At 40.5% G+C, this 72,089-nt stretch overlaps 1 pseudogene; it reads right to left on the bottom strand.

The window, feature by feature from the left end:
- Nucleotides 1-34,333: 34,333 nt before the first annotated feature.
- Nucleotides 34,334-35,771, bottom strand: LOC112616074 (annotated as a pseudogene).
- Between the last annotated feature and the right edge of the window lie 36,318 nt (nt 35,772-72,089).

Below are 72,089 nucleotides of genomic sequence, written 5' to 3'. Positions count from 1 at the left end.
CATTTATTAAGTATCGTGTGCTAGGTCCTGTATTAAGTACGGGGTGATTGTGAAAAGCAATGTGTGTGATATAAGCATGTAAGAATAGTTGGTTACGGATAATGTGTACGATATCATCATTATTATCACATGGTCATGATCTCTGACACTGTTTCCTTTTGTCTGTTTTATTTGTATTTTAAACAATGTTTATCGATTTTTTTCTGATTATATACTTTGTGAACATGTTCAATGATTTGGAAAACACAAGAAGGTACAAAGAAAAAACAAAACTTCCATAACCATATTCATATGAGACAAAACCACCCAGTCAAAAATGTGAATTAGAAAATAACTAAGGGATCAGAACCCATCTGGTTGAACCACACATCTATGCATGTGTCCTTCCCACCATCCACCCAATTTGTCCCTCCCTCCAATAATAAACAATGGCAGACACTGTGTAGGTGCCGGGTGTGCGCATGGTGTAGGACCAGAGTCATCTGTGCATCTCCAGACTCTCAGAATGCAGGGGGGGTGGGGGAGGGCCCTAGAGAACGTGCAGCCGCCCCCCCCCCACACCCCGCCCTGCATCTTTTCCAGAACAGGAAGAGAGAACATCTTTGTCGCGGGTGACCCGGCAGCGTGCTTGCTTTCCATAGAAACGGAGGAGACATTCCTGCCCTGGCCGCTTGGGCTTGGGGACAGGCTCCAACTGGAGGGCCCTCGCTCAGTCCAGGAGATTCCCTCATTTCTAAGAAAAGTGCCTAACTGCGGCCAGCGGCTCCTACAGACCCCTGTATGCCCCCCTTCGGTCCTTGCCCGCCTCCCCTTTCCAAGCCTCTCGCTTGCTCGCTCGGGATTGGATCAATGCAGCAGAGTGCTCTTTGCTGGGCCTTCATGCCCTGTGATCGCCCAGCCCGGGGCTTTAGGGGCTGAGCGTATCAATTCAGGCCCACTGAACTGTATTTCCCCAGCCCGGGCCCGCCCCCGGCCTTTGTGCCGCGCCCGGTCCGCCCCTTTTACTCACTCTGCCTTCATGCTTTGTTTGGCAAACACAAAACGCCCGGCCCAGCGGCGGGTCCTTTTCAAGCTTCGCAGCCAGCACTTGAAAACGCCGCGAGGCTCGGGTACCTGGGAACACCTCCGGGGCCAGGCAGGGTGGACGCCCAGCGGCTCGTGCCCCCGCCAGGCGCGTCGGTGGTCTGGGCCGCGCCCCCCGAGACGGCCGGCCTGAGTAGGGGCCGAGCGGCGCGGGCTTTCCCACCGCGCTACCCTGAATGCCCGGGGCATCACAACTTTCCAGGCGCCGGCGTTCCCTTTGAAAATCCGGGGCACTTTGGGGGCCCCCTCGCCTTGCCTTTGTGTTTTAAATGGCCTAGAAGTTCACTTGACACAGAATTTAGAAGCTTGGGAACCGGTTTCGATGATGCACCCGGAGCTTTAACCACAGCAGCCTTCACTGGACACTAAGGGCTGCAAAGGCTCCGGCTCAAGAAGAATAAAAGCAGCAACATCGGTGGGAACAGCAGCTACTGTTTATTGAGCGCTTACTATGTGCCAAGTGTCATGCTAAGTGCTTTACAAGCATGACGAGGTGTAAACTTAATTTACAACAACCTGTGATGTTGGGATTAGAGCCTCTTGTATTGAAAAGGAAGCTAAGGATCTGAGAGGCTAAGAAAGCTTGCTCCTAACCACTCCTCAGTCGAATGAATGTCCTCTTTACTTAAATAGTGAAATCCGTTGACGTCCTTTCTTCTTTTCTTTTTTATAAATAGAAGGGGTCTTTCTCTGTCACTCAGGCTGGAGTGCAGTGGGGTGATCACGGTTCACTGCGGCCTCGACCTCCTGGGCCCAAGCAATCCTCCCACCCCAGCCTCCTGAGTAGCTGGGATCAGGGGTGCACCACTACATCCTGCTAATTTTTAAATTTTTGTAGAGACGAAGTCTCACTATGTTGCCCAGGCTGGTTTTGAACTCCTGGGCTCAAGTGATCTCACCTCAGCATCGCAAAATGTTGGTATTTACAGGTGTGAGTCACAGTGCCTGGCTTGTTGACTGACATCTTTTGGCTCTTTATAAGAAGTTTTTTTTGTTTTTGTTTTTGCTATTCGTGAACATGTCATTTTCTGTTCCACTTTTATCAGTTGCCTTCATAGCCTGAGTGGAAGAAAGTTTTAGGTGTTCTCATATAATAATTATTAGAGTAACCACACTTTGTTGAAGATTTATAGTGTGCCAGGCACTTAGCTAAGTGATCAAATACATCCTGTCATTGGATCCTCAAAACCATCCTCTTGGGTGAGTTCTGCTATTGTCTCCATTTTACAGTGGTGGAAACTCAGCAAGCTGAAGTAACTTGCCGAAGGTCACAGTCAGTGAGGTCTTCACAGAGCCAAGGCTTGTCTGAAGCCAATGTGTGTTCTCTTTTCTTTTTTTTGACAGAGTCTCACCCTGTCGCCCAGGCTGGAGTGCAATGGCACGATCTCTGCTCACTGCAACCTCTGCCTCCCAAGTTCAAGTGATTCTCCTGCCTCAGCCTCTCGAGTAGCTGGGACTACAGGCGCGTGCCACCACACTCAGCTAATTTTTGTATTTTTAGTAGAGATGGGGTTTCACCATGTTGGCCAGGATGGTCTCCATCTCTTGACCCTGTGATCTGCCTGCCTCGGCCTCCCAGAGTGCTGGGATTACAGGCGTGAGCCACCACCCGGGCCCCAATGCCTGTTTTCTAAACCATTAGATGATATTGCCTTCTATTGTTATTAATTGTGTTTTAATGTTTACAGTTCTTCAAAGGGTAGCTTTTTGTTTTCCAAAATTTGCCTTTCAAGGTAACAGAATTGACAATCCCTTGCTTTGTTATTTTAAGTCCCTTTGGGATCATTTTTTCCTTGAAAAGACTGAAATAGCTTCAAACTGCTGTAACACAAAGGGAAACAAGGAGAATTGGGCTCCTAACTTAGGTAGGTCTGCCTGTTAACAGGTGTTAGTTGGAGGAACAGAAAATGGCTGATGCCATACTAATAAATTTTAGAACACCCACATCAAAGGGAGCAGCACATGCCAAGACCCTGTGGTTGAAAGGGGTATAGCAAGTTTCAGGGACTGAAAATTCAGTGTGGCTGGAGCATAAAGAACAAGGAGGAACATGGTGTGAGATGGAGCTGAAGAGATACACATGTGGGGCCTACCCATCATGGGCCTACAAAGTCCTGCTGATGTTTTGAGCCCTTACCCTAAGATCACTGGGAAGCCATTGAAGAGTTTAGTAAATAAAGTGTACCTGTAATCCCAGTGCTTTGGCAGGCCAAGGTGGGAGGATCTTTTGAGGCCAGGAGTTTAAGAGCAGCCTCGGCAAGATAGCAAGACTCTGTCTCTACAAAAGAATAAAAAACTAAAAAGTCAAGGGGGTGACATGGCATTCTTTTTTTTTTTCTTTTTTGAGACAGAGTCTCACTCTGGTCCCCCAGGCTGGAGTGCAATGGCACGATCTTGGCTCACCGCAACCTCCGCCTCCTGGGTTCAAGTGATTCTCCTGCCTTAGCCTCCTGAGTAGCTGGGATTACAGGCGCCTGCCACCATGCCCGGCTAATTTGTGTATTTTTAGTAGAGACGAGGTTTCACCATGTTGGCCAGGCTGGTCTCGAACTCCTGACCTCAGGTGATCCGCCCACCTCGGCCTCCCAAAGTGCTGGGATTACAGGCTTGAGCCACCATGCCCGGCCAACATGGCGTTCTTAAAAGATCACTCTAGCTTCAGTGTAGAAAACATATTATGAAACAGTAAATCTAGGGAAACAACTAGTAAACTATGTAGTTGTCCAAGCATGAGATAATGGTGGCTTGGACTAGGGTGATGATAGTGGTTTCCTACTATTAATAAATGGTTGGCCAGGGGCCATGCACATAATGTCTCAGATCTTCAGTTTTCTCATCTGCAAATTGTCCCCAACACCATCAACCTTTCTCACATGAAGGTAATCAAAAAAGAACATATACACGCAAGCCATTAATTTAACATAACGATAAGCCAGGTCCAGTAATTTTCAGTCCTGATTAAGTAATATCTGCTACTTTTCATTATCATGTAATGACTAGGCACAGCTACAGGTTTTTTTCAGGTTTAGTGTTAACTGTGCAATAAACACCTGACTTAAACACACTTCTCCTTGTAAGGACTTAAACCATTATAGATAAGGCTAGAGTCTCCCTTGACTTCCTTCCCAAATCCTGGGTCCTTTTGTCTCTCCTTAGAGGCAATGTTTAAAGTCCTTGAAATTTGAACTTCAGAAACACAGGGTGATGATGCAGACCAACCATTTGTAGCTGAATTGATCTAGAAGCATAATATTGGGGTCACCTGGAAATACCTAAAAGGAAAACTCTGTTGGGGCAGCTGCTTTGTAATAGACATCTGTGTTCATGGATCCCCATATCCCACTGTGGTCAAAGGTCAGTTGGATCTCTGCAGGGTTGAATATTCTCCACTTATACTTTGAAACAGTAAGCGATTTTTTTGCATATGTATCCTATAAGTCACTAAAAAACATGTTGTTTTTGGTTTAAAGTACAAGTGTTCTGTGTCTTGAACTTGATCATAAAGTGAGCACACCTATGAAACCAGCACCCAGGGCAAATTCAAGACAGAGAACATTACTAGCAGCCCAGAAACCTTACTTGGGTCCCCTTTCTATCACTATTCCTTACTCAGAGATAACCATTGACTTCTAGTGGCATAGATTAGTGTTGCCTGTTTTTGAACTTTATGTAAATGGAATCATACAGGATGCACCCCTTGTGTGTGTGTGTGTGTGTGTGGTTTTTTGTTTGTTTGTTTTTGCTCAATACTAGGCTTGAGAGATTCATCCATGTCCTTTGCACGTAGCAGTAATTCATTATAAGTGCTGTTGCATAGTGTTTCGCTGTGGAAATATAACACACAATGTATCCATTCTATTGCTGATAGACATTTAGGTTGTTCCAATTGGGGTGACTTGATTTTACTGTATTTTTTATTACACCTGAGCAGATTTTTCAGCTTTAAATTTACACTGTCATGAGAATGAAATGCCCACAAAACAAAGCTGATTATTTTACCCTCTCAAACTTAAAGTCTTTTGTTGGCTCTCCCTTCCTTTCCTCTGAATTAAATCTGAAGTCCTTAGCATGACACTCAAGATCTGGTCCAACATATCCAAAACTAAATGTTGAGCCACCAAATCATATCCTGCCACCAAATTCTAGCTACTCATTTCTCATTACTCCCCAGTCATACCAGCATTTTCATGACTCTGTGCCTTTTTTGCATGTGCCTTTCTGATGATTTGGGATGCTTTCTTCTTTATCTGGAAAACTTTCACTGCTTCTTTAAGATCCCACTCCAATGTCATCTCCTTTGTGAAGCCTTCCTGAATACTTGCAGGCAGAATCAAGTGACACCATCCTCTGGGTTCCCCCTACAATTGGTTCAGCTTATTAATTTTATTTTCACTTAAGAAAGACATCACATTTAGTGTATATTCTAAACTCTTGAAAAATATTAACTCATTGATCCTTAAAATAACCTCCCTGGGATAGGTATGATAAAAAGAGTACTTTTGCCATGTGAGGAGACTGAGGCACATAGAGGTTAAAAATGACTTCCCTGCCTTATGATAGGTGGATGTAGCTGTATTAATTTGTAGATGCAGAGCCTAGGTCAAAACCCAGGCAGCCCAACTCCAGAGCTCAGGCTTTTCCCTACTTTGCCACACTGCTGCTGTCTCTGGGTTGCATTGCCCTCTGTGCTTGGATGAATCAACTGGCTGACATACCAGTCTCTCCCACTAGACTGTATCTCCTGTTACCATTTCATTCCTGTTTGTGTCCTGAAAGCCTAAGAGAATGCTCAGTAAATAAGGAATATGGTTGGGTTCGCCAAGGGGAGTGGTTCAGAAGAGCCTGGGAATTTCTAGGTGTGAAATGCAAACAGGTTTCCTAAACAATTAGCTCAAGAACAACGTTCATCCAGGTAGAAGGGTTGTAAGGCTTAAATACGATCATGGGTGTAAAGTGATTAGCCTGGCACGTGGCAAGCGTGCGGTAAATGTTATTTCGCACTACACTAATAATAACAGCAGTTCACATTTAACAAGCAATTACCATGTTCCAAGCACTGCTGTAAGTGGTTTAACTAATTTAATCCTCATGATAACACTATAAAGTAAGTACTATTGTCAGAATCTAAGCAGTAAAACAGAAACCACTTCAAGTGTAAACAACAGTGAGAATTTAAGCCTGAAATTGGTGACACAGTTGAGGGCAGACCTAAGAACCAAAATGGATTGAAGAGGCAACCTGGACATGAGTAGTGGCAGGAAGCTGCTAATACCCATAGGCTGGAGGGACAAAGGGAGGGGACAGTGGTACAGAGTTAGGGGCTGGGATCACCCAGTGGAAGCTAGAATCACAGTGGCAATCTCTAGGATGGAGAAGGAGGGGCCACCAGCAGGGGCTGAAGCCACAGAAGAGATTCAGCCTTGAAGGATAAACTGCTTGAAGCAGAGATACTTTCAAGGCTTCCTGGGACATGGGCCTGTCAGTGCTGAAACCAGAAGAGTCCTGGACAAACCGGGACAAGTTGGTCACTCTGGGACACAGAGAAGCAGGGGAAAGAAATTATCTGGCTTCTTTTTCCTTTCCCCTCTTCTTTCTCCAGTGAGTGCCTCCCATTGGCTAGACCCAGCGGGAAGTCAGCCTGGGAAAAAGCCTGAAGGGGTCAGGCCCGCTACCATACAAAGCAGAGCAGGCAAAAAGCTAGAAATGGACTTGAGGGTCAACAGACCCACGACTGGAACAGTCACATGACAGGCACAGAAATTTTCGTGTACCAAGGCAACAAACCGTTTGCAGTCTGGGTCTTTGAGTAGCCCCTATCTATAGGGTTGGGTTCGGGCAGCCAGGAACTAGTTTTGGCTGTGCAGAGCCATTTTCAGTCCTGAGGGGCTGTGATTATTCCATGACCATGTGACCTGTGACTCCAGCCTCTATCACAACCCATTCCTCTTACACAAAAGGTGAGGCACAGTTCTGCAGTAGATCCCACCTCATGTTGGACAGTCATCAGCACCAGGGCTGCTGGATACAGGGACGGCATTGAGCTAGAGAGTTTGTGCCAATGTAAATCAGCTATCACTAAGCATGCTGTTTAGTTCAGCTGACATTTTATTTTCACAGCAAGATCGTTGATGAAGCAAGTAGTGAATTGATTTACATTCTGGCGCAAGCTCCTTATTTCGTCATGGACCACTAACGAACAGTTCTCAGACTGGCACTGGTATTTGGACCACACTTTTGTTGGCTTTGTCTCTGGAGAAATAATGTGGTTTAAAAGTAGAGGGAAAAAAACCATCAGATCAGGGCTCAATCTCTGCTTCTTTCACTAATTGTGTGAGAAAGTCACTTAACCCCTCTCTTAGGTCAGTTTCCTTCTCTGTCAATACCAACCCAAGATGCCCTGCCATCCACACCGCGTCACCTCTGAAGGTTGTTTCCTTTACTGTGGGGCTGAATCCATGGCTTGGAAAGGGGTGGATATCTTCTCCTTAATCTGCCACAAAACTTGGAGAGGGGAGGCACAGAACCACAGGGACATACCCATGCTCAATGATGGGGCATTGAAAAACAGAAGTAGCCCCTAGAATGTATGGCACAAAATAATCCACTTATACGGGCCTTGTAGCAAACTATGAGTGTGTGTGTGTGTGTGTGTGTGTTTATGGGTGTGTGTGTATTGGGGAACAGGGTGATAGAGTGGGGTGCAGACAATGGAAAGAAGAGTTGGGAGAGTGAGGGGTGGGGTGGTGTGAGTGAGCTGCCTAAGGGAAGTGGTAACCAAATGAAATGAGTATCATGGAGGAATCCAAAGACACTGAAGGAGAACTGCCCATGTGGATGGTCATGTTATGTGACAATGCTGACAGATGGATACCATGTATAAGCTTCACTGGATCATGCCAAGAGTTCAGTGGATGTGGTGGGAATTACTGTGCCTTCTGGGGATCACATCCTAGCAGTGACACAGGGTTGGGAGCCAAATTGGCATGTCCTCCAAAAATGTGGGTAGGGCTACCCTGGCCTGGCTACATTTTACAGCCCTTACCTTGGTCAGGGGACCAGAGTGTGCGTGAGGGTCAAAGCCACCAATGTGCACCTGTGTGTTCACTCACAACAGCTGGGCCACCTCTTTAAGGGCAGCCTTGTATTCCTCTGGTCAGAGGCCAATCCCTCCCCCACCTCCCTTCCCAAATACCCAGCTGCTATGCTGGGAAGGGCCATTAGTGAGGGCAGAAGGAGACAAAGGGGAACCTCTTGTGTCTCCAGGTCCTGCAGCTCCCTAGCTGTTCCTATGGGCACACAGATGTCTGCAGGCTCTGTGAACGTTGTCTGTTAGCCAAGGAGGGCAGTGGGCCAGGTCAGGGAACTGGGACTCCAGCCAGCACTGTCTGCCCTGGACTATCGCCCAGTCTGAGTCTTTCCTGCCAGAATCCATGCCAGGGGAATGTCCAGTGGTAGATCCAAGTATCCCAAGCTCTTTAGACCCATGATGTCTTTACAGAAAAAATTATGTGCCTGTTGTGAAAGGGCCCCGGTATCTCACACTGAGGCCAGATGTTAGAAACAGTTACCTGGAGGCAGCAGCTAAAGAAGAATATGATTGGGGAAGCTACAGCCCATATGGCAGTGAGGAACATGCTTGGAGCCTTGGGGAGTTCTGGGGAACCAGGTGGTCCTGTTGCTCTGGTAGATCCACACCATTTAGTGAGATCACATGAAAACCCTTAAAGAACTCAGAGTTACTGGGAGTCAGACTTCAAGCAGAACTTTTAAGTCCTTTCTCCACCTTCCTTCATCTCTTCTGGTTTTATGTTGCTCTCCTCACTTTATCTCTCTTTTCTCCTGTCTCCTATTTGATGTCTAGTGCCCAGGAACTCTGGGGGCTCATCCTCTACCTACACTAGTTCCCTAAACTTGTCTCCTTCCTGCTGATACTGTACTTGTTTTAGAATGCTATCCCAGAAAATACCCTCATTGGCTTGGATCTGGCACTCAGTTCTGGGGCGGTGGGGGGAGGGCAAGAGAGAGGGTGTCTTTTCAGGCAGCATGCTGAGACTGACACTGCCGCAGCTTCCTGTGCTTCCTGCCTGGGCAGAGGTGCCCAGGGGTAACAGCGAGGGTAGCAGCAACAGCTCTATTCACTCAACAGGGTCATAGACTAGGCATTCGCTCAGTTGTATTATATGCTGGGATACAGCCAGCAGGAACCAGTTCAGAGCAATGGAATGAAATTGCCTGGGAGGGACTGTGGTATGGAACTACTACTGTTCTCTGGGAGAGTAAGGGCAAAGGGAACATGTTCAACTATAGATGGGCACTCCAATGGGCAGAGCATGGACCTCAGGGTAGGTTGACAGCAGGCAGCAGGGCCCCATGCTCTGGGCTAGAACTTAATGTCAAGTCCTAGGGAACCTCTCCCTAGGCCTCAAATGCCAGGAGCACTAGCCCAGTTTGGTGCGGACTCCAGAGTCCAGGGTGGTGTGGTGGAGGGAGCATTGACTTTGCTTAGAGCATGACAGGCTTGAGTTCAAATCACAGCAATGCCATTTAAGACCTCTGTAAAATTGGGCAAGTTATTCAGAAATTTTGAGTCTCAGTTTCCTCATCTGGCAAATGGAGACACTTCAAAATCATCTCACAAGGTTAGGAATTAAATAAGGCAGTGTATGTGAAAGTACACTGACTGACATTATTACTAAACTTGGGTCTAATGTAGGGATGGAAGTGCTCTTGGAAGGAGAGGCCCAGCTATTACCATAAGCTGGGTAGGAATGGGTTTTGCAGAACAGAACATGTAAACCAAGCCCAGAACCCTTGCCTGGGGCTACTTAGAGGTCAGGCTTGGCATTGGAGAGGAAAAAAAAATTTTAAGCAAAGAAGCTACCTGATCAGATTTATGTCAGGGGGAGGCAGAGGACAAACGTTTTGGAGCTAGTGTGACTCAGTTTTGAATCCGTAGCTCTAGCGATAGGAGCTGTATGAGCTCCTATTTAGACAAGTTATTTAACTTTTTTGGCATCTGTAAAATAGGATAATGATGCCTACTATTATGGGTTAAATTTTATTTCCCCAAATTTTCTGTTGAAGTCTTAACCCCTAGTACCTGTGAATGTGATGTGATTTGGAAATAGTATCTTTGTAGATGATCAAGTTAAAATAAAGTCTTTAGAGTGGACCTTTGTCTAATATGACTGGTGGTGATTAATTTTGGGTGTCAACTTGATTGGATTAAAGGATACACAGATAGCTGGTAAAGCATTATTTCTGAGTATGTGTTTTTTCACTCATGTTTGGGACAGTGTTTCAAAAAGAGGTTAGTATTTGAATCAGTGGGCTGATTAAGGAAGGTCTGGCCTCACCAAATGTGGGCAGGCACCATCTAGTCAGCTAAAGGCCTGGATAGAACAAAAGGTAGAAGAAAGGAAAATGTGATCTTTCTTTCTTCTGGAGTTGGGACACCCGTTTTCTCCTTCCTTTGGACATCAGAACTCGAGGTTCTCTGGGCTTCAGACTCCAGGACTTGCACTAGTCACCCCTCAGGTTGTCAGCCTTTAGAATTGGACTGAGCAAGCTACCAGCTTTCATGGTTCTTCAGCTTACAGATGGTATATCATGGGGCTTCTCAGCCTCCATAATCACATGAGCCAATTTCCCTAATAACTCCTCTCAAATATCTACACATCTATATATGTCTTATTGGTTCTGTTTCTCTGTAGAACCTTGATTAATACAACTGGTGTCCTTATGAAAAGGGAAAATGGAAGGACAGACATACACACACAGAGCACACCATTTGGAGATGAAGATAGAGATCAGTGTGATGCATCTATAAACCAGGAATGATAAAGATTGCAGCAAACCTCAAGAAGCTAGAAGAAAGAAGTGGAACAGAGTCTCCCTCACAGCTCTCTGTAGGAACCAATCTTGCTAACACCTTGATCTTGGACTTCTAGCCACCAGACCTGTGATACAATAAATTTCTTTATTTTATAGTTTTAAAAAATGTAATTTTCAGTTTTATGGGTGCATAAACTGAATATATTTATGGGGTACACGAGATATTTTGATACAAGCATGCAATGTACAATAATTGCATCAGGGTAAATGGGGTATCCATTACCTATCTCAAGCATTTATCATTTCTTTATGTTTCAAACATTTCAATTCTATCCTTATAGTTATTTAAAAATGCACAATAAAATATTGTTGACTGTAATCACCCTGTTACACTATCAAATACTAGTTATTCTTTCTACCTAACTATATTCTGGTACCCATTCACCATTCCCACTTCATCTCCAGCCCACATAACCCTCCCCAGCCCCTGGTAAACATCCTTCTACTGTCTATCTCCATGGGCTCAAATGTTTTGATTTTTAGATCCCACAAATAAGTAAGAACATGAGATATTTGTCTTAATATGTCTGGCTGATTTCACCTAACATAGTGATCTCCTGTTCCATCCACGTTTTTGCAAATGACAGGATTTCATAAAGCTGAAGAGTACTCCACTGTGTCTATGTATCACATTTTCTTTATCCACTCATCTGTTGATGGACACTTAGGTTGCTTCTATATCTTACCCATTGTGAATAGTGCTGCAATAAACATGGGAGTGCAATTATGTCTTCAGCATACTGATTTCCTTCCTTTTGAGTATACTCGGCACTGGGATTGTTAGATGGTATGGTAGCTCTATTTTTAGTTTTTTCAGGAAACTCCATACTGTTCTCCGTAGTGGCTGTACTAATTTACATTCCCACCAACAGTGTACAAGGGTTGCCCTTTCTCCACATCCTTTCCAGCATTTGTTATTGCCTATCTTTTGGATGTAAGCTATTTTAACTGGGGTGAGAAGATATGTCATTGTAGATTTGATTTGCATTTCCCTGATGATCGGTGATGTTGAACACTTTTTCATATGTCTGTTTGCCATTTACTTGTCTTCTTTCAAAAAATGTCTATTGAAAGCTTTTGCCCATTTTAAAATCAGATTATTGGATTTTTTCCTATTGAGTTCTAGTTATTAATTCCTTGTCAGAGGTATAGTTTGCAAATATTTTCTCCCATTTTGTGAGTTGAAACAATTCACTCATGTTGTTTAAGTCATCTAGTTTGTGATAGTTTGTCGTGGCAGCCCTAGCAAACTAATACACCTACCTTAATGGAGGATTACAGATAATCTAGGCATTCAATAAATGATGGCTATTACTATTGTTCTTTCTCTCAGTTGCTTAATCAGGTATGACTGGGAAGCTCCCAAAAAGCAGGATGGTGTGCAGTGTGAGAAGCACAGGTTCTAGGGCCCAACAAAGGCTTGGGTACACCACTTACTAGTTTTGTTATCTTGAGCATGTCACTAAAACTCCTTGATCTTCGGGTTCCTCAGCTCTAATATGGAAATAAGAGTAGTAGCCACCTCAGAGCATTGTGAGAAATGCTTGAGAAAAAGGAATTTAAATGATTACTCAGTATAGTACCTGGAATATTAAAAACACTCAATAAGAGATAGCTATTGTTACTACTATTGTTGTGGTGATTATTATTATTATATGTAGTATAGGCTCTATAGGCTTATGTCAAGTTCTGCCTTATCCTTGAAGCTTTTCTTGAATGCCCTAATCAAATGATTTTTCTTTCCTCTTAATTCCTGCAGCTCAAGACTTGACACTGAATTACATTTTGTCTTTTGAGTTGTTTCAAATGTTTATCTTCTCTTTCCAAGGACACTGAATGCTCTATGAAAGCATGAGTTGTATCTTACTATGTTTCTGTAATTCCCACGGCACTTAAACACAATTCTTTGCTTTTAGTAGATGCTCAGTTATTGCTTACTGATTGACTGATACATTGAAGTCAAGTAATTGCAGATTAAACAGGGATTCAGGGGTGTTGAGAAGGGCTCATTTGTAAGCATGTCCAGCTTTTGAGTTACCTTAAGGGTTATATTTTTAAATACAGAGGTATTTGCTTTTGTTGTCACCTTTCAAAAACAATAATATCCCATTGAATATTGTGTTAAATTCACTTAAGTATCATCCCACATAGACATGCAGCAGTTTAAAAAAATAAAAAACCAAACCAAAAAAACCCTCCTATCTCAAAAGAGTTGGATTAGATACTATTTAAATGTTAAATTCTAAGTTAAACGTTAAATTCTAATTTTGTCAGTTAAAACATGTCCTGAGGTATCCATGGTGTGGTTGGAAGAAGTGGCCTGAAAAAGTGGGTTTAGGACCAGATTGTAAAAGGCACTGTGGTTGGTTCATGCTAAAGAGTTGGGATTTTGCTTTATAGGCCTAGGGACTCATAATGAAAGCTCTGAGGATGCTGCTATCTCTGGGGCCTCTCCAATGGGCTCACTTTCCCAGCCTTTTTAGCAGAGGGCCTAGAGGGAGAAATATTTTTTAACTGTTCATTGCTGTTTCCAAAACATGACTCTTTTACCCTGCCACTCTCATCAATCAAACTCTTGGTCACTTCCCAAGATTCATTGAAGACTGTGATCCCCGACTCTATGGCTTCCTCTCCACCTCACACTTTGCCCTTATGATAGGGGACCTCAATGCCCATGGTGACAATCCACCCAGTGCCTCGGCTTCTCATTTTTCTGACTTCATCTACAGTGGCCTTTCCTCCCCTCCACCTGAGCTATGCACTCATGGCCACACCCTGAATCTTATCATCTTGGAGAATTACTCTATCTTGTGAATTCTGAACTCCACAAACTATTCTCTGAACATGATTTTCCTTCCAGTTCTCTCATTCCATTATTGCCAGCAGTTTTTAGCTTCATCAAAACCATCAGTCCCCTTTGCTTCTCCAATTACTCACCGTCTGTCCTATCTTTTCTCCCTTAGTATTTTAACCTTTGACCGCCCTCTTACTGAAAACTTCAACTTACATGTCCTCTCATTCATTGAATCTGCTGGGCAAAACTCTTTGCCTTATTCAACTATATTCCTGCAGAAAACCATACAACTACTTGCAGGTTGGAACTGCTGTAAATTCACATTCTTCAATTTCAAGCGTGTCCTCAACATTGTCAAACAATCCTTCTATGCATCCCTAAGATCGTTCCCATTTCACACAAAAGATAATTCAACCTGTCATCATTTTCTTTAAGATTACTACCTCATTACCTCTACCGTCATTCTTATATTAACTCATTTTTTACCTTACAAAGACATTTGGACCAATCAGGTAGAATTTCCTCAACTGCCTTTCCTCTTTCTTCCCACCACACATTGTATTTATGTTTAACTACGCTATTCCTTCTTGTATCATGAAAGAAGTGTATCCTATTACTCCTAAAGGCTTATTTCTTCCCTTGTACCCAGCATCTCTTCTCTGTTCCATGATATTATTATTTTTTCATTCTTATATCTTCAACCTTTCCATGGATAGCATATAAATATTTAAGTCTCTCCCATATTAAAAAAAAACTCATATTCCTGTTTAGAAAACCAACCTCTCCCCTTCTCAGATAATGTTTGTGCTGTTTTTGTTGTTGTTGATTTTAGTAAGTTTCAAAGACCTTGGGCTTTTAAAATCTCTGTACTCATCACTTACTAGTTGTATTACCTTGAGCAGGGACAGTACTTTGCAAGTGACAGAGATTACCCTGGCAGCATGACTCACTCTTTCCTTTCCTATATTGAGTTCCAGGGTAATATGGTGGCATTCCTTCAAAGTTCCTGCATATTCGAATTGCCATTTAATGTTTCCTTGGTTAGAATTAAGTCCTTCTTCCCAAAGAAGATTACATTTTACTCAAGAGAATATTTTAGCTGGTGTTTTGTTGTTAGCCAATAGTATTCCTAGATGATTCCTGTCTTCAATAGTTCACTTGAACAAATATTTACTGAACGACTATTATGTTCCAGGCACTATTTATAGGTTCTCCCTCACCTCTGTGTCAGTTTTGTGATCTGTATTAGGAAAACATTTTTCATGGCTTCCATATGGCCAGTCTGTAGTCCACACTCACAAGGATAATACCTTTAACAGATGCTATTAATGCCCTACCTCATATCTACTTGGCTAACCTAAAAATGTAAGGGTTAGTGCTCCCAGGGGTGGCAGAGAGTAGATGAATGACCTAGCCTCCCTGTGTTCCAGTGGGATAGTTCTGAAGTATGCTATACCAGGCTTCTCAAAGAAGGTTTCCCAGTAGGATTGAGCCCCATTTGTCCATAGCAGTAACCTGCTCATTAATGTACATGCTATTGGTTTTTATCTCTTCCTGCCTCACTTTTCCCACTTTACCACTTAGGCTGGCCCACAAATAACCTACAATCTAGTAGTCTTTGTTTCAATTCTGTTTTTGGAGGAGCCAAACTAAAATAGTGTCTTACCCTAAAGGCGTACTTACTGTGGGCCAGCCATCATGATATTCACTTCATGTACCTTAGCATAGTGGTTAAGACTGAGATTAAGTTAGGCAAAATATACAAAATGCTTATAATAAGGTCTAGCACATAGCAGGTACTCAATAAATATTAGCTATATAATATATCAGACAAGGTCCAGAGACATAAACCACACCAGTTATTTGAACAGAAAATTTAGTACAAAGAATTGTTACCTAGGCATAAAGTCATTACACCAACAACTGAAAAGGTAAAAAGAGAACTTTAAAGCAACACAGAATTAACAACTGCAGGATGTAGCTACCATCCCTGGGAAAACAAAGGGAAGAGGTCAGAAGTGTTAAAACTTAAAATCTTGGAAGAGATGTTCATCAGAGCTGAAGCTCAGACCTCTGAAGAGGGCACTGCTCAGCTGATACTGCTGACTCTAAGCTTGCAGGAGTGGCTCCACGAACCTCAGACCTTTAGGGAGGGGCAGAGTTGGTATATCAGTCCATTTTCACACTGCTATAAAGATACTAACCAAGACTGGGTGATATATAAAAGAATGAGGTTTAATTGACTGATAGTTCTACACAGCTGGGGAGACCTCAGGAAACTTACAGTCATGGTGGAAGGGGAAGCAGACACCTTCCTCACAAGGGAGCAGGAGAGAGAAGAAGGAGCGAAGGAGGAAGAGCCCCTAATGAAGCCATCAGATCTCATGAGAACTAACTCACTATCATGAGAACAGCATGGTGGAATCCACTCTTATGATCCAATCACCTCTCACTGGGTTCCTCCCTCAACACATGGGGATTATTGGGTTACAATTCAAGATGAGATTTCGGTGTGGACACAAAGCCAAACCATGTCAGTTGGCTGGTGCGGTTTCTATGAAAGGGGTATGATAAGGTGAGTTTGGTAAGTTCTAGAAAAATGAAAATCTCAATTCAGAATGTGCTGCTTCTGGAAGAAACTGCAACTATTGGAGTGAAGAAGTGTTGTTAAGGGAGATATTTATAGGAAATGAAACCAACAAGAAGCACACAGTCAAGAGAAAGTCCCTTCTTCCTCCTCCAGCCACAAGAGTCTTCCTCTAATGTACCCTTTGACACTTCCTAACAAGGAGCCGACTGGCAGAAAAGAAATATGGTTTGTATGGTATCTGTCTCAGCATCACAAAACTGAGTATAGACAGATGGGTTTTGGGCTGAGAGGCAGCAGTCTAATAATTGGCATGAGTGCTCTCTACAACAATCCTTTGGGGCAGGTATTACAGTTATCCCTGCTTTTTTAAAAGACAGACTTAATTTTTTCAAGCAGTTTTACATTGCTGATGGTTAATCTTATGTGTCAACTTGGCTGGATCAAAGTTTGTCCAGATATTTGGTTAAATATTATTCTGGGTGTGTCTGTGAGGGTGTTTCTGGAAGAGATTAACATTTACATTGGTAGACTGAATAAAGCAGATTGCCCTCCCCCATGTAGGTGGGCCTCATCTAAACTGTTGAAGGCCTGATTAGAACAAAAAGACTGAGCAAGAGAGAATCTGCTGTCTCTGCCTGACAGTCTTCAAGCTGGGACTTGAACAGGAATTTACACCATCGACTCTTTTGAGTCCCAAGGCTTTGGACTGCAGATATTGGGACTTCTCAACCTCCATAATCCCATAAGCCAATTCCTTATTATCTGTCTATCTATGTATCTATGTATGTATGTATGTATGTATGTATGTATGTATGTATGTATCTATCTATCTATCTATCTATCTATCTATCTATCTATCTATCTATCTATCTATCTATCTATCTATCTATCTATCTGTATCTCCCGCTGGTTGAGTCTCTGGAGAACCCTACTACTACATAGGTTCACAGCAAAATTGAGTGTAAAGTATGGAGAGTTATATCCCTGAATTTTTATGATTATACTGCAAGTTACTAGTCCAAGATCACATAGCTATAGCTATCAGTGGTAGAGCCAGGATTTCAACCCAGGATTTCAGGTGCCAGAGCCCACACTATTAATCACCTAAACAATATCCCCATGTAAACAATATCACTATTTCTCTCTCCTTTTATCCAAGCTCACATGTTCTCCAGTGTGATTAAAGTTCTCTGCAACTCAAACCTTTTATACATTTGGGTAGGACAATCTTCTTTCTTCTTCACACTTCTTTTTCCAAATTAGTGACTATTTTCTACACTTCAGAGTCAGAGCAATGAAGCGTTTATCAGGACACCACTCAGCACCTCAAATGGTTTTGGTGAACTTAGGTTTCTGCGGGTCCCATTGAAGAGCATGACAAATGTATAATACTGTTGAAAATGTATGTGCATTAAACTGGCATTTATCCTAAGTAGTAGGTAGAAGATAAACGTAGTGATTATGAACTGATGCCTGCAACATCTGGTAAGGAGGAGAAATCCAGGTATATTCTAGTTCTCACTCCTGAGAGACCAAATGACTTTCCTTGGGCCAAGCTCTCTTGTGACAATGAGTTTATTCTCTGTGGACACTGCCTTCATCTAGATTCAATGTCTCTTTCTCAACATTTCTAGTCATTATGCCAAGTCAGAAGCACTAAGCTCAAGTTTGAAGGGTAGGTGTAGGGTCACCAGAAGGTCACTAATATCTCTTGCCAAGTTGAAGAATTTTAAGACAAGTGATTGTCCAACTGTAGAGCCAACACCTGATAGCCTTCATGCTAGAGGGTGGAGACCTCTACAAGGAAAACTGCAGCTGGAATCCTTCTCAGGGGCTGCCCTTCAACAGAAAGTCTGGTTTCACTCAGCACAGAAATGTTGACCCTGGGTCTGGACAACTCACATGTGACCACATTTTACAGACAACAGTTATCATCATTGTCTAAGGTTGTGATATCTCATGGTGCAGGAGTTCCTTCTTTCCTTTCTAACAGGTTGGAAACCTTCCATTTGCTAAAGTCTCCAAAGAGGGAATTTCCAACATGACAATTTGGACAGGCTTGAGCCTGGTGTGAGACAGCTTTTGCTCTTGTGATCTGCTTTATGAGGAGTGAAACTGGATGTTATAATTAAGGCTATTCAGAGAAAAACAGTGATACGTGACTGACATTCTGAGCTTCCTAACTGGATAAGTATTTGATGAAATCTATAATGAGTAGGATACGTTTTCCTATCATGTTAATCAGAAGCTTGAGCCATTCAGACCCTCTCAAGCAGCGGCCATTAGCCAAGTACAGGCATTTCATGACAATAGCTTTCATCTTTAGCATCCCATTATTGGTGCATGTTGCTATGAAGGCTGATGCTTAAAGGGCAAGAGAGGTGAAAATCTCTATTTTCTGTCATTCTTAGGAGACTGTCAGGTTCCAGTACTTTCTATACCTTCTTATTATTGTTCCAATTCCTCTTTAATCCACTTGATCAGGATTCAATTATTCAGATTCTTACCTATAGCAGACACTACCAAATGAAAATATTTTGTGGAGTACCACAAGATTTATGATATATAAACAGGACCTAGATATAACACAGGACCTAAAACAAGTGGACTAGTGACAAGGTTTGAATCCTAGTGCTGTATTTTAAATTCTCAAAAACAAAGAACAATCTAGTCATGAAGGCCTAGAATAGAAGACAACTGCAGACCTTGGTCATTAGAGAGCATAGATATTGAAATCTTGGAAAACCAAGAGAAAATATCAAGTCTGATGTGGCAGTGGAAGAACCACGATGAGAGACAATCATGAACTAGGAGCTACAAAAAACGTGAACAGAACAGATATAAGTGGGGGATAAAGTGAGGAGAATCAGGTGATGGTAGAAAATAAAATATATCTGAAGTGCTTGCATTTATCTGCTGTTGTCTGGGCATGGCATGGATGGGGAGGACTGGCTTAAAGGTACAGGGTCAGAGCAGACAGCAATGGCACTATGATCCTGAGGAGTTTCCATCAATGTGGCCCATGAACTTCTTCTGGATAGTCTACAGGCTGCTCATTTGTAGTTTGGGGTTTGAAAATATGACAAAGACTATCCTCTAGTTTGTGTCACAAATGAATTTACTGATGACATTGATGTCTCCTTTGAAATAAGGTGCTACAGTATGAATGTGTCCCCTAAAATGTATGTGTTGGAAACACAATTCCTCTGCCCTCATGAATAGATTAATGGATTAATGAGGGTTCTGCCTTCATGAATGGATTAATGTTCTCCCACAGGAGTGGGTTTCTAACTATGAGAGAGGCTTTGTTATAAAAGCAAGTTTTCTCTGGCTCTTGTGCTCTTGCACTCTCACCATGTGATGCCCTCTGCCATGTTATGACACAGCAAGAAGGCCATCAGCAGATGTTGGTGCCATGCTCTTGGACTTCCCATCTCCAGAACCATGAGTTAATAAACCTCTATTTTTCTAAATTACCAAGTCCGTGATATTCTGTCTTAGCAACAGAAAATGAACTATGACATAAGAACATTATTTTCATTATTTAGCAGATTTTAAAGGTGGCAGCATGTGGGACCAATGCTTTGTAGTGGCTTTTGTTCCACCAGAGTTCTCTGTGCATTATAGAGAATATGTAGGGAAACTCAGGATAACTTTCACCAGCATTTCCAATCTCCCCAACCAACTCCAACCATATCAATTTTGAAGGGGTTCAGCTTCCCTCCAAGCCCCTAACATGTTTGTTCTAGTTTATTTCTGGTGACTTTAGTGTTTTTAAAAAGCAATATATCATTGTTTCAGTTGCCCAGTATAGTCCTTCAGAAGCTAACTCTTGTAATGCCACACACCTTTCTAGTTTAAGCCCTTACCATGGAAATAGTGGAAACCAATATTTGATTGTTATTAATTGCTACTGGAGGTTTGTAATGTATTTCTTTTGGAAAGAAAACAGATATTCTCACATGCAAATGATGATATAATACATCGATCAGTGAAAATTTGAAGACTGGGTGACTGATTTCAATGGCAGGGGTAGGGGGAGAAAGACACACAGAGAGAAAAATCTTCTCACTTTCACCAGTTTGACTATGGTTGACTGAATCATCAATAAAAGTTGTGACATTACCAAGGAATATCAAGTCACTAATACAGACATGATGACCACTTTCTTGTAAGACAGTCTGGCAATCACGGTCACCTCTTTCACCCATAGACATTTGATTTGAAATACTATAGTTGTAGGGGTATCCCAGCTGTAACACACATTTCTATCCAAGTTACTTTTTTAAGTCTTTGACTTCAGCAGCCATGAGATGTTTCTTGTAAAGGAAAATAAAACTCAAATATTTAAAAGCCATTGGGTAAATAAAAAAGTTTGCCCTCAGTTGGTTTCCAGAGTTTGGTGAATTGTTTTAGAAAGATTTTACAAATTTAACAATTTTAATTACAAGAAATAAGGTAACATGACTGTCACGCTTCAAAAATATGCACTTTTTGTTCCAGGATTTGAAGATGCCTAACCAGAAAGTACACAATTGCAAAGGCAAATTTTCAAGTACAACATGGAGCTTAATCATAATAGTAACATTTATTGAGTGCTTATGTAAAAGTATTATCCCATTTTATAGATGAGGAAATGAACCTACAGAGTTTAAATAATACCATGTCAAACAGGTAATAAATGGCACAGCTGAGTTTTAACCCAAGTCTTAGACCAAGCCCATGATCTTAACCATTTTACACTTCTTATAGAACTGTGAATGGTATGTTTCTCTAGACTACAGGAATCTCATAGTTTGCAATTATTTTTGGTCTAGAAATCTTTTCAATAATCTATATGTCACTATTTTGTATAGCCAGTTTATGAAACAAGCAGTAAAAAGTCTCAATTCAATCAACGTTTATGGAACACTTCCTCTTAGTCTTCTATGTTCCACAGTCAAGAAATTACCTTATAGCCAGGGACACAGACATAATATGTTAAATAAAAAGAACACTCATAGATAATAACTCTGATTGAAGTGACAACTTGTATATCCAGAACTTTCTTGCTTTTATGTAATTTCATTATTTTGAGCAATTGCAATTTGCTAAATCTCTAACTGAATAAAATGTAATTTTATATCATTGTCAAGCTTTCTATATCATTAAATTCATACGTAAAAGAACAGTCTTTGTCAGATAAGGCATCTTGATTTCTAATTCAGAAAACATGTCTGTTGTAGCAGGTGCTAGATTAGAAGTACTGACCATGCTAAATGTCAGAGGTGTTCAGCAAATGGAGAGATAACAGAGAGGATTGACTGTCTACTTAGGGGGTGCCTCATGGAGGAAGAAAACTTTGAGCAGAAACTTGAAGGTTGAGTATAATTTGAATAGAGAGAGAAAAGAAATAAACATAGGATAAGAGAGAAAAAAAGCCTAAGGAGGTCCTCCAGGGGACATTTATGTGTAGGAAGAGAAAGTTTAAATCCATGTAAGAGACTAAAAAGGAATTACTAGAGAGGGAGAAAAAAAATAGAAGCAGAGACAGAAGTCAAAAAAGAGAATTTCAAGGAGTGGGCAATAATCCTCTTCAAATGATAGAGATGCAGTGGAAGGTAAGAACAAGAACCGGGCATAAACTGGGTAAGCCTTGAAGCTTCTGAACAGTGGCCCATAGAGTGGAATAGGTAGTAGACAGGCTCGAAGGTTAACGTGGATGGATAGGCAGAGGAAGCAGCCAGTAAATACAGCATGTGTGGAGTTTAGCAGTGAAGGGGCAAAGTTAGGTGAAAAGAAAATATCCAGTCTGTCACTGATGGACATTTGGGTTGATTCCAAGTCTTTGCTATTGTGAATAGTGCCGCAATAAACATACGTGTGCATGTGTCTTTATAGCAGCATGATTTATAAACCTCTGGGTATATACCCAGTAATGGGATGGCTGGGTCATATGGTACTTCTAGTTCTAGATCCTTGAGGAATCGCCATACTGTTTTCCATAATGGTTGAACTAGTTTACAATGTGGCACATATACACCATGGAATACTATGCAGCCATAAAAAAGGATGAGTTTGTGTCCTTTGTAGGGACATGGATGCAGCTGGAAACCATCATTCTCAGCAAACTATCGCAAGAACAGAAAACCAAACACCGCATGTTCTCACTCATAGGTGGGAACTGAACAATGAGATCACTTGGACTCGGGAAGGGGAACATCATACACCGGGGCCTATCATGGGGAGGGGGGAGGGGGGAGGGATTGCATTGGGAGTTATACCTGATGTAAATTACGAGTTGATGGGTGCTGACGAGTTGATGGGTGCAGCACGCCAACATGGCACAAGTATACATATGTAACAAACCTGCACGTTATGCACATGTACCCTAGAACTTAAAGTATAATAATAATAATAAAAAAGAAAATACCGACTCACACAAAAGGTCATCTACTTTTTAAGATAAGATGGTCAAGATTGTTTTTGAGGGTAAAAGGGAAGAAAACTGTGACCCAGGAGAGATAAAAAATACCATGGATTAAAGACGTAATTGGAGAGATAAGAACCCAAAAAAGGAGGAAAAAAATGTGGTCCAGAACACAGTTGTACCTTACTTTCAGAATAGCAGTTCCTTCATTCAACAGATATTTGTGAGGTACCATGTTAGGCATGGGAGGCGCAGGAGAGAAAAAACCAACTAACCAACCAATCAACAAACCAAACAACAAAAAATTAGAATCCCTACCTTCAAGAAACTTTATAGTTTAGTGGGAGGGAAAGATTTTTAAACAAATAACCACTAAAATAAAAATAAAATTACAAATGGTGGTCATCATAAAAGAATTAAGTAGTATCATGAAACAGAATCATGGGGGAAGCTGCAAAGACAAAGCCTTCCTGAAGAAAACCCGAAGGAAAAGTGGGAGCCAGCCATGTGAAGACCTGAGGTCTGGGGATAGAAATTTTCTGAACAAGGGCAACAGCAAGTACACAAGTTCCAAGGTAAAAATAAAATAAAATAAAATAAAATAAAAATAAATAGTTTGGTATGTTCCAGAATCTAAGAGAAAGCCAAGTAAATGGCAATGATAACAGTGAGCCTCCTGGCCTCCTAGTGAAAAAGATCAGGCCCAGTTCCATTTTCTTTCTGAGCCAAGTGAGAGAGGTGAACCCATCCCACCACTGCGACCATAACAGCACTTTCTCTCTGATTCTGTAAAACAAGGAGAAGGAGCAGGGGCTGCTTCTAGGAGAGGAAGCTCAGCAGGAACCAGGGAAGAAGCTTTGAGTAGTTAGGCAGGCAGGCAGGCCAAGGTAGGCTTGGGCCAACTGAGGAGCAGATGGCTGCAGGAGCAGCAGCTGGGGCTCATCCACAGGCATGTCTCTGGCCTGCCCCTGAGCTCTGGATAAAATTTCTAAGGGTCACAGAATGAGAAGCTCTGTGCTGTGTGATTGATTGATTGATTTACAAATGGACTGATTTTTTTTTTAAAGCAACTAATAGTCATTGTCTGCTACCACATGTACCAAATAAAGTGGGTGATCAAGCTAGGCAGTACCATTAAAAATAATTTTTAATGAAACGTAATTTGTGTGTGTGTGTGTGTGTACACACACATATATATATATATATATAGCATGCAGTTTGATGAGATTCAACAAATGTATACATCCGTGTCACCACCACCCCAGTTAAGATACAGAACATTGCCAGGTGGTTCAAGCCTATAATCCCAGCACTTTGGGAGGTTGATACTGGTAGCTGGTGAATCACTTGAGCCCGGGAGTTTGAGACTAGCCTGGGCAACATGGCAAAACCCTGTATCTACAAAAAATTAAAAAAAAATAGTGAGGTGTGTTGGCATGTGCCTATAGTCCCAGGAGGCTGAGGTTGGAGGATTGCTTGAGCCCAGGGGCAGAAGTTGCAGTGAGCCAAGATTATGCCACTGCACTCCAGCCTAGGCGACAGATCAAGACCCTGTCTTATACAAAAACAAAAAAACAACCACCCCCTCCAGAAAAAACAAAAAAAACAAAAAAACAGAACATTTTTCACTTCAGAAAGTTCCTTCAGTGCCCTTTCCCAGCAAAGAATGTCATGTCTTTCCCCAAAGGCAACCATAACCATTGTTCTGATATTTCTCACCATGGAATCATTTCACCCTTTTTGAGGGTGATATAAATGGAATCATGCTGTTTGTACATTTTTTGGATCTGATTTTATTCATTATAATATTTTTGAAAAATTTCCACCCAATTTCATGTATCAGTAGTTCATTTTATTGTTCTCTAGTATTACATTGTATAAATATACCACAATTTGTTAATCCATTTTACTGTTAATGGGCATTTAGGTTGTGTTTTTAACTATAATGCATATACCCACTATAAAAATTCATGTACAAATCTTTTTGTGGGTACATGTTTTCGTTTCTTTTAGGTAAATATCTAGGAATATAATATCTGTGTTATAAGGCCAGTGTATATTTAACCTTATAAGAAAATGCCAAACAGATTTCCAAAATGGTTGTAACATTTTACTTCCCCACCAGCAATATATATGAGAGTTCCAGTTGCTCCGCATCCTCTTCAACATTATGTACTGTCATTTTGGTGCGTATAAAGCAGGGGTCTCCAACCCCTGGGCCAGGGAACCAGACCTCACAGCAGGAGGTGAGCAGCAGGTAAAAGAGAGAAGCTTCATCTATATCTACAGCCGCTCCCCATCACTTGCATCACACCTGAGCTCCACCTCCTGTCAGATCAGCAGTGGCATTAGATTCTCATAGGAGCATGAACCTTATTGTGAACTGCACATGCGAGGGATCTAGGCTGCACACTCCTTATGAGAACCTAATGCCTGATAATCTGTCACTGTCTCTCATAACCCCCTGATAGGACTGTCTAGTTGCAGGAAAACAAGCTCAGGGCTCCTGCTGATTCTACATTATGGTGAGTTGTATCATTATTTCATTATATATTACAATGTAATAATAATAGAAATAAAGTGCACAATAAATGTAATGCCCTTGAATCATCCCCAAACCATCCCTGCACTGGTCCGTAGAAAAATTGTCTTCCACAAAACTGGTCCCTGGTGCCAAAATGGTTGGGGACGACTGGTATAAAGTATTATCTCACTGTGGCTTGATTTGCATTTCCTTAATGGCTAATGATGTTGAGTATCTTTTCATGTGCTTATTGGCCATTCCTATATCTTCTTTTATAAATTGTTCATGTCTTAGGCCATTTTGGAGAGTTGTTAATCTATTTATTGGTGATTTTAGGGAATTCTTTATATATTCTGATTACAAGTATTTTGGCAGATATATGTGCATGTTGTTATACTATATTAATTACTTTATGTGCATATTGTCTCCTCATCTGTAGTTTGCTTATTCATTATCTTTTTAAAAGCAGATATTTTCAATTTGGTATATTCTACTTTTTCAATTTTGTCGGGGCTAATACTTTTTGTGTTCTGTCTAAGAGATTTTGTTTACCCCAAGATATTACAAAGTTTCTTCCAAAAGTTTTATGGTGTTAACTTCTAAGTTTAAGTCCCCAACCAATTGCAAATTAATTCTTGTGTGGTTTGAGTTAAAGATTAAAGTACACTTTTCTATACAGATATCCAGTATTTTCAACATGATTTTTTGAAATCAGATAGTATGGAACTTCGAAATTTTTTCTTCTAGCTTAAGTTCGTTTTAGCTGTTCTAAAACTTATGTGGAAATGCAAACACAGTTCTTTTTCAATTTTGGGGGGGCTTTCCTAGACTTTTAAATTTCCACGTACATTTTAAAATCAGCTTATCTACAACTACCAATCTGGCTGTAATATTGAGCGGGATAGCGTTGGATTCATAGATCAATTTGGGGGAAACCAATCTTAATATTAGGTTTTCTAATTCATTAGTATAGAATATATCAATTTATTTAGGTCTTCTTAAATCTCAGTAATATTTTATAGTTTTCATTGTAGAGGTCTACACATTCTCTGTTAAATTCATTTCTAAGTATTTTATAATTTTTGATGTTTTTATGACTGGCATTTTGAAAATATCACTTGTAATTTTCTATTTTTAGTATATAGAAATACAATTGACTTTGTCTATTGATACTGTGTGGTGGACTGATCCTTAAGATGCCCCCTAAGATTTTCACTTCTTGATGTTCATGCCCTTGTGTGACCTCCCCTTGAATATGGATGTGACCTGTGACTTGCGTATAGTCAACAGAATATGACAAAGGTGACAGGATGCACGTGATTCTGTGTATATGTGATTATGTTACATAAGATTGTAGCATCCATCTGGCTGTAGTGTCTCTACCTTACTGCTATGAGGAAGTAAGCGGCTATGCTGGACAACTCCATGTGGCAAGAAACTGTGGTTGGCCTCTGAGAACTAATAGTGGTCTGGTCAACAGCCAGCAAAAATACTGAAGTTCTCAGTTCTTCAGTCAAAATTAACTGATTGCTACCAATAATCACGAGTTCAGGGTAGTGGGTCCTTGCCCAGTTGAGACCTCCACATGGAAACCCAGCCCTGTTCAATTCCTTGATCATAGCCCTGTAAGACCCTGAGCAGAAGATCCAGATACACTGTGCCCAGACTTCGGACAGAAATTGTGAGATAATAAATATGCTTTATATTTTAGCTGCTAAGTTTGTGGTACTATTATGCAGTAGTAGAAAATGAATGCAGCTTGTATCCAGTGCCCTTTGTAAATTTGCTTATTACTTCTAATAGTTTTTTGTTTCAGATTCCTTTAGATGCTCTGTGTACATAATATTTCTGGTGGCAAGGACTATTTCACTTCCTCCTTTCCAAATATTTGGTCTTGTTAACTCTTCATTTGTCTGCCTTCTATTTTATTACTTTCCACTCTTAATTGAATTCCTAGTTATTTAGACTGTGTTAAATCCCACTGTTTGGGGATATATATATATAGTATGTTTTGGTTACTGATTTCTAATTTAAATCTGTTACAGTCAGAGAACATGAACGGGTAGAATGAATGAGTAATAATCCTGAAAATGCTGTTGTTTCTGCTGCCTCCTCATTGAAATAATACTGAAACCTGTGCTCCCATTCTGAGACATGCTTCCACAAATGAATGAGAGCCCTGGGGTGGCGGGAAATGGCAGATAGGGGGCAGGACTAACTTGTAGCTCTCAATCAGAAGGACAGAGCAGTGTGTGGAGACCCACATTATGAATTTTTTTTTCTAAAAAGTACTGCAGGAACATACCACGAAAGCTGAGATAATCCATACACCCTTTGAAGGAGGTGGATTGCTGCTGCAGGCTTTGTAGGACAACCAAGGAACAGTCTGCTTGCTTTCTCAGCTGGGAGGCATGTAGCCTGGGGCAAGTTCTCAGCCCTGCTCACCAGCTGCCTGGAAATAAACTCAGTGCTGTTACGGGGGCACAGTGGGAGTGAGACAAGCCTTTTGGGCTGAGGTGGCGTGGGAGCTGGGTGAAGCCTATGACTGCTGGCTTTCCCCCACTTTCCTGGAGAACTGTGTGATGCAGCAGAGACAGCCATAATCCCTTGGGAACATAACTCCATTGGCCTGGGAACCACACCCTCATCTCCCACAGCAGCTGCTGCAAGTCCTGCCCAAGGAGAGTCTGAGCTCAGACATACCTAACCCTGATCCTGCCTGATAGCCTTTCTCTAACCACCCTGGTAGCAGAAGACAAAGGACGTAATCTATTGGGAGCTCTATGGCCCTGCCCACCACCTGATCCTCCCTATACTAGTACAACTGATGCACTCTTGAAAGTGCCACCTCCTGGCTGGAGGCCAACCAACACAAAGTGAGTGCATTTAACAAAAATACAACCAAGGACCCCCACAGAGTCCACTTCAGTCTCCTGCTACCTCCACCAGAGTAGGTACTGGTACCCATGGCTGAGAGACCTGAAGATGGATCACATCACAGGACTCTTTGCAGACACTCCCCACTACTGGCCCAGAGCCTGGTAGCTCCACTGGATGGCTAGATCCAGAAGAGAAATAACAATCACTGAAGTTTGGCTCTCAGGAAGATCCATCCCTAGGGGAAAAGGGAGGGCACCATATCAGGGGAGAACCCCCATGGGACAAAAGAATCTGAGCAGCAGCCCTTGAGTCCCAGATCATCCCTCTGACATAGTCTACCCATATGAGAAGGAATCAGAAAACCAGTTCTGGTAATATGACAAAACAACATTCTTTAACACCCCCAAGAGATCACACTAGCTCACCAGCAATAGATCCAAGCCAAGAAAAAAAATCTCTGAATTGCCACAAAAAGGATTCAGCAGGTTGATTATTATGCCAATCAAGGAGGCAACAGAGAAAGGTAAAATCCAACTTAAACAAATAAGGAAAATGATACAGAATATGAATGGAAAAATATCCAGTGAAATAGCATAAATAAAAAACAGTAACAACTTCTGGAAATCAGGAACACATTTAGAGAAATGCAAAATGCACTGGAAAGTCTCAGCAATAGACTCAAACAAGTAGAAGAAAGAATGTCTGAGCTCGAAGACAAGACTTTTCAATTAACCCAATTTGACAAAGACAAAAAATAAAGAATTTAAATAAAATAAACACGGCCTCCAAAAAGTTTGGGATTATGTTAAATGACCAAACCTAAGAATAACTGCTGTTCGCAGGGAAAAAAAGAAATCTAAACATTTGGAAAACATTTGAGCGAATAATTGAGAAAAATATCACTGGCCTTGCTAGAGATCTAGACATTCAAATATAAGAAGCTCAAAGAATACCTGAGAAATTCATCACAAAAAAATCAGCACCTAGGCACTTAGTCATCAGGTTATCTAAAGTCAAGACAAAGAAAAGAATCTTAAGAACAGTGAGGCAAAAGCATCAGACAACCTGTAAAGGAAAACCTATCAGATTAACAGCAGATTTCTCAGCAGAAACACTACAAGCTAGAAAAGATTGGGGTCCTATCTTTAGCCTCTTTAAACAAAACATTATCAGCCCCTGTCTCTACTAAAAATACAAAAAATTAGCCAGCAAGACTAAGCTTCATAAATGAAGGAAAGATACAGTCTTTTTCAGACAAACAAATGCTGGGACAATTTGCCACTACCAAGTCAGCACTACAAGAACTGTTAAAAGGAGCTCTAAATCTTGAAACAAATCTTTGAAATACATCAAAATAGAATGTTAAAGCATAAATCTCAAAGGACCTATGTAACAATAACACAATGAAAAACAAAATCGAGAAAAACAATGTATTCAGGCAACAAATAACGTGATGAATAGAATAGTATCTCCCATCTCACTACTAACATTGAATGTAAATGGCCTAAATGCTCCCCCTAAAAGATACAGAATGGCAGAATGGATGAGAATTCACCAACCAAGTATCTGCAGTCTTCAAGAGACTCGCCTGACACATAAGAACTCACATAAACTTAAGGTAAAGGGGTGGAAAAAGATATTCCATGTAAATGGACACCAACAGTGAGCAGGAGTAGCTATTCTTATATCAGACAAAACAAACTTTAAAGAAACAGCTGTTAAAAATGACAAAGGAGAGACATTATATAATCATAAAAGGACTAGCCTAACAGGAAAATATCACAATCCTAAATATATACACACCTAACACTGGAGCTATGAAATTCATAAAACAATTACTACTAGACCTAACAAATGAGATAGACAGCAACATATTAATAGTGGGGGACTTCAACACTCCATTGACAGCACTGGACAGGTCATCAAAACAGAAAGTCGACAAAGAAACAATGGACTTAAACTATACCCTAGAGTAAACTGACTTAACAGATATTTACAGAACATTCTATCCAACAACTGCAGAATATACATTATATTCATCAGCACATAGAATATTCTCCAAGATAGACCATATGACAGGCCACAAAACAAGTCTCAACAAATTTAAGAAAATAAAATTATAGCAAGTATTCTTTCAGACCACAGTGGAATAAAATTGGAAATCAACTGCAAAAGGAACCCTCAAAACCATGCCAATACATGGAAATTAAATAACCTGCTCCCGAATGATCATTGGGTCAACAATGAAATCAAAATGGGAATTTAAAATTTCTTTGAACTACGTAATAATGGCACAACCGATCAAAACCCCTGGGATACAGCAAAAGCAGTGCAAGAGGAAAGTTCATAGCATTAAATACCTACATCAAAAAGTCCAAAAGAGGCTGGGCATGGTGGCTCATGCCTGTAATCTCAGCACTTTGGGAGGCCAAGGCAGGTGGATCACACGGTCAGGAGTTTGAGACCAGCCTGGCCAACATAGTGAAACCCTGTCTCTACTAAAAATATAAAAAATTAGTTAGGCATGGTGGCAGTGCCTGCAATCCCAGATACTCGGGAGGCTGAGGCAGGGGAATTGCTTGAACCTGTGAGGCGGAGGTTGCAGTGAGCTGAGATCACACCATTGCACTCCAACCCGGGTGACAGTGTGAGACTCCATCTCAAAAAAAAAAGAAAGTCTGAAAGAGCAACAATAGACAATCTAAGGTCACACCTCAAGGAACTAGAGAAACAAGAACAAACCAAACCCAAACCCAGCAGAAGAAAAGAAATAATAAAGATCAGAGCAGAACTAAATGAAACTGAAACAAAAAAATAAAAAGATAAATGAAACTGGTTCTTTGAAAAGATAAGTAAAATTGATAGACCATTAGTGGCATTAACCAAGAAAAGAAGAGAGAAGCTTGAAATAAGCTTAATTTGAAATGAAAACCGGAGATATTACAACTGATACCACAGAAATACAAAGTATTGTTCAAGGTTTCTATGAACACCTTTATGTGCATTGTATTAGTCTGTTATCATGCCACTAATAAAGACATATCTGAGACTGGGTAATTTCTTTTTTTGTTAATTTTACTTATTTATTTTTTATTATACTTTAAGTTCTAGGGTACATGTGCACAATGTGCAGGTTTGTTACATAGGTATATATGTGCCATGTTGGTTTGCTGCACCCATCAGCTCATCATTTACATTAAGTATTTCTCCTAATGCTATCCCTCCCCCAGTCCCCCATCCCCTGATAGGCCCTGGTATGTGATGTTCCCTGCCCTGTGTTCAAGTGCTTTCATTGTTCAATTCCCGCCTATGAGTGAGAACATGCAGTGTTTGATTTTCTGTCCTTGTGATAATTTGCTGAGAATGATGGTTTCTGGCTTCATCCATGTTCCTGCAAAGGACATGAACTCATCCTTTTTTATGGCTGCATAGTATTCCATGGTGTATATGTGCCACATTTTCTTAGCGAGACTGGGTAATTTCTAAAGAAAAAGAGGTTTAATGGACTCAGAGTTCCATATGACTGGGGAGGCCTCACAATCATGGTGAAAGGCGAAGGAGAAGCAAAGGCACATCTTACATGGTGGCAGGCAAGAGGGCATGTGCAGGGGAACTCCCATTTATAAAATCATCAGATCTCATGAGAATTATTCGCTACCATGAGAACAGTATGAGGGAAACTGCCCCCATGATTCAATTATTTCCACCTGGCCCTGCCCTTGACACATGGGGATTATTATAGTTCAAGGTGAGATTTGGATGGGGACACAGGCAAACCATATCATACATGAACTAGAAATCATAGAGGAGATGGATAAATTCCCGAAAATATACAACCCTCCTAGATTAAACCAGGAAGATATAGAAACTCTGAATAGACCAATAACAAACAGTGAGATTGAAATGTTAATTTAAAAGTTACCAACAAAAAAAGTGCAGGACCAGGCGATTCATAGCTGAACTCCATCAGACATTCAAAGAAGAATCGATACCAATCCTATTGACACTATTCAAATGGATAAAGAGGGAATACTCCCTAAATCACTCTATGAAGCCAGTATCACTGTACTACAAAATCAGGAAAGGACATAAGAAAGAAAGAAAGCTGCAGACCAATATTCCTGATGAACATAGATGCAATATCCTCAACAAAATACTAGCTAACAGAATCCAATAGCATATCAAAAAGATAATTCACCATGATCAAGTAGGTTTCATACCAGGGATGCAAGGATGTTTTAACATTCACAAGTCAATAAATGTGATACACCATATAAACAGAATTAAAAACAAAATCACATGATCATCTCAATAGATGCAGAAAAAGCATTTGACAAAATCCAGCAACTTTTTATGATTAAACCTTCAGCAAAATTGGCATACAAGGGACATACCTTAAGGTAATAAAAGCCATCTATGACAAACCCACAGCCAACATTATACTGAATGGGGAAAAGTTGAAAGCATTCCCCCTGAGAACTGGAATGAGACAAGGATTCCTACTTTCATCACTTCTACCCAACATTGTACTGGAATTCCTAGCCAAAGCAATTAGACAAGAGAAAGAAATAAAGGACATCCAAATCCATAAAGAGGAAGGCAAACTGTCACTGTTTGCTGATGATATGATCATATACGTAGAAAACCCTAAAGACTCATCCAAAAAGCTCCTAGGACTGATCAAAGAATTCAGCAAAGTTTCAAGATACAAAATTAATACACACAAATTAGTAGCTTTGCTATATACCAACAGCAACCAAGCTAAGAATCAAATCAAGAAGTCAATCCTTTTTACAATAGCTGCAAAAAATAAAATAAACTACTTAGGAATATACTTAACCAAGGAGGTAAAAGACTTCTACAAGGAAAACCATGAAACACTGCTGAAAGAAATGATAGATGACACAAACAAATGGAAACACATTCCATGCTCATGGATGGGTAGAATCAATATTGTGAAAATGACCATATGTGTGGCCTTATTTCTGGGCTCTCTATTCTGTTCCATTGGTCTAAGTGCATGTTTTTGTACCAGTACTATGCTGTTTCGGTTACTGTAGCTCTGCGGTATAGTTTGAGGTTGGATAACTTGATGCCTCCAGCTTTGTTATTTTTGCTTAGGACTGCTTTGGCTATTAGGTTTTTTTTTTTTTTTTTTTTTTGGTTCCATATGAATTTTACAATAATTTTTTTCTTTTTTTTCTAGTTCTGTGAAGAATGTCATTGGTAGCTTTATAGGAATAGCATTGAATCTGTAATTTGCTTTGGGCAGTATGGCCATTTTAATGATATTAATTCATCCTCTTCATGAGCACGGAATGTTTTTCCATTTGTTTGTGTCTTCTCTGATTTCTCTGAGCAGTGTTTTGTACTTCTGATTGCAGAGATATTTCACCTCCTTGGTTAGCTGTATTCCTAGGTATTTTATTCTTTTGTGGCAATTGTGAATGGGATTGATTGCCTTTCTGATTTGGCTCTCAGCTTGGCTGTTGTTGGCGTATAGAAATGCTAGTGATTTTTGCACCTTGATTTTGTATTCTGAAACATTTCTGAAGTTGTTTGTCAGCTGAAGGAGGTTTTGAGCTAGGACAATGGGATTTCCTAGATGTAAAATCATGTCATCTGCAAACAAAAATACTTTTACTTCCTTTCTTCCTATTTGGGTGCCCTTTAATATATAATATATCTTTAAGATAGTTATGTCTCTGTGTTGAATCGAACACTTTACCATTTTGTAATGCCCTTCTTTGGTCTTTGTGGGTTTGAAGTCTGTTTTGTCTGAAATTAAGATTGCGGCCCCTGCTTTTTTCTGTTTTCCATTTGCTAGGTAGATGTTCCTCCATCCCTTTATTTTGAGCCCCTGGGTGTCATAACATGTGAAATGGGTCTTTTGAAGATAGCATAGCATTGGGTCTTGTGTGTGTTTGTTTGTTTGTTGGTTGGTTTTTAATCCAGCTTGCCACTCTGTTCCTTCTAAGTGAGGCATTTATTTCATTTACATTCAAGGTTAGTATTGATATGTGTGGATTTGATTTTGTCATTTTGTTGTTAGCTGGTTATGATGTTGGCTTGTTTGTGTGGTTGCTTTATAGTGACACTTTCAACTTTTTTTTTCATCACAGTGAAAATAACAAAAGTAACACACAGCTTTACAAAACAAATTTTTATTAGAAAGCAGTAGAATCTGAGCAGGAAGACAGTACAAAGAATGTAAACAGTGTAAACATCACCACATTCAGCTCAACCTGATTGAATGCCGAAAGACAACTCTCAATGCTCTATGCGCCCTTACTAGCAAACTACATCAATTCTATTTTACACAGACAATACACTCTAATTTTGATTCGGTGAAAGCATTTTATCAAAGTCAAACCCAGTGCCAAATACTGGCATCATCACAAACAACTATAAGAACGCTGCTATCCCTGCTAAAACTGGTTTGTTGAATAGCAGCATCACATTTATGATGAGTTAGTGTTGTACATTTGGCTTTATGAGGATTTTATACTTCTGAATTTCAGACATAAAGTTTTCCAACTTGATTGCCCAGTGTAAGCATCTTTTGCCAGAAATTCATGGAAAATCTCATGTACCAAATATCACACTGGCTACAATCAAATCACCCAAGAATAGTCACATTAGACTTGCCAGGTTGAATTGTATCTACATCACCTTCCATTTTGCCAGGTTTCCAACATAACTGCATTTTCACAAGACTTAGAAAGTATCAAATCACCTAACCACCACACACAATCAACATAATTCCTATGTATGTCTCTGATAGAAAAATCAGAAAATTGATTTTCTGATAATTAAATGGCCTGTAAGTTTTATTTGGGTTATAATCATAAGATTTCTTAATTGAATTTATCATTCTGTTTGAATCAATCCACCAAAGTTTGAGTGATCCATACCACAGGACTTTATTTTTTCACCCAAAAGATCACAACCAGGGCTTAGAACTTCAACTCTGTGCCCTTCTATGCTTCCAAATATTGCCACCAGTGTGTCCATTTGGATATTCCATAATCATAAAGCATGATCTTTACTTACTGACAAGAGTAGATTGGGATCTCTAGGGTGGAATTTCAGCTCATTGATAGCATTTCCACGGCCAACATAGTGCTTTTTACACTGGATTGTTATGGGATTAATCATCCCAGTTATGCTTCTATTGCTATCATAGGTCCATGCACAAGTGTAAAAGTTTTCATCAGCATCAGCATCCATGTAAGATGGCAACAACCGAATTTCTCCTTGTCAATGACATTCACACAAGGTAACTCTGTTGCTTCCCACAGTTCCTAACAGTAATGGATCTTCTTTACCGTGCCAATTAAGTTGAACTCCAAACAGTGGTTGGTTATGATCTTCCTTGAGACTATTTACACATTTGAAAACATATTTGCATTTCTTTGACTTCCATTTTCCCTTTCCCCAACTTTGCCTTCCAGGTGCATTTGGCATGTTTATAGGTGTATCAGGGTGTTCAGTGATTGTACCACTTTCTACTGACAGCGTCATCATTCTCCTCTCCAGAGAGGTGAGGGTTGCTGGTCTCGTCACTGCTCAGCTTCTGCTTCTTCACTGCAGGCATGTCTATTCCCACCAGCACAGTCGACATTTCCCTCTCTTTTTAGTTGTTTGAGGGACCTCCAAACTGTTCTCCACAGTGGTTGCACTAATTTACATTGGCACCAACAGTGTACAAGAGTTCCCTTTTCTCCACACCCTCGCCTGCATTTGCTATTGCTTGTCTTTTGGATACAATCCGTTTTAACTGGGATTAGATGATATCTCATTGTAGTTTTGATTTGCATTTCTCTGATAATCACGATGTTGAGCACCTTTTCATATGCCTGTTTGCCATTCATACATCTTCTTTTGAGAAATGTCTATTCAAATCTTTTGCCCGTTTTTTATCACATTATTAGACTTTTTCCTATAGATTTGTTCGAGCTCCTTGTATATTCCCATTACTAATGCCTTGTCAGATGGGTAGTTTGCAAATATTTTTTCCCATTTTGTGGGTTGTCTCTTCACTTTGCTGATTGTATCCTTTGTTGTGCAGAAGCTTTTAAACTTGATGTGATCCCATTTGTCTATGTTTGCTTTGATTGCCTATGCTTGTGAGGTATTGCTCAAGAAATCTTTGCCCAGACCGATGTCCTGGAGATTGTCCCCAATGTTTTCTTGTACTAGTTTCATAGTTTGAGGTCCCAGACTGAAGTCTTTAATCCATGTTTATTTTATTTTTGTATATGGCAAGAGAAAGGGTCCAGTTTCATTCTTCTGCATATGGATATCATTTTCCCATCACCGTTTATTGAAAAAACTGTCTTTTCCCCACTGTATGTTCTTGACACTTTTGTCAAAAATGAGTTCACTGTAGGTATGTGGATTTGTTTCTAGTTTCTCTATTCTGCTCAATTGGTCTATATGTCTGTTTCTATGCCAGTACCATGTTGTTATAGTTAATGTAGCTCTGTAGTATAATTTGAAGTAAGGTAATGTGATTCCTTCAGCTTTGTTCTTCTTACTTAGGATAGCTTTGGCTATTCTGGGTCTTTTGTAGTTCCATAAAAATTTTAGGATTTTCTTTTTTATTTCTGTGAAGAATGTCATTGGGATTGCAATGAATCTGTAGATTGCTCTGGGTACTATGAACATTTTAACAATATTGATTCTTCCAATCCATGAACATGGAATATTTTTCCATTTTTTGGTGTCTTCTTCAATGTCTTTCATCAGTGTTTTATAGTTTCCATTATAGACATCTTTTACTTCTTTGGTTAAATTAATTTCTAGGTTTTCAATTCTATGTGTGGCTATTGTAAATGCAATTGCTTTTTTGTTTCTTTTTCACATTGTTCCCTGTTGGCATATAGAAATGCTACTGATTTTTGTATGTTGATTGTGTATCCTACAACTTTAGTGAATTTATCTATCAGTTCTAATAGTCTTCCTGTGGAGTCTTTAGGTTTTTCCAAATATATGATCATATCATCAGCAAACAAGGACAATTTCTCTTCTTACTTGCCAGTTTGGATGCCCTTTATATATATATATTTTTTGTCTGATTGTTGTAACTAGGACTTCCAGTATTATGTTGAATAACAGTGGTTACAGTAGGCATTCTTGGCATGTTCCAGATCTTAGAGGAAAGGATTTCCAGTTTTCCCCATGCAGTATGGTACTATCTGTGAGCTTGTCATATATGGTTTTTATTATGTTGCCTTAAGTTCTCTCTATCCTCAGTTTTTAGAGGGTTTTTATCATGAAGGGATATTGAATTTTATCAAATGCTTTTTCAGCATCAATTGAAATGATCGTTTGGTTTTTACCCATCATTTTTTTTATGCGATGTATCACATTAATTGATTTGCATATGTTGAACCATCTTTGCATTCTAGGGTCAAACCCCACTTGGTCATAGTACGTGATATTTCTAACGTATTGTTGAATTTGGCTTGCTAGTATTTTGTTGAGGATTTTTGCATCAATATTCATCAGAGATATTGGCCTGTAGTTTTCTTTATTTGATATGTCTTTGCCTGATTTTGGTATGAGGGTAATACTGGCCTTGTAGAATGAGTTTGGAAGAATTCCCTCCTCCTCCTCTATTTTTCAGACTAGTTTGAACAGGAGTGGTATTAATTCTTCTTTAAATGTTTGGTAGAACTCAGCAGTGAAGCCATCAGTTTCCAGGCTTTTCTTTACTGGGACACTTTTTATTATACCTTCAATCTCATTAATTGTTACTATTCTGTTCAGGTTTTGTATTTCTTCATGGTTCAATCTTGATAGGTTGTATGTGTCTAGAAATTTGTCCATTTCTTCTAGATTTTCCAATTTATTGGCATACAGTAGCTCATAGTAGCCACTAATGATCCTTTGAATTTCTGCTGTATCAGTTGTAATGTCTCCTTTTTCATTTCTGATTCTATTTACTTGGATCTTCTCTCTTTTTTTTTCTTAGTCTGGCTAAATGTTTGTCAATTTTGTTTAACATTTCAAAAAATCAACTTTTGTTTCATTGATATTTTGTACTTTCTTAAAATGTTCAATTTTATTTATTTCTGCTCTGATCTTTATTATTTATTTTCTTCTACTAATTTTGGGTTTGATTTGCTCTCGCTTTTCTAGCTCTTTAAGTTGCGTTATTAGATTGTTCATTTGAAATTTTTTCTCTTTGTTAACATAGGCATTTCTAGCTATAAACTTCCCTCTTAGTACTGCTTTTGCTCTATGCCATAGGTTTTGATATGTCGTGTTTGCATTATCATTTGTTTCAACATTTTTTTCAATTTCCTTATTAACTTCTTCATTGACCCACTAGTCATTCACAAGCATATTGTTTAATTTCCATGTGCTTGTGTAGTTTCCAAAATTCCTCTCACTATTAATTTCTAGTTTTATTCTATTGTGGTCAGAGAAGACACTTGATATTATTTCAATTTTTCTTTTGAGACAGGGTCTCACTATGTCACCCAGGCTGGAGTGCAGCAGTGAAATCATGACTTACTGCAGCTTCAACTTCCCAGGCTCAGGTGATCTGCCCACCTCAGCCTCCCAGATAGTGCAGACCACAGGTGTGCACTATCACACCTGGCTAATTTTTTGTATTTCTTTGTAGACATTAGGTTTTGCCATGTTGTCCAGGCTCGTCTCAAACTCCTGAGCTCAAGTGATCTGAGCGCCTGGGCCTTCCAAAGTGCTGGGATTACAGGTGTGTGTGACTGCACCTGGCCTATTTCTATTTTTTCAACATTTTATAACTTGTTTTGTGACCTAACATGGTGTATCCTTGAGAATGATCCATGTGCTGAGGAAAAGAATACGTATTCTGCCTCCCTTGGATGAAATGTCCTGTAAATATCTATTAAATCCATTTGGTCTGTAGTACAGATTGAGTCTGATGTGTCTTTGTTGATTTTCTATCTGCAAGATCTGTCCAGTGCTGAAAGTGAGGTGTTGAAATCTTCAGCTATTATTGTATTGGGGTCTATGTCTCTGTTTAGCTCTAATAATATTTGTTTTATATATCTGGGTGTCCCAGTGTTTGGTGCATATATATTTAAAAATTGTTATATTCTCTTGCTGAATTGACCCCTTAATCATTACATAGTGACCTTCTTTGTCCCTTCTTATAGTTTTTGCCTTAAAAGCTATTTTTTTCTGATATAAGTAGAGCAACTCCTGCTCTTTCTCATGATTTTAAGCCCTTTATGGTAGCTGCTGCTGCTGCTACCAGCCCTGTTCACTCTCTAGGTCACAAAGTAAATTGATAGGTCTTTAAGACTACACAGAAATCAAAGAGGTGAATCAGGGCCTATATGAGCTGAAAAGAAATGGCCTTGTCAGTGGGCAGCTTCCAGCTCATGTGCCTGGTTTTTGTTTTTGTTTTGATCCAGTCTGATTAACAGCAGAGCTGAAGCATGAAACTAGATCTTCCAATTTTAAATCCAGTTTTATATATGACAATAATTTTTGCATGGAGGTTATAATCTAGACCTGAAGACAGTTCCCAAAAGAGTTATTAAAGTTATTTGATAGCTAGCATGGGTAGGAATAGTGTATAACCATTCAGGATGAATACTTAGAAGAAGAGTATTTATTTAGATAAGATTCAAAAAATGTTACCTCCGTCTAAAAGTTAGCTTTGCTACTTTACAATCACATTCATATTCAGTTACCTGAATTGGATTGTGGGTTTGTATCTCTAGTCATTACTTCCAGAGACATCCCTTTCTCCACTATCCTGGGGGATCTGTGAGCTTCATCAACAGCAAGAGTAGACATGCCACTCACTTTAGAGTGGCTTCCGTCACTAATGCTACCAGTCTGGGATTGTCATGCTAATAATTACAATCTCGTGTACTTTAAGGTTTATGAAGCACTTTTCAACATACGTTTTCTTATTATATACCAGAGTATTAGACACCCGAGTGGGGTCCAGATAGAGTTTTTAGATTTAAATCCAGTTAGCAGATGAAGAAAATCAGAGGTGAAATAACTCTCTTAAAGTCCCACAAGCAGTCAGCGGCTGAGCCATGATTGGAATTCACATCCCCCAATTGTAAATCCTGTGCTCTTCTACCACCCTCATGAGAAGGTAGTACAGGTCCCTTGTCTCCTTGCATGGAGAGGTGTGCATGCACAACAATTTTGTCTATCCTTTATCTCCACAATACTGCAATAGGTCTTTTCTGGGCTGCATTATGACTTTCATCAATCCTAAATGCTTATGACTTTATAGGCCTCTTCCTCCATAAAAATATAAAGTGCACCCACCATTGGAGCATCCAGATATATAAAAATATAAAACTTATGTTTTACTACTGCACTGTTATAAAGATGAATATGTTTTATTATATATTAAAACATTTTCTTTGATGTAATAGTCCAAGGTTTTTCTTCTGATTTTAAAATAAATTAAGACATTTTCATGAGTTCCTAAAATTATTGTGGACACTAGGCTTTGTGCCTCCTGTTTTTAATGGAGAAGAGGGCCCTGGATATTTTTCTGGACAGAGTGATGCAGTAAGAACAGGAAGACTTGCTAGAGTACTTCACAACCTGAAATTTATGGACAACCTGAATCACTGAAATCAATTAAGTTGTATCGAAAATTCTGGACATATGTAGAGGTGTGCATTTTTCTGAGGTAAGCATGCATAGTTTACATTAGATTCTCAAAGGGATCCATTTTCCAAAAACAGATTAAGAAAAAGGAGACCATCTATTGTAGTGAAGGTGTGCTAAGGAATCCCATGCCAGATCTTGTTGAGATAACTCAACCTCTGTATTCCTATGGACTATAGAAGCAGTTGCATTGGTTTAGATGCTCCTTGACTCAAGCATAGGTACTACCCCCCAATCCCCATCCCTCAACACACACAGTCAAATCTTGAACTCTGTCTTAACAGCCCTGAAGGATTGGTCAGGTGAAAAGAACTGTACGTTTGGCGTTAGTCTCCAGGACCCCAGGATTAAGCCTCAAGTCTATCCCTTTATCCACTAACTTCTAAGACTAGTGCTCTGGGTAAGGAAAGAATTCACCCCGAAGCACGAAAGATCCAAAGGCCGTGTGCTTTGGCTGGGGACAGTGGCTGACTGTTGGCAGAAGTAAGACATCAGGTGGTGTCACTTAAATGCCCTCAAGCCAGCCCTTGGCAACTTGTCCCAAATTTTTCAACAGAAGGCTCTGTCAACTAAAAGAGCCACAACACCCTTTACGAAGCTAATAAAGAGCTGCAAACATTGGCAGGAAGAGAACCCACCCACACACTGGCAAGAGCAACAACAGTGATGAGAAGAGCCCTGCAAAGGCTAAAGAACATGGGTACAGAAGTTTGCAGCTGCTAATCAGGACCAGCAGGAGACCTAGAGGAGAGTGACTTTGATGCTAGTTGCAAATAATATAATAATGCCCACCATTACAAGAGAGGGGTACAGCCTGGAGGGCTTGGGGGCCAGTAACTCTCCCATAGTGCGAGGGCTCAGAGCCCTACCCCCACCCACAACCCAATGGAATACCCACATGAGAACAGCAGCAGTGGGAGCAGGCAACCCCGCAGGAAGAAGGATTTTATCACTGACATTGTTTAGGATGGCTAGCACATGATGAGCATCAAAAGAAGACAGACTTTGAGTTAGTTTTATTATTGTTTTTAAATTCACCACAGGCAGTGCCGCCCTCTCCTCCTTATTGCCTGCACCTGGGGTGGAACTCTCCCACCACCTCTCCCCCACTTGGCACAACATTGCCCCAATCACTAGGGCCTGAGAAACAGTGGAGATGAAATTAGCCTCCTACTATTGGCAGATTGCAAAATAACTGTGGCTCTCCTGGAGGGAAGGCCATCCATTTGTAGTTCTTCCCACATAGGCCCTAGGAAGCAAGTGGGCAAAGGCAGAAAATGCTAAGTCAAGTCCTGGATGGAGTGATGGCAGCCAGTATCCCAGAGCTAGAGAGAATTCCTTTCTGTTCTACTCTTGTAGCTTGCTTCAAATACAAAGGGCATTGATCCATGTGGGCTGCAGAAAACACTTCCATATGGGCACAGTATTAGATGCTTGGGTCTTCAAGTGCTTCAAGTGAATGGGAAATGTAGAGTAGGCCTTTCATAAGGTACCGTTCCAATTATCCCACCATTTTGGGGGCAGGGGGGTCCAGGATTGACCCTTCTTTTTACCCTAATAAAGATCTCACATAGAAGTTTCTTCTAATTTGTGGGAGAAATACCTGCTCACCTTGTTTGCCTTTTTCTTCTATTAAAGCTGTATTCCGTCCTGTCTTTACGCTGCTTTTCTATGTAGCCTCACCTTGGAAAGTTTCCTTTGCGGAGTCTATTTAAATGAATGCTGTGTTTCTTTTACTCATATACCAGAAACTTAGAAATCTGGCCTTTTCATTTGAGAAGGATATTTGGGGGTGGGGGGGAAAATCTCATTAGCTTGTCAGCCAAATGTATATTTGCAAACACTTGGTGCACATCAAACAATACAGACTTGGATAGGGAACAAATGTATTGTGCTCATTAAATTATTACTATTATTATTTTTACGAAAAGGAATGCCTGAGAAAACAAATGCATTTGGGTGTGTTTGGCTACTCTTAGCTTTATAACAGGATTTACTCTTTTCTTTTTAAAAATCCCTGTTCTTCAAATTTGTAAAAATAATAAATCGTTTATTTCCATGTCCAACTTGATTCCCTAGTGTTTGATTACTGTTTCGCCAAAAGGAAAATAAATACAATATGTGCTATTAAAGTAATTCAGTGCAAATTGGGCATAACACAAAATTACATTATTAACAGCTGTTAAATGACTATAAAATGTAATTAGACACACTCAATTCACTACTCATGAACTGCACCTGATTTCTAAAATATCAATTTAGAACTTCAATTATTCTTGACAAAAGAGAACATACTAAGATTTTAGGTTTAAATTCCTGATAATGGATGTATTCCCCTGTGACCTTTACTGGGATTCCAAATAAGAGGAGGAGGAAAGAGTTGTTTAAGCACAGGAGGGGGATTGTGAGTTATCATGTGGGTGCCGGCCGGGTTCCCACTGAATCCCTGCCAGCTGCAGTGAGGCATGAGTGTCCTGGTTAAATTTTAACTCTCTGTTTGCAAAGAAGCAACAAAGCCCAGCACAGATACTTGCATTCTAGATGTTTATAACTGTTGCTCTTCTTGACTCCTCAATTTCTTGGCTGCCTTTTCAATGTATCCTGTTAATTTGCTTAATAAAAATAAATAAAATAATGCCAGTCAAAAAGTATGGGGATATTAATTCCGCACTTTCCTCCTCCAAGGCAGGATGGAGGCAGGATGACATGATGTTCAATATATGCTTTGGGATACACATGGGATCATAACTGGCTCTCATCGCAGACTCCTTACTCTAGTCACCCTGGCTTTTCCTACTCCGCCCCTACCTACCTTCTCAGTCTGATTTCCAGCTTCTCCCCTCTCTAGCCAAGGCTACTTGCTATTTACCCAAATGTGCCTTGGGTAGATTACTTTCCCCTTTTCATAGTCCTCTCTTTCCTTCAAGCTACAGTTCCACACGCGCATTTCCTTTTTGGAGCTTTTACTAACCCCCCAATGAGAGGTCCCCTTTTCCTCATCAGATCCCCTGGAGCCTCAGCCTGAGCCTCTTCTGTGATAGTTGCTACACTGTTTTCTGATGAGACGTTGGTATTGCACAGTGGTTTATAGTGTGGACTCTGGAGTCAGACAAAATTGGGTTTCAATCTTGGTGCTTCTAATCTCTCGTGGTGTGATTATGAGAAAGTTGCATCACTTCTCTGAGCCTCAGTCTCATTATTTATAAAATGAACACAATAATAGTTTTATTTCCTCATTCTCAAATCGTGAGGACATGAGAGTTTTAGAATTCAAAGATTTGTGGATTTTAAATGGTATAGCGCACATTTTGTACACTACAAAACATCCCTCAGAAGGGATACTGCCTTGAAAGCAAACACCTTAGTACTTCTACAGTGGAACAAATGAATAATTACATGAAGTAGGTTAAAATGACAAAGAGCCTCATGTCAGTTCAGGTCAGCTTTTACTGCCAAATTGGTTCTGGAAAAAATCATACGAATCAACTTTGGGTTTTTAAAAACTTTGTACTTTAGAATTGTAGATAAAAGACTGTGGACTTGTGAAGGTTAAATAAAATATGTGTAGCACTTAACATAGTGCTAGCACATAATAAATGCTTAATGAAATTAAGCTATTGTTACATGATCATTTGTGTACTTGGCTTTAACCCTTTATTGTCGGCGAGCTCTTGGAGAGGAAGAGGTTTTGTCTTAAACAGCCAACCCCATGCATTGAATTGTACTTTGTAAGTGCTCAATAAATGGTCTTTGGGAGAAAGTCATCACCACATTGCTTAAATATATTTCCAGTTACAGAAATGTAGAACCTTGTAAATGGCTATAATCTAAAGATTAGATCTGAATTCCTCCAAATAAAGCTTATAGTCTGGGCTACTAAGAAGTAAAATATGTCACAATAAAGTCACATGAATTTTCACAAGGAGAGTTACGTTGCTGAGTCTCTCACAACAATCATGCAAACCTGACCAGCTTTCAGACAGAGTGGGAAAAGAATGCAGTTGGGAGCAAGCACACTATCCACAACCTAGCAGGAACCAAAGCAAGGGCAAGAGAGAGGCATTTGACCCAGAGGTCATGTGAAGCCCAAGTGGGAACTGAGGGAAAGTAGCTGACTCCTGGGTGGGATGAGCACTTTGGTGGCATGAGTTGGTGGTCTGAGGGCATTCACCCTCCAAACGCAACCAGCACAATCAAGACTAATTGGTCTTTGTTGGCAGCCTCAATGCACTCCCCAATCTGAATAGGTCTCCTTCCCTCAGGCTGACACCCCTAAGAGGATTCAGCACTTGTGAGTAATTTGGCCAAGCCTAACTTGAAGTAATAAAACTTTTAGAGCCTTTCCAAGATCTTTCTACAGGAAAGAAAGATTCTGCAGGCAGATTGGAGGAGCTTGTCTTCCCTCAGCACAGGTAACGGCCTCAATGAACCCCATTTGGGATATTCATACAGATGAAGGGAGAATAGATCCCTAAGGAGAAAAATGAGCTGCTTTCTACACCGGTTGAGATACAGTTTATTGAATGGCAGGTCACTTCGCTTGGATGATCAGCCATTTGTCATATGTGACTGGAGGCCTCTGAGAAACAGGGACAGAGAATGTGAAAGGAATCAATGGGAGTTCTGGCCCAAGAGAAACATTTGCCAGCATGAATTCATTCATTAACTTCTCTAAAGTCTGCTTTTATCTTTTAGCCTCAAGGCCACTCCTGAGTTCAAGATGGTCTCAGTGTAGGAACTAGTCCTATTAACAGACCATAGGGTCTGCCAAGAGCTAGCCAGTGCAGGGTCTTTGCTCCTGAAATACTTCCCACGAAGGCAGTCATATTGAAAGAGGATCTTTAAGTGCATGATATGGGTTAGATTCACTCTGAAATGATGGTCTCATATCAAAAGATATGCCTGAAAAGTCACAAGCCCGGATGCTGGTGTTTTAATTTCAATAAATGTATGTGAACCTGTATAGCTCATAGGGGGTCTGGCCAGTTATCACAGTGATACTGACACTATTGAAAATATTTTTGAGACCTCTTTTTGGGGACTACCTTCAGAGTGTGCACTATATTCTTAAGAATCTCTTCAATGGTGACAAACCTATATCTTTGCGGGGTGAATTTGATTTTTGCAAAGAGCCATAAATTACCCCAAAGCAAAAATGAAGTAGTTAGCTTAGGATATACCATTTAAACATAGAGTAATGCAACCATAAAAATGAAAGAAATAATGGCATTTGTAGCAGCCTGGATGGAGTTGGAGACCATTGTGCTAAGTGAAGTAACTCAAGAATGGAAAACTGTATATCATATGTTCTCACTTATAGGTGGGAGCTAAGCTATGAAGAAAAGGCATAAGAATGATAAAATGGACTTTGGGGACTCAGGGAGAAGGGGGGAAGAAGGTGAGAGTTAAAAGACTACATGTTTGGTGCAGTGTACACTGCTTGGGTGGCGGGTACACCAAAATCTCAAAAATCACCACTAAAGAACTTATCCATGTAACCAAAAACCACCTGCTCCGCAAAAACTATTAAAATAAAATAAAAAAAAAACTAAAAGCATAATAAGAATAGAGTAATGAAGAAGCAATGCTTTTCTCAGTGACTAACCCTAAAGGAAAAAGAATGAACTTTCACCTACCACATGCCAGTTACCTTTATAAGACCTTAACCTTACTTCGTCTTTAAAATAACTGTCTTAAGGTATTAATACTCTCATGTATAAAATGGGGCTCAGAGAAGTCAAGTACCTTCAGCAAGGTCACACAGGTCATCGGTGCAGAGCTGAGATTGATGGCTATTTCTTCCATTCGTCTGCAAGCCAGAGAGTGCTCTTTCTGTTATACCAGACTGCCTTCTTTGAAGGTCATTCAAAGGATAAAAAAGGGTGATCCTTCCCATCTTGATACACTCAAAAAATTTCTTTCTCATTTTCACACCAAATAAAATAAAGTGAAAATACATATGTTATTTGTTTTGAGATAGGAGAATGCCAGGAAAGTTAGGAATGAATCAGGCATTTATAAATCAGATAACTTTAGATACTGAAGAAGAGCTTTTTGTTGAAAGAAACCCTGGTAATTATTTGAAAAATGTAATAATTCTGATGGAAATTACTTATTTTTCCTAGTTAACCTATATTTTAACTTCCAAGTACAACTGGCAGTGGTGGTGGCCCCCAGGGAGTTTACATTCTAGTGGGGAGGACAGAATCCCCCTACTCAAAATCAAGTAAACAGATGAAAAAGGAAGCAACAGATAATTGCAAGTTCTAATGAGGTCTATGAAGAAAACAAGTAAGAGGTTGAGGTAGAGAATAATAGGGGCATGTCTACTTCAGGCCTCTCTAAGGCAGGACAGGATGGCATATGAAGTGTGGGGCCAAGAGCATTCCAGACAGAGGAAACAGTGTGTGCAAAAGCCCTGAGGCTGAAAAGAGCTTGGTATGTTCAAGGAACAGAAAAAGGTCAAGATTATGGTGAATGAGGAGAAGTAGTGGCACAAGATGAGGTGGAAGGGAGGGTTAGAAGCAGATCGTAAAGAGTTTTCCAAACTGTAGTAAAGACTTTGAATCCCATTTTAGATAAAACTGGATAGGTTTAGGCAGAGGAATGACATGACGGATAGTCACTGAAGGTAGATCACTGGCTGCAGTTGTGGAGACTGGATTGGAAGAAAGTAAAAGCAGAAGAGGGAGGGCCTCCATTGTAAGTGTGAAGGAAAGCAATGATGGTGACTGGGACTAGGGTGATGATGGTAGAGATGGAGAAAGGAGGCTGGACTTAGGATATATTTAGAGATGAATTCAAGGGACTTCTAATAAAATGGATATGGGGACTGAGGAAAGGAAGAAGCCTAGGATGAATTATATATTTGGGGCTTGAATGACTTGGTGAGTGGTGGTGCCAGTCACTGAGACAAGGAAGGCTGGAAAAGGAACAGTGTTTGGGGGGAAAAATCAACGTTCAATTTTGGACTTGCTAAGTTTGAAAAGCCTTTAGAAATATCTACATGGAGATGCCAGTTAGGCAGTTGGAGATGTGAATCTGGGCTAAAAACATAAATTTGGAGGTCATCAGCATATGTTATTATCTATAGTCATGGACTTCATAAGATCACCTAGGGAGAATGTGCATATAGTAAAAAGATGAAAACAGATTGAACTCTGGGGCACCCTGACATTAACAGGCTAAGCAGAGGAGGAGTCAGCAAAGGACACTGAGAAGGAGTGGCCTATCAGGTAGAAGGAAAAGAAGAGAGTGTTGATTTTTGACCTCCTAAAGTTCATGAATCCAAGGGCTCTAGGATAAGGGGAACTTGACTATCATCCATTATTGCAGTAGGACTTTGATGGTTCTTGCAAAGTCATGGTGTCTAGTTTCATGCTTGATAATTAGTACTGGTTCCTAGCCTCGGGTTACTGGTCTTTGGGGTCAACTCCTGTGTCAAATAACGTGCTGGTAGTAGACTTTCTTGGTACTCTGGCCATTAATAAACCAGCCCGGGAAGCTTCCCGGAGTGCCCACAGCAACACTGATGGGTGTAGTCAAAGCTATAGCCTTGGGACTTAGAGCCAGGCAAGACCAAGCACCCATAGGTAGCACAGAAAATCAGTATTCAAAAGACCCATAAGGCCTAGCCCTATAACCTCCTTGGGGAATTTATCACGTAATCTGATAAATTGTGTAATATTCATTTAATGTGCATCTCATGCCCTAAACATACCCCCCTCAAAGCAGAAATTTTGTTCTGGCTTGTTTCCCACTTTATCCCCCGTACCTAGCATAGTGCCTGCTCATGCTAATTAACAGACTTACAAACCAAATCAGCAGTAGGGGATTGGTGTGGGTTGATAAATGGGCTTACTGGAGCAAAGCCAAGTCTATGAGATTCCTGGTTCCCAGAAACTACTACTATTGGGGGATCTAGGCAGGCACCAGCCCCAGCAGCTCTGTAGGCAGTCAGAACACCTTTACTCACAATATTTAACAAAAGGGAGGTGAGGCTATAGAGCTGAGATTGGGGGTTGCACTGTCATCATCAAGCCTGAATGTTTTCCAGTAGGTCTTAACTTGTATATCCACATGGCATGAGGCTAGCTTTCCCAGTGTTAGAGCAGAGTCTACCATTTGTATGGTAGACAGAGTCTACCTTTGGCTGTCAACAACATGGTGAGCATCTCTTAGTTGCTTGTGCTCCTTCACTGCTTCAAAATCAGCCCAGCTGGTATGGAGCAGGATCCACTAGCCATCAGATGTAGCAAGTGGTCAGCTTGCTTTGGATGTGTACACAGCAGGCCACAGGTTGGACACGGTTGCCCCCCTGCTAATGAGAGCACCTCCTAAGAGTAGGGAATGCACGGGGGCCTCTCTCAAAGCTGGATGTTCCAATGAAGGCCCACAAACTGTCCTCATCCCAGAGGAAGGCCTCTGTTTGACAGCTGGGTCTCTGAGGTAGAGCAGCTGGTTATGGATCATGTTGTAAAGGGGAGTAAGTCCACCTTGTGGGGTCTTTAAGGATCACTCCAAATACAGTCATGGAAATTATACTGGGAAAGGACATGAAATGAAAGGATTCATTATACTCACAGGCCCTAGAGACAGAAGGCATGGCATACCACACAGGACCATATGGGAGGAGCTTCCAGGGAGCAGGCTTAACCAAGAAGGTGGGGAGCTGAGAAAGCAGGGACCTGTGGTCAAGTGCATTTATTGGGAGTCAGAGTAAGTAAAAGGCATGAGGGGATTTTACTGGTGCATCTGAATGTCTCTAGGTCCCAGTTGGGGGAGGGAGAGAAGGGGAACTTGTGGCAGGGCCCAGCCTTATCATACAAGTATATATGGTCACCTGGGTGGGGTGCTTACAGCTGGTTTGTGGGGATGTTGAGGAATGAGGAAAATATGGAGTTTTAAAAAAATTTCCAACACATAAATTGAATGTGTCTCCCCGAAATTCATTTGTTGAAATCCTGACTCTCTATATGAAGATATTTGGAGATGGAGTCTTTGGAAGGTGATTAGGTAATAAGGGTGGAGCCCTTGTGAATGGGATTAGTGCCCTTATAAGAGAAACCCAGAGAGCTCTCTTGTCCTCTTTTTCACCATATAAGGACACAGCAAGAAGTTAGCAATCTGTAACCCAGAAGAGGGCCCTCGCACAAACCCAACCATGCTGGCACCATGATCTCAGACTTCCAGCCTCTGCAACTGTGAGAAACAAATTTCTGTTGTTTATTAGCCATGCAGTCTATGGCACTTTACTGTAGCAACCTAAGCTGACTAAGACACAGGTGGCGAACTCCTCCCTGACAGAGGTGATAAATAGCTCCTGTGGGGCACTCACACAGCATGACAGATGCCAAGAATCCAGTCTGGCTTTCCTGTGGGCACTTCCTAGCTGCCTATGTGGAATTACCTGACTCCACTGCCTGAACTACTTAGAAAAACTAAAGTACAATGTGATCCATCAACACAAGAAATACTAGTTGCTGGGAGTCATCAAAGTATCTAAGTACATGAAGAATTTAGATAGCAGCACATAGTGGTTAAGAGCATGGGCTTTGGAGAGAGAGATAACTGGATTCAAATCTTTTTTTTTTCTATTTCATTTATTCATTTATTTACTTATATATGTATGTATATTTATTATACTTTATGTTCTAGGGTACATGTGCATAACGTGCAAGTTTGTTACATATGTATACATGTGCCATGTTGGTGTGCTGCACCCATTAACTCATCATTTACATTAGGTATATCTCCTAATGCTATCCCTCCCCCCTACACCTCCCCACAATAGGACCCGGTGTGTGATGCTCCCCTTCCTGTGTCCAAGTGATCTCATTGTTCAATTCCCACCTATGAGTGAGAATATGCGATATTTGGTTTTCTGTTCTTGCAATAGTTTGCTGAGAATGATGGTTCCCAGCTGCATCCATGTCTCTACAGAGGACACGAACTCATCCTCTTTTATGGCTGCATAGTATTCCATGGTGTATATGTGCCACATTTTCTTAATCCAGTCTGTCACTGATGGACATTTGGGTTGATTCCAAGTCTTTGCTATTGTGAATAGTGCCACAATAAACAAACATGTGCATGTGTCTTTATAGCAGCATGACTTATAATCCTTTGGGTATATCCCCAGTAATGGGATGGCTGGGTCAAATGGTATTTCTAGTTCTAGATCCTTGAGGAATCGCCACACTGTTTTCCACAATGGTTGAACTAGTTTACAGTCCCACCAACAGTGTAAAAGTGTTCCTATTTCTCCACATCCTCTCCAGCACCTGTTGTTTCCTGACTTTTTAATGATCGCCATTCTAACTGGTATGAGATGGTATCTCATTGTGGTTTTCATTTACATTTCTCTGATGGCGAGTGATGATGAGCATTTTTTCATGTGTCTGTTGGCTGTATGAATGTCTTCTTTTGAGAAGTGTCTGTTCATATCCTTTGCCCACTTTTTGATGGGGTTGTTTTTTTCTTGTAAATTTGATTGAGTTCTTTATAGGTTCTGGATACTAGCCCTTTGTCAGATGAGTAGATTGCAAAAATTTTCTCCCATTCTGTAGGTTGCCTGTTCACTCTGATGGTAATTTCTTTTGCTGTGCAGAAGCTCTTTAGTTTAATTAGATCCCATTTGTCAATTTTGGCTTTTGTTGCCATTGCTTTTGGTGTTTTAGACATGAAGTCCTTGCCCATGCCTATGTCCTGAATGGCATTACCTAGGTTTTCTTCTAGGGTTTTTATGGTTTTAGGAAAATTTAAGTCTCTAATCCATCTTGAATTAATTTTCGTATAAGGAGTAAGGAAAGGATCCAATTTCAGCTTTCTACTTATGGCTAGCCAATTTTCCCAGCACCATTTATTAAATAGGGAATCCTTTCCCCATTTCTTGTTTTTGTCAGGTTTGTCAAAGATCAGATGGCTGTAGCTGTGTGGTATTATTTCTGAGGGCTCTGTTCTGTTCCATTGGTCTATATCTCTGTTTTGGCACCAGTACCATGCTGTTTTGGTTACTGTAGCCTTGTAGTATAGTTTGAAGTCAGGTAGCGTGATGCCTCCAGCTTTGTTCTTTTGGCTTAGGATTGCCTTGGCAATGCAGGGTCTTTTTTGGTTCCATATGAACTTTAAAGCAGTTTTTCCAATTTGTGAAGAAAGTCATTAGTAGCTTAATGGGGATGGCATTCAATCTATAAATTACCTTGGGCAGATATGGCCATTTTCACGATATTGATTCTTCCTATCCATGAGCATGGTATGTTCTTCCATTTGTTTGTGTCATCTTTTATTTCACTGAGCAGTGGTTGGTAGTTCTCCTTGAAGAGGTCCTTCACATCCCTTGTAAGTTGGATTCCTGGGTATTTTATTCTTTTTGAAGCTATTGTGAATGGAAGTTCATTCATGATTTGGCTCTCTGTTTGTCTGTTACTGGTGTATAAGAATGCTTGTGATTTTTGCACATTGATTTTGTATCCTGAGACTTTGCTGAAGTTGCTTATCAGCTTAAGGAGATTTTGGGCTGAGACGATGGGGTTTTCTAAATATACAATCATGTCATCTGCAAAGAGGGACAATTTGACTTCTTCTTTTCCTAACTGAATACCCTTGATTTCTGTCTCCTGCCTGATTGCCCTAGCCAGAACTTCCAACACTATGTTGAATACGAGTGGTGAGAGAGGGCATCCCTGTCTTGTGCCAGTTTTCAAAGGGAATGCTTCCAGTTTTTGCCCATTCAGTATGATATTGGCTGTGGGTTTGTCATAAATAGCTCTTATTATTTTGAGATATGTTCCATCAATACCTAATTTATTGAGAGTTTTTAACATGAAGGGCTGTTGAATTTTGTTGAAGGCTTTTCTGCATCTATTGAGATAATCATGTGGTTTTTGTCTTTGGTTCTGTTAATATGCTGGATTACGTTTATTGATTTGCGTATGTTGAACCAGCCTTGCATCCCAGAGATGAAACCCACTTGATCATGGTGGATAAGCTTTTTGATGTGCTGCTGGATTCGGTTTGCCAGTATTTTGTTGAGGATTTTTGCATCAATGTTCATCAGGGATATTGGTCTAAAATTCTCTTTTTTGGTTGTATCTCTGTCAGGCTTTGGTATCAGGATGATGTTGGCCTCGGAAAATGAGTAAGGGAGGATTCCCTCTTTTTCTATTGATTGGAATAGTTTCAGAAGGAATGGTACCAGCTCCTCCTTGTACCTCTGGTAGAATTCGGCTGTGAATCCGTCTGGTCCTGGACTTTTTTTGGTTGGTAGGCTATTAATTATTGCCTCAATTTCAGAGCCTGCTATTGGTCTATTCAGGGATTCAACTTCTTCCTGCTTTAGTCTTGGGAGAGTGTAAGTGTCCAGGAAATTATCCATTTCTTCTAGGTTTTCTAGTTTATTTGTGTAGAGGTGTTTATAGTATTCTCGATGGTAGTTTGTATTTCTGTGGGGTCGGTGGTGATATCCCCTTTATCCTTTTTTATTGCATCTATTTGATTCTTCTGTCTTCTTTATTAGTCTTGCTAGTGGTCTATCGATTTTGTTGATCTTTTCAAAAAACCAACTCCTGGATTGATTGATTTTTTTGGAGGGTTTTTTGTGTCTCTATCTCCTTCAGTTCTGCTCTGATCTTAATTATTTCTTGCCTTCTGCTAGCTTTTGAATGTGTTTGCTCTTGCTCCTCTAGTTCTTTTAATTGTGATGTTAGGGTGTCAATTTTAGATCTTTCCTGCTTTCTCTTGTGGTCATTTAGTGCTATAAATTTCGCTCTACACACTGCTTTAAATGTGTCCCAGAGATTCTGGTATGTTGTATCTTTGTTCTCATTGGTTTCAAAGAACATCTTTATTTCTACCTTCATTTCGTTATTTACCCAGTAGTCATTCAGGAGCAGGTTGTTCAGTTTCCATGTAGTTGAGTGGTTTTGATTGAGTTTCTTAGTCCTGAGTTCTAGTTTAATTGCACTGTGGTCTGAGAGACAGTTTGTTATAATTTCTGTTCTTTTACATTTGCTGAGGAGTGCTTTACTTCCAACTATGTGGTCAATTTTGGAATAAGTGCGATGTTCAAATCTTGATTCTACTATCAGTCAGGCAATGTGACCAGGCTACTTAACCTCTCTAGCATCAGTGACTTCATATTCAGTGGGATAATAGTAATACACACACATCTCCCAGTGTTGTTAAGAGGGTGAATGAGATCATGTATGTATAATACTCAACATGGTACCTGCCACATAGTAAATGCTGTAAAAAAATGTAGCTATTATGATCAGAGCAGCAGTAGGCATAGTGGTCAGGAGCTAGTCTGGGGCCAGTCTGCTATGCTACAATCATGGCTCTGCCTCTTACTGTGTGAATTTGGGCAAGTCATTTAACATTTCTAAGCCACAGTTTTCCCATCTGTAAAGTAAGAGTAACAATTTTTCCTACCTCAAAGAGTTGTTTGGGGATTAAATAAGAATTTATATTCCATGAGATTTTTGTAGGTGTGGCTGGGTTTGGGGAAAATAAAACAAAATGACAGAAACAGTTCAATGGAAAATAAGTTTGGGAGTCACTGCACACTATATATCCTTCTTAGAGAGTCACAATGCACCTAGGCATATGACTAAAGGCTCTGGCAAGTCCTGCAGTAAAGCAACCCTATTATTGTTACATAATTCCATGTTTCTCCAAATCATAGAATCTATACCTCCTTCTAATGCTGCATATATTAACACCTGATAAACCAGTACCCATGGGATACTTAGAACGGTGCTTGACGCAAAGTAATGTTTCAGTAAGTGTTAGCAATCAATATTTAATATTATGTATTAATTCCCTAAGAGGATGGTGCCACAACTGAGGTAGGTGGCAGGGCTTTTGATTTTCTTTTTACTTTTTGTTGAAAACTGGTTTTTTATTATTATTATTATTATACTTTAAGTTCTGGAATACATGTGCAGAACATGCCGGTGTGTTACATAGGTATACATGTGCCATGGTGGTTTGCTGTACCCATCAACCTGTCATCTACATTAGGTATTTCTCCTAATGCTATTCCTCCCATTGACCCCCACCCCCTGACAGGCCCCATTGTGTGATGTTCCCCTCCCTGTGCCCATATGTTCTCATTGTTCAACTCCCACTTATGAGTAAGAACATGCGGTGTTTGGTTTCCTGTTCCTATAATAGTTTGCTGAGAATGATGGTTTCCAGCTTTATCCATGTCCCTGCAAAGGACATGAACTCATCCTTTTCTATGGCTGCATAGTATTCCATGGTGCATATGTGCCACATTTTCTTTATCCAGTCTATCATTGATGGGCATTTGGATTGGTTCCAAGTCTTTGCTATTGTGAATGGTGCCACAATAAACATATGTGTACATGTGTCTTTATAGTAGAATGATTTATAATTCTTTGGGTATATACCCGGTAATGGGATGTCTGGGTCAAATGGTATTTTTCTAGTTCTAGATCCTTGAGGAATCACCACACTGTCTTCCATAATGGTTGAACTAATTTACACTCCCACCAACAGTGTAAAAGTGTTCCTATTTCTCCACATCCTCTCCAGCATCTGTTGTTTCCTGACCTTTTAATGATCGTAATTCTAACTGGCATGAGATGGTATCCCATTGTGGTTTTGATTTGCATTTCTCTAATGACCAGTGATGATGAGCTTTTTTTCATATGTTTCTTGGCCACATAAATGTATTCTTTTTGAAAAGTGTCTGTTCATATCCTTTGCCCACTTTTTGATGGGGTTGTTTTTTTTCTTGTAAATTTGTTTAAACTCCTTGTAGATTCTGGATATTAGCCCTTTGTCAGATGGATAGATAGCAAAAATTTTCTCCCATTCTATATGTTGCCTGTTCACTCTGATGATAGTTTCTCTTGTTGTGCAGAAGCTCTTCAGTTTAATTAGATCCCATTAGTCAATTTTGGCTTTTGTTGTCATTGCTTTTGGTGTTTTAGTCATGAAGTCCTTACCCATGCCTATGTCCTGAATGGTATTGCCTAGGTTTTCTACTAGGGTTTTTATGGTTTTAGGTGTTACATTTAAATATTTAATCCATCTTGAGTTAATTTTTGTATAAGGTATAAGGAAGGGGTCCAGTTTCAGTTTTCTGCATATGGCTAGCCAGTTTTCCCAACACCATTTGATAAATAGGGAATCCTTTTCTCATTGCTTCTTTTTGTCAGGTTTGTCAGAGATCAGATGGCTGTGGATGTGTGGTGTTATTTCTGAGGTCTCTGTTCTGTTGGATTGGTCTATATATCTGTTTTTGTACCAGTACCATGTTGTTTTGGTTACTGTAGACTTGTAGTATATTTTGAAGTCAGGTAGCGTGATGCTTCCAGCTTTGTTCCTTTAACTTAGAATTGTCTTGGCTATACAGGCTCTGTTTTGGTTCCATATGAAATTTCAAGTAGTTTTTTCTAATTCTGTGAAGAAAGTCAATGGTAGCTTGATGGGAACAGCATTGAATCTGTAAATTCCTTTGGGCAGTATGACCATTTTCATGGTATTGATTCTTCCTATCCATGAGCATGGAATGTTTTTCCATTTGTTTGTGTCCTTTCTTATTTCCTTGAGCTGTGGTTTGTAGTTCTCTTTGAAGAGGTCCTTCACATCCCTTGTAAGTTGGATTCCTGGGTATTTTATTCTCTTTGCAGCAATTGTGAATGGGAGTTCACTCATGATTTGGCTCTCTGGTTGTCTATTATTGGTGTATAGGAATGCTTGTGATTTTTGCACATTGATTTTATATCCTGAGACTTTGCTGAAGTTGCTTATCAGCTTAAGGAGTTTTTGGGCTGAGATGACAGGGTTTTCTAAATATACAATCATGTCGTCTGCAAAAAGAGATAATTTGACTTCCTCTCTTCCTATTTGAATGCCCTTTATTTCTTTCTCTTGCCTGATTGCCCTGGCCAGATGATCCGATACTATGTTAAATAGGAGTGGTGAGAGAAGACATCCTTGTCTTACACCGTTTTTTTGTTTTGTTTTGTTTGAGACAGAGTCTCACTCTGTTGCCTAGGCTGGAGTGCAGTGGCACGATCTTGGCTCACTCCAACCTCCACCTCCCGGGTTCAAGCAACTCTCCTGCCTCAGCCTCACGAGTACCTGGGACTATAGGCGTGCAAGACCACACCCAGCCAATTTTTGTATTTTTTAGTAGAGACAGGGTTTCACCATGTTAGCCAGGTTGGCCTTGAACTCCTGACCTCAGATGATCTGCTTGCCTTGGCCTACCACAGTGCTGGAATTACAGGTGTGAGCCACCATTCCTGGCCACTGGGCCTTTGATTTTCTTGGCTTTGGTTTTCTCTAGTAGGCAGGCATCTCCAGGCTTCATAGCAGAGAATAGATGGGGCTGTCTCAACTGATTATCCTTGTATATACTGCAATTAATGCACAGTGGACAACTACAGAAGTTGGATATAAAGCAAATGCCTTGGAAGTTTATGCTTTGCTCCTTGACTCTCTATTACTCAGGCTTTGTAGCACCAACAATTTGCATCCAAAGTCAAGAAAAAAGACAGACAGGGTAGCAGTGCACCCTCCTCCAATTCCCACTTACAGTGCTTAAACACATTCTTCCCTTCACACCACCCCACTACACCCATACATACACACTGCACTATAGCCTCACATCCTTGCCCCAGCAGGAAAGGTAGTGAATATAGGAAGAGGGTGCCTACATAGAAAAAAGCACTGGCCTGGGAGTCAGCAGATCTGACTTTTACTCTGGCAATGGCCACTAACAAGCCCCACAACCTTAGAGAAAACTCAAATGGAGACCACCTCTCTGGGCTCACACTTCAGACTTAACAAGTTGAGAGACTGAACTGAATTATTTCAAAACTTCTTTCTAGCCCTAGGATTAACATTCAAAGTGAACAGAGATGATCATGCCCATTTTTTAGAATAGGAAACAGGTACAGAGTGATTAAGTGACTTTCCCAGGATTATACCAATGGTAAATGGTAGATCTGAACTGGGACAGGTCTCAAACCCCTGCCTTCCCACCACAGAGCTGCCATGATCTCCCTAGATCCCCTTGTGTTCTAGGAACCACAGACACAAAGTGTGGAAACAGGTAATTACAAAACAAAACCAAAACAAGCAAGAAAAAATTAGAACGTACACTCTTCCAGTCTTGGATCTTCTAAATGGCCCAACGGACTTTTTTATTTTTATTTTTTTTCATTTTCCTTCTCATGGTTGTTCATCTTTTCTACATTTAGTCCTTTCTCATTCCTTCCTTTTTCTTCTCTCTCTCTCTTTTTTGGAAAGGATTTGAAAGGTAATCTATTGTAAAGCACCTTTCCCTTTTATTTGTGCTCAAATTCTTTTTCATCATAATCATTCACTTTCCCGTTTATTGAGCACAAATTATTTTTAACATTTATTTTACTTTTGGGAGGTGCATGTGAAAGTTTGTAATATAGGTAAACTCATGTAATGGGGGTTTGCTGTAGAGATTATTTTGTGACCCAGGTATTAAACCTAGTACCCAAACAGTTATTTTTTCTTTCTACTCCTCTCCCTCCTCCTACCGTCCACCCTCAAGTAGACCCCAGTGTTTATTTTTCCTTTGTGTTCATGAGTTCTCATCATTTAGCTCCCAGTTATAAGCAAGAACATGTGGGTATTTGGTTTTCTTTTCCTGCATTAATTTGCTAAGGATAATAGTCTCCAGGTCCATACATGTTCCCACAAAAGACATGATCTCATTCTTCTTTATGGCTGCATAGTATTCTATGGTATATATGTACCATACTTCAGTCTGTCACACATGGGTATTCAGGTTGTTTCCATGACTTTGGTATTGTGGATAGTGCTGCAATAAACATTTGCATGTATGTGTCTTTATGGTAGAATGATTCATATTCTTCTGGGTAGATATCCAGTAATGGGATTGCTGGGTCTAATGGTATCTCTGCTTTTAACTTTTGTGGAATCGCCATATTGCTTTCCACAATGGTGGAACTAACTTACACTCCCACAAACAATGTATGTGTGTTCCCTTTTCTCTGCAACATCGTCAGTATCCTTTTTTTTTTTTTTTCCCAGATGGAGTTTTTGCTCTTGTCACCCAGACTGGAGTACAATGGCATGATCTCGGCTCACTGCAACCTCTGCCTCCTGGGTTCAAACAATTCTCCTGCCTCAGCCTTGCTAGTAGCTGGGATTACAGGCATGCAACACCATGCCCGGCTAATTTTTGTATTTTTAGTAGAGGCGGGGTTTCACCATGTTGGCCAGTCTTGTCTCGAACTCTTGACCTCAGGTGATCCGCCCGCCTCTGCCTCCCAAAGTGCTGGGATTACAGGCATGAGTCACCACACCCAACCTTCTTATTTTTAAATTTTATAATAATAGACATTCTGACTGGTGGTGTGAGATGGTATCGCATTGTGGTTTTGATTTGCATTTCTCTAATGATCAGTGATATTGAGCTTTTCTTCATACGCTTGTTGTTCACATGTATGTCTTCTTTTAAAGGGTGTCTGTTCATGTCCTTTGTCCACTTTTTAATGGGGTTGTTTGTTTTTCTCTTGTAAATTTGTTCCAATTCCTTACAGATGTTGGATACTAGACCTTTGTCAGATGCATAGTTTGCAAATATTTTCTTGCATTCTGTAGGTTGTCTGTTCACTCTGTTGATAGTTTCTTTTGCTAGGCAAAAGCTCTTAAGTTTAATCAAATCCCATTTGTCAATTTTTGATTTTGTTGCAATTGCTTTTGGCATCTTCATTATGAAATCTTTGCTCATTCCTATGTCCAGAATGGTATTGCTTAGGTTGTTTTCCAGGGTTTGGGATTTTACATTAAGTCTTTTATCCATCTTGAGTTGATTTTTGTATATGGTGTAAGGAAGGTGTCCAACTTCATCTTCTGCATATGACTAGCCAGTTATCCGAGCACCATTTGTTGAATAAGGAGTCTTTTCCCCATTGCTTGCTTTTGCCTGCTTCATCAAAGGTCAGATGGCCCTATGTGAGCAGCCTTGTTACTCTGTGCTCTCTATTTTGTTCTATTGGTCTATGTGCCTGTTTTTGTAACAGTACTATGCAGTTTTGACTACTGTAGCCCTGTAGTACAGTTTGAAGTCAGGCAATGTGACACCTGTGTCTTTGTGCTTCTTGCTTAGGATTGCCTTGGCCTATTCAGGCTCCCTTTCTTTTTCTTGAATGGCTCTATACGATTTTCTTGCCTGTTACCTAATCTTCACTTATGTCCTAAGCTCCAAATTGGGGGAAAAAACAAACAAACAACAAAAAAAACTTTCATGCTGTTACAAGGTGTGTCTTTTGCCTGAGTTTTTGATATGGTTTGAATCTGTGTCCCTGCCCAAATCTCATGTCAAATTGTAACCCCAACTGTTGGAGGTGAGGCCTGGTGGGAGGAGATTGAATCATGGGAGCAACTGCTGCCATGAATGGTTTAACACCATCCCTCGGATGTTATTCTCACAATCGTGAGTTCTCGTGAGATCTCGTTGTTTAAAAGTGTGCAGCACTTCCCCCGCGCTTGCTTCTGCTCTGGCCGCATAAGAAGTACCTGCTTCTCCTTCACCTTTCACCATGATTGTAAGTTTCCTGAGGCCTCCCCAGAAGCAGAAGCATCTATGCTTCTTATACAGCCTGCAGAAACATGAGCCCATTAAACCTCTTTTCTTTATAAATTACTCAGTCTCAGGTATTTCTTTATAGCAGTGCAAAAATGAACTAATACAGTTTTCCACCTGAAATTGGACCACCTTTTTTTCTCTTCCTTCGAGAGCCTCATTTTCCCTAATGTATTGGTTCTGAAACTTGACTGTACATTCAGAATCACCTAGAAGCTTTGGTTAACGAGAGAGAGAGAGAGAGAGAGAGAGAGAGAGAGAGAGAGAGAGATTGCTAGACCTCACCCCAGAGTTTCTGATTCAGTACGTGTGGAGTGAAACTGAAGATTTTGAATTTTTCATAAGCTCCTAACTGGTGTTGATACTGCTGGTCCTGGAACTACTGCTTTAATGAGAGTTTAAACCTGCTATCTTCATGTTCCTACCATCACAATTTAGTGCCAATGGAAAGGTAGCCACAAATATCCCCTGCTCTAACGAGACCTTTTGTTTAAATCAGAAACAAAAAAATGCTGTTTGTTTGGGGTAAGCCTCATCCAAAAGTGATTTGCTTTGAATGCGCTGATTGACAAGTGTCATTTTTCATGGCTTATTACTAATTCCAAACCTCGTGAGTAAACTGAAGGTTCAATAATGAGCCAATGATGGCATGAATAATCACAGCCTTATTTATGAGAAATGACATCTAGGAAAGCTTCCATGACATTTTTCTACTCTCTGATTAAGAATATTTCTTGTTTGGTTTATAGTTTGCATCCAGAGGAAACTGACAGTGAGTTGGCCTGGTGTGTGTGGAAAAACATTAATTTGGGAATCAGGGAAAACAAGGTTTAATCCTGGCTCTGCCACTGACTAGCTGAATGACTAGCTTCTTTCCCTCTCTGGGCCCTAGACTTACAGATGTAAAATGAACTTACTGGAAATATATATTTCATGCAGATGTTAAGATGTGAAGCCAGTTTGGGAGGAAAAAACCCAATCAAACAGTTCAATAGTAAAATATGTTCTGTTATCACTCCATTCTATACGCCCTTCTTAGAATGTCACACTATTCCCCGGCATATCTCTTAGTCCGTTTTATGCTGCTATAACAAAATACTTCAGGCTGGGTAATTTATAATGAACAGGAATTTAATTGGCTCATGGTTCTGGAGGCTGGGAAGTCCCACAATAGGTCATTTGCAAACTGGAGGCCAGGGGTTACTGCTAACATGGCTCAGTCCAAGTCCAAAAGCCTCAGAAGTAGGAAAGCTGAAGGTGTAACTCTTAGTATGAAGCCAAGGGCCTGAGAACCTGTGGGGCTGGCATCTAGCAAAAGCCTTCTTGCTTCCTCATTCTATGCTAGAAGGCAGAGAGGCAAAAGAGGGTGAGATAAAGGGACAAAATAAAGACCAAAATTGTCCCTTCATAATGAGCACACTCATGTGATAACAAACCCACTCCCAAGATAACATCATTAATTTTTGCATATTGATCATGCAGTCTACAACCTAATTGAATTTACTTATTTGTTCCTATGGCTATTTTTTGCACTTCTTATGATTTTCTCTACTCACAACCATACCATTTGCAAATAAAGACCATTTTATTTCTTCACGTCCAATTTGTATGTCTTTTATTTATTTATTTGTTTGCCTTATTGCACTGGTTAGAACTGCAGGTGGAATGTGAATTGGAAGTGATGATAACTAATTTTCTTGCTTTTCCCCATTGTTAAGGAGGTAATATTAAATATTTCACCAGTAAAAAGTATATTCACTGCAAGTTTTTACATAGAAGCCTTTATCAACTTTAGAAAGTTTCCTTCTCTTCCTAATTTGCTGAAATACTTTATGATGAATGGCAAATGGTAAATTTAATCATGAATGGTGAATGGTCCTGTATTAGTTTTTTTATAATGTGCAACAAATTGCCATGACTTACTGGTTTAGAAAAGACATTTATTAGCTCACAGTGCTGTAGGTTAAAAGTCTAACATGGGATTCCTGGGTTCTCTTTTCAGAATCTCACAAAGTTGCAATCTAAGTGTTGGCAACTGCATTCTCATCTGAAGCTTGGGGTCCTCTTCGTAGCTTTGGGGATGTTGGCAGAATTTAGTTCCTTGTGACTATGGGCTAAGGCCCTCAACTCCTAGAGGCTACCTGCAATAGGCAGTTTACATCATAGCAGCTTGCCCTACTTTTAATTTTCATTATTTTTTGCTTGGACTACCGAAATAGTGATCTACTTGGCCCCCTCTTAGATCCCTTAGGTCCTCTCTTACTCACGTTAAAATTTACATCTGATGATGTCACCCCTTTAAAAAAAAAAAAAAAAAACTCTGATGACTCCTGACTGCCCACAGAAGGAGGTCTAAACCTTTGCATATGGTAACAAAAGCTTTTCATGCCCTGATCCCGACCTCTCTCTTTGGTTGCCAGTCATAAGTAGCCTATTTTTGGAGCCGTAGGATGTGCCATGCACTTTGGCATGCTTGTCCCAGCAGCTGTTATTTCCTCACCTAGAATGTTAGAAGTTACCTCCTCATACTCCAGCACTGCACATAGTCTTTCCAGCTGGAGAAATCTTATTCCCTTATGTGAAAGCCAGGCTCAAATGTCACTTTCTCTGTGATGCCCCTTCAATCATTTTCTTCTCCAGGGCCCACATATCCAAGCGTCTAATTTTGGGTACATGCTTTTTAATTGAGTATTTGTCTCCTAATAATCTGTAGTTATCCTGAGGGCTGGGACCATATTGTATTTATTTATTTATTTATTTTCTGAGGGAGACTGCTCTGGACCAGGCTCTGTAGAGGGGTTGCAGGTACAAAGATGAGGAAGGCCGTCGAGAAGGAAATTCTGAGCAATAAGTACACAATTACAATACAGTGTGATATGGACTGGGCTAGAGTGATACACAAAGTGATGTTGGTGTGTAGAGAATAGGTAATTTAGTTGTTCTGGGGCGAAGGTAGAGGTGTAGAGAGTAAGGAAAAAAGGCTTCACAGAGAATGTTCCACTGGTGCTGGAGGCATAGAAAATAAATAGAGAGGGGAAAGGGTATAACATGCCAGTAGAAGAAAAAACCCAAAGGTCTGTAATTGTGTAGTGCATAGCTGGAAGGGATCTCAGCCCATGCACAGGTGGACTTAAAAAGCTAAATAGCAAAACTTCAGATTTTATGACACACGCTAATCCCACTAGTGGTGGTTCCCTGGAATGCTGTGCTAAGAAGGATTCTTTTTTAATTGAGGTAAAATTCACATACCATAAAATTCATCCTTTTAAGGTGTACAGTTGAATGGCTTTCATATATTCACAGATTATGCAACCTATCACTGCAATGTAGTTCCAAGATATTTTTATCACCCCCAAAAAGAAACCTCATATGTATTAAGCAGTCCCTCCCATTATCCCCTGCCCCTAGCTCCTGGCAACCACCAGAGCCCTTTCTGCCTCTACGGATTTTCCCATTTTGGACATTTTACATAGATGGAGTCATATAATATGTGGCCTTTTCTGCCTGGTTTCTTTTACTTAGCATCATGTTTGCAAATTTCATCCATGTCGTATCATGTAACAGTACTTCATTCCTTATTGTTTCTGAATAATATTTCGTTGTATGCATAGACCACATTTCGTTTATCCAGTTGGTTCTGAGAAGGATTTTGAGGCCAGCTCTGGGAGCATCAGGGAAGAAAGCCATGGCCATGGGTGTCTGTCAGGTGCTGGGGGAGAGAGAGCTGTGGTGCTTCCCATGTACCACAAATTTTCTATCCTGCTGACAGAGGAGTGGTTTCATTCACAACTACTGCCCAATGTGATCTGAGATGTCTAACAAATTGATAAAATTGTATACTTGAAGACAAATGTTACTTAATAGCTAGACTATTTTCTAAGATACATTCAGATCCCTACAGGATCATAAGAAGTCAGAGTTAGAAGAGTGGGAAGAGATCATCCACTACTCTCCCTTTGTTTTCTTGCTAAAAAAGCAATCAATGTCACCAACAGCCTTTCTAAAATTACAACATTTCTTTTCACAAAAGAGCCCAGGGACTTCTAAACACTGGGGGACATTTTCAATAGACAAAGAGAGAATGTTAAGAAAACCCTTCTGCAAGTAGAGATTGAAGAAGACATGCTGCTAGAAGATGCAGAGGTGAGAGACCAGAGAGAAAAAGACAGACAATGGCTGCCTTGCTTCCTGGTGGGTTTTCACTTCCTACCCTAGAGTTCTGTGAGACTTCTAGAATCTTTATAATGCTAGCTCAAGTGGGATTCTATTATTTGCAGCAAAATTCCTAAAATTCATGGAAAAGTTTCTCTAGCCCAGTTTTTTTTTTTCAGGCCAAGGGAAATCCTACCTCCATAAACTCAAGCATGTGTTTATCCAAATGACCCCTGAGGGCAGTGATTTGAATGCATATCCCAAGATGCTTATTTATCAGTGGTATGTAGGGAATGTTGTTCCCCACTTACAAGATCCAGAAATCCTGCTTAAATACCCATGTGCCCATCACTGAATGTTCTTAACTTTCCCTTGGAAGGCTTCTGATGAATAGAAATTTTATACTTGGAAGGAGGAAAGTGAATAATTTAAATATGTTGCTTGAAGAACTATGCTACAAATTAGCCCAAAGCTAAAAATGATAGACTAACTTGGAAATGCAAAACATTAAGCAATTGGGAGTACATTAAGAAAAGTCATCTCTGTGCAAAGAGCCCCAATTCAACTTGCCTCGAAGCAAAACTTCATAAAATAATCTTGGTTGTATGCCTCCAATCAAAATATAAGGTAATTAAAGACCAGTAGGAACATGTAGTGACCTCTGAAAATCCAGACTGAAAACGGTGAAAAGAAACAAAACTATAGTAAAAGAAATAATCTTTGTTTTAGTGCTAATAAACTTTTTTTTAATCTCACCATTTTTAAATGAGTGTGGGAGTGGGGTAAAATCGAGACAAACTTGCTCAAAAACAAAACATGCATAGGTCTTCCTCCCTTCTTTGAATAAAGAATCAGTGCTGACTCTATGCAGACACCTGCTACTTGGCACTCAGCCAACTTGCTAACCAACCCTGGCTTTCAGCCCAATTAGCTAAGCACGCGTCATCCAGAACGCGTTAATTATTCCTAGTGATTTCCCAAAGTATCCGATGGGATTATACAAAGAAAGGTGGACATAACCTTCTTTTACAAGGACATTTACTAAGGAAACACCATTGCATGCATTCTTGAAAATTCGAGACATCCCTGTAAACGCATAATGTCAGAGCTGGCAGGTACCTTCTAGAGTCTCATTATCCAAGCCCCTCATGAAAGGGAGAAACTGGGGCACTCCCAAAAGCTTCCAATAAACTACAAGTAGACAGAAGATAAACATAAAAAAAAAAAAAAATTGAATGAAGTCTACTATTTCAGATTCAGTGTAGGGAGAGAAAATGCATGCCATGGCATTTTTGTGAATTAAGTGATAATAATTCACTTTTAATTTCAGTTTATTTGGAACAAAGAGGCAAGATTAGAGAGGATGGGAATTGATAGTGTCACATCCTTGCCTGCCATTTCTTTTCAACAGTATTCCTATGCCTCAGTGTCTCCATCTATAAATAAGGGAGCAGGAAAACTTAAAAGTAAAACAGTAACATAATGGTTGAAAACACAGGCAGCTTTGAAATTGTCTTTTTCCTGGTATGAAGGTGCATTTGGTGAGAGGTTCATGGTTCATGCCTAAGAAAAATCAGTCTTACATTTATTCATCCCTCATGTACTAGGCTATAGGTGTTCCCCCTGTAGATTTGTGAACCTCTCATGTGCATTATGTTATTTAACTATCAGCCAAACCATGTAAGTTGTCATCGACCCCATGCTACAGATGGGGAAACAGAATCAGAGAGTTTGGGTTATCTGCTTGAGGTCACACAGCAAGAGTCAGAGTGGTGATTTAAACCAGATTTCTGAGTCCAAGTTCACGTTCTTTCCACTATACTATGTTGCCTTTCATATACTCGTATAATCTCCACATAATGTACCATATGCCCCACAGCACTTTCTACACATACTAGGTATTCAATCCAGTGGTTGCTTTAATGAAGAATGTACGATTACTGTGATATAGGCAATGTTTTAAGTACCTTACAGGTTTCAAACTACTTTTAATCTCACAACAATCCTGTGAGGTTGTTTCTATTATCCTAATTTTGGAAATGAAGAAATGAAGGTGTACAGAGTTTTAGTAACTTGCCCAAGGTCATCATACCAGTAAGTGGTTCATCTTCTGCCAAGTTCTGACTCGTAACTTTTGGTATTCACTGCAAGTGTGATGAGTGCTCTTTCTTTGGCATCCTCCTGATGGTCAGAAGGAAGACCAGAAGGAGAGACCAAGAAATACAAAAGTGCAGTTACTTATGTTCTAAGCAGAATGTGGGCTGGGGGAAGAGAGAACACAGCTCCTAGAAGTCAATTAAGACAAAGTTACACAGAGAGTGTCTCAGTGGCAGAACCGAGACTGTTTGCGCAACCTTCCATTGGGAACAGATGGTGGTCTTGTCTGGTCTTGTCCAGTCATACCCTTTTTGGTGGTATTCATTGCTAACTTAACAGCAAAGAGAACTTAGAGGAGCAGAAGGTCTATTTCTTCAAGTGAACATTGATTTCATCAAACAGCACATGGAAAATCTTCCCCAAGTAGCAGACTGGTTACAGAGTGCCTGTAATTCAGAAACTCACTCATTTGAAGCCATCCCTCTGTATTCCTATCACTTCCTTCCATTTTACTCTTGTCATTTTATTATTTCCATGGGCAATTCTGTTGGTATGAAAGCAAGATAGGGGCTCTCATCAACAGCAAGCCTTTGATGTTACTCATGAACATCAGCTAGAAAGTCAGCAAAGCCAGAGAAGAGAGAGTTGGTTTACAGATCTCAAAGGCAACCGAGAATGCTGTCCTCATCAAATTGATCAAAGTGTTGGATATAATTACACAAATATAGCAATTTGGTGACCTTTTATAATACTTTCCCCTAGGACTGCAGAGTGGGAAAGCCAATTCATTTTTCTGCTTGATTGCTTTAGACTATTACAAACTGTTCCCTTGGGAAGGGCAGAAACTCAGTTATGATCTTTTGTCTCTCATCCAAAGTACAGGAAAGTCACTGCTTTCCAGTGAATGAGGCACAGATTTCCCCCTGATTTTACTCTCAATCCCCTAATTAGGTGACTATTATGAAAACTGTTGAAATGTAATAGATGGAGGCTGCCCTCAGAAGAGGCCAAGGGACCATAGAGGTTCATAAATGATGGCACTGTCCCCCGAACTCCTGGATGGGCAGTTAGCTTATAATTCTTATCATGGCCCAGCTTCCTTTGGCTCTCTGGCCAGGAACCAACGTGAGAGTGCAACTTCTGGAAAGCAGAGGTGTTCACTGAGCTCTAATCACTCTCTTCTAATGACCGATCATGGACACTTCTGTTTTCCTATCTACAAAAATGACAGCTATCTTTTGGGTAACTAACCACCCCTATTTTGCGCCCAATTCATAGTTCCGAAGATATGGTCTGCTTGTGCCCACTCTCCACATGGAGGTAAAGGTACCAAGGAAATCAACAGATTTCCTCCTAGCCTTCTTTGCCCATAGAGACTAAGAGTGGGGTCTGAGACCTGCACAGCCCTTGGGGTGGTTTAGGCTGCATGGGAAGAAGGCTTCTTCTCCTTATCTGACACGTCTCACATTCCTTACACCGGAGAGCAGAAAGTTCATTTCTTATTTTTTAACTTTCAATTGATTTATTTTTAAGTATATACCTCAATGATTTTTAAATAGGTTTACAGTGTTGTACAATCATTCCCATAATTCAATTTTTTATAATGGAATTAATCACCCCCAAAATATGTCTTATGCCCATTTTCTTCCATTCCCGATTCCCACTCCCGAGCAACCACTAATGTGCATTACCATTTCTGGACATTTCATATCAGTGGACTCAAACAATATTGGGTATTTTGTGACTGGTTTCCTTCACTTAGTATAATATTTTTGCGGTTCATCCATGCTGTAGCATGTATCAGCAGTTCATTCCTTTGCCTCTTCCATTCCTGCTGAATAGCATTTGAAAGCTATTTCTTTGTTCCTCCCTAACTCCTCAAGATTAAAAGCAAATACCAGATGTGAAGCCCTACACAATCCAGCTGACTTCTCTAAATTCACCTCTTACACCTGTAGCACTTCACTTCACCTCCCATGCTGCAAGCATATGGCCTTCTTCCGAATCCTCCAATGTGCAATGATCTTGTCTACTGCAGTGCTGTTGAAAATGCTGTCCCATTTCCCTAAATACTACCCCCTCCAACGTGTATGCATTTATTTCACCTGGTTAATTCCTACTCATGCTTCAGGCCTCTATTGAAAGCATATTCCCTCAGAGGAACCTACCCTGACCCTGTAAATTTGGTCTGACTTTTCTCTTACAAACTCTCTTAGTATCTCTGTCAAGAGTTCTTGTTATATGTGGAATTAGTTCATGATTTATAGAATTACTTTTTAAATGCCTGTCTCTGCCCTGTCCCTTCTCAACCTCCCCCTCCCCCCGCTCCATGTTCCACAAGGACTAATACTCTCTGTTGTGGTTACCACCAGCCCAGGACCAGGAACATAGTAGGTGCACAGTAAATACTCACAACTTGCCTGCCTGCCTTAACCCTTCCTTGCCTTTGGTGCTGCCGACAGTAGGTCTTCTCTTTCCATGTTCAATTATGTCAGTAACAGCAAGGGGAATCTGTACTTTACATGCCGTGGAGTTTCCTAAAATGTGTCCGTCTATAAAGATGTGCTGTTTTCAACTGATAGCATCAATGCACTGAAGATAAGTACAACCTGACAGCTAGAATGTAGTCGCTACAAAGTGTCCGTGAGGCCAGCTACATGGCGTGGAATGGAGGGAATGTGACTATGTGATGAGAACCCCCAGTACACTTCTCAACTTTTCAAGTAGCTCCCGGGGAAGACCTGGGGGCAACCCTGTTCACCGAGGTGCTCACTAACGCTTTCATGTAATGCCAATTCCAGTGCGCGGAGCGGCACTTTGACTGGCTGTTTGTTTGACTCTGCTTTCAACACCTCTCTTGAAAATATGACATATGTCAGAATGAATCCAAGTAGCCTTTAAGCCAGCTTTTACGGCCACACAAAGCTCTTCACCCATTGGGCACACTGAAAGACACTTGATGCTGTTTGAGAACACTCCTCTTAATCTGCTGATAACCTTTTCTGTCTAGCCGGCAAGACCTAAGAAAACATTTCTTTTCATTTGGGTCCATTTTAAATGAAACAAGTAAAAAACATCAACTGTTAAAAACGCGTCTCTTTGTACTTGGTGCATCTTTACTTTTGAGTCTTGGCAGGAGATTTTTAAGGGGCAAATGGACTAAATGAATGAATGCCAATCACAACAACAGCGGTGGAGAGTAATAATTCAATTCAACAAGCAGTTATTGAGTGCTTACGATGTGCGGGGCCCTGTGTGCAGCCCATGGGGGATAGAGATGAATAAACTGCAGTTTCTGCCCTCCAGGAGCTCATGATCTGGAAGAGGAGACAGACGTGCACATAAATAACACTAATAAGGATGACACTGGGAAACGCTGGAATAGAAGTGCAAGCAAAAGGCTATGGGAATATGGGAAGGGGAAAATTAATTTCAACTGAGAACATCAGTAGAGCTTTCTTGGCAGAAGAAGGGATAAATATGACACACTGTTTTATTCTAACAACCTGAGAAGGGGAAAAAATGCCATTAAGACTTTAGACTATTCTGGCTGTACCTAGATGGGGCCCCTGCATTGTCTTGGAAGCCCAAGTTCCACTTTAATGCAGTTAATTGGTAGAAAGAAACTCCTTCAGGCCCAACAAAACCTAGAATGAACAGTTCTGCTTTACCCTTCAGGACACAGATCCCGTCCTGACTCCCTGATTCCCAACCACTGGCCAAATAGTCACACAGTTTGTAAGCGATGACACTGGCTTCTTATTGCTAAATTGAAGCCACCTCCTCTTAAACGGCCTTAAATCCACCTGGTGTGTGAGGAGACGAGGGAGGTGTGTACATGTGCTCTCCTGGCTGGGGCCAGCTCACTTTCCAGGGTTCTTTTGCAAATATGACTTCATCCCCATTCAAACCTGTCCTTGGAAAAGGTCATATAATCATATACCCTCGGACTGCAGAGACCTGACAGTGCTAATGTTAACTCCTTTTAGAGGCATCTGCATTTTAATGGGAATTCAAACCTTTACCACTGGGAGAATGGGGGGTCAGATAAGGTCCTTGGGCTGGGCTTCACCTAAACCTGGGATGACTCTGCTTATTTGGCCTAAGGGTAGAAAATAGTTTGCAGCTTTGTGGGAAATGATGGTTGCCTCATTTAGTAAAAGAAGAAAAAAGAAAAAACCTGTAAAGCTTTAAGGATGAAAGCACTTAACAAGCAGGGAACAATAGCTAATTAGCATTTCAAAGAGGGGGGTAACAAGCAATAAATACTGTGAATCCCAGAGCCCCAGGATGTGGCCTCTGATGAACACTATCACCTCCTGCACGTCTCTACCTTGTTCGGCAGCACATGGGCTTTAAAGTCTAGGGGAACCCCGGGCTGGATTACTGGCTCTGCCACTTGCTACCTAGATATGATAATTTGGGCAAGTGACTTAAACTCTTCAAGCCTTAACTTCCTCATCTGTAAACTGGGTCCAATGATAGAATTGTTGTGAGGATTATTGACCTAATTAATGTACAAGGCCTAGCACACTACACTGTATAAAATAGGAATACAACATGACTTCTTCACCTTTTCTTCTGCTGTGTCTGTGGGGAGCGGGGGGTGGGGCGGGGGCAGGGAAACAGGGACATCCCCGTTCCTTCTTTCCCCTCTCTCCCCTCTACAACCAGCTATTATATGATAGTGAAACATAATTTTAATACTTTCTGTAGTTAACCATCAATGTTTCCTCAATTTAAAAGTAGATTAGTTGAATAGTTTATTTTCCTTAAGGTGTTTGTGTGTGTGTGTGTGTGTGTGTGTGTGTGTGTGTAGCGGCCTGCAAAATTTCCCCTCTAGAAGTTATGAATGTTCAACAACAACAAAAGTTGTCCACTTCCAGATTAGCTAAAGAAATGATCAGAAGGCCGAGTGTGGTGGCTCACGCCTGTAGGCCCAGCACTTTGGGAGGCTGAGGCAAGCAGATCACCTGAGGTCAGGAGTTTGAGATCAGCCTGGCCAACATGGTGAAAACCCATCTCTACTAAAAAAAAATTATACAAATTAGCCAGCCGTGGTAGCACGTGCCTGAAATTCCAGCTACTCAGGAGGCTGAGGCGGGAGAATTGCTTGAATCTGGGAGGCAGAGGTTGCAGTGAGCAGATCACACCACTGCACTCCAGCCTGCGCAGCAGAGTGAGACTCCGTCTCAAAAAAAAAAAAAAAAAAAAAAAAAAAGGCCAGGTGCAGGGGCTCACACCTCTAATCCCAGCACTTTGGGAGGCTAAGGCAGGTGGATCACCTGAGGTCAAGAGTTCAAGACCAGTCTGACCAACATGGTGAAATCCTGTCTCTACTAAAAACACAAAATTAGCCGGGTGTGGTAGTGCATGCCTGTAATCCCAGCTACT

The sequence above is a fragment of the Theropithecus gelada genome, chromosome X (genome assembly GCF_003255815.1).
Source record: "Theropithecus gelada isolate Dixy chromosome X, Tgel_1.0, whole genome shotgun sequence".
In the NCBI taxonomy this organism is placed as follows: Eukaryota; Metazoa; Chordata; class Mammalia; order Primates; family Cercopithecidae; genus Theropithecus; species Theropithecus gelada.
The sequence above is the reverse complement of the archived record's forward strand: the minus strand, read 5'-3'. Positions and strand labels throughout refer to the sequence as shown.